This window comes from Phoenix dactylifera, chromosome 9 (genome assembly GCF_009389715.1).
Source record: "Phoenix dactylifera cultivar Barhee BC4 chromosome 9, palm_55x_up_171113_PBpolish2nd_filt_p, whole genome shotgun sequence".
Classification (NCBI taxonomy): domain Eukaryota; kingdom Viridiplantae; phylum Streptophyta; class Magnoliopsida; order Arecales; family Arecaceae; genus Phoenix; species Phoenix dactylifera.
Genome location: NC_052400.1, coordinates 9,319,751 through 9,384,704, shown reverse-complemented (window position 1 = coordinate 9,384,704; position 64,954 = coordinate 9,319,751). Strand labels below are relative to the sequence as shown.

The following is a 64,954-nucleotide window of genomic DNA, read 5'->3' as shown; positions in this document are numbered from 1 at the left end:
AAAATTACCTACAAGTAATCCCCCTTGTATATTAAGGGTACTTTGAGTTTGAGCATGAGAATCATGCATCCTATGACTCTCTTGATGTTTTTTTAAATGCCCTGTTCCCCTACTACTACTACAACTATAAAGTTTGGCACATTTTTTACATTTAGCTTTCCAGACTCCATCAACCATAACTCTATCAAATTCATTCCATACAGCACTAGTCCTCTTACGAGAAGAGGTTTGATCTTCACTCGGTTCACTAGTTCTAGAGGAATTAGGAACATGGGGTTGGAGATTAGTTTCTTCTCCCTCAGAAACAGGAGGAATGCCAAACTGACTTTCCTCAAAAGATGACATATCTAAATTGATGAATTCAAAAAATAAAAACTAACCACAAGGAGGAATTGAGTAGAGGGTCGGAGGGCAGAGGCAGAGCCGAGATTCTGAGCTTCCTCTTGTGCTCTCAACAGGAGTGACCTTCTCTTCTCAACAGGAACCTCCTCTTGTGTAGCACTTGAACACTTGCTAAATGCAAACTAAAAATTAAATTGCTAGAAGAGCACTTTAGAAGAGAGAAATAATAGCAGTAGAGAAGGAGAGAATAGTTGGTTTGGTGTGGTGAGAATGAGGGAGGAAAGGGCTATTTATAGAAGCCCAAATTTTTTTTTCCAAAATACCCCTCAATTTAGCCGTTTTTGGACTGTTGGGAGGGGCAAAATTAGAAATTTCCCAAAATAGCCGTTGGAAACGGCTATTTTTCTCCCCCCCCCTCTCCAGACGGGCCGTGCCAGGCACGGCCCGTTTGGAACCGTTGCGGGCCGTGCCTGGCACGGCCCGTTTCGTGCCGTGCCCGGCCCGGCCCGCCAATAGACGGGCCTGGGGCCGGGCCGGGCTTCCTTTTGCGCCCGAGACGGGCCGGGCCAGGCACGGCCTGTTTAGACCTTGGGCCCGGTGGGCCTGGGCCGGGCCGGCCCGGCACGGCCCGATGCCCAAATCTAGGGGGAAGAGGAGAAAATGGGGAGAGCGATTCAGAGGGATTGGAGGGACAGAAGAAGACCCATGGTTGTCAGGAATGGTGGCTATGATGGATGGAAAGAGATGGGGTTTAGAGAGAGGGGCAAAGGACATAAATCTACTAAGGATTCTCTTTCTTGATTAGTTTATACAACTTATTTCAAGTCATCTTTAAGGGTATGCTTAGCTATAGTTAAAAGAGTGTTAAAATGCTATAAAAGCCCCTTTAGCTCATTTGTTCTGCTTTAGCTTGCTAGATACTAGAATTGTAACCCATTTTTTTGAGCAAAATGGGCATTATCACCAAATAGCAACTACAAGAAATAGATATTGGAAATGGTTCATAAACAGAAAGAATAGGCCAATGTAAACAAATTATGCCTTTATGCCCTATCTATCATTTTCTTCTATAACATACATACATACATGCATGCATGCATGCATGCATGCATATATAGATATCTTTGTGTGTGTGCATGTGGCACGGGCATACATGCATGTGCATGCCATGATGTGTGTGGGTATGTGGGGCAGGGGGGTGCTAGTAAATCTACCAATATCTTGTTTGTAGCTCAAATATACAAATTATGATTAAAACATAGAACTTCATCTATGTCCCTGTTAGAAAAATCATTTATTTTGACTATTCGCAAGCCAAAACAAAATAATTAGACAAATATGATCCTCTTAGTAAATCTAGCAATTTGAAGGTAGAAATTTTCATCTATTGTAACTTGAAACAATGGACCTGACCCTATGATAAATGGTTTTCTTGGTTAGTGCAACTTTCTAGAACAATCTGGTTGTCAAATAGAGTTCTCAAAGGGGATTTTAACATATTCTGTCCCTCGCCTCCCACCCAATCCAAAATAGTCCTCTTTTCTTACAAATAGGATGGTTAGGCCCTATATCTCTTCGTAAACAGGACAAATTGGTCACTATAATATAGCTAATAATTAATTTTCTCAATATCTTTACATTACATGACAAATATAATCCAAATTCCTTAAATGAACTGCACCACCACTTTCATTATTCAAGGTTATAAAATAGTGGAAACTATTAACGTTGTAACCCGCATGTACCATTACAAAATTGTCACTAATTTAAACTATGAGGACTATTTTGTCAAACTCATAAATAAGCTAGGTCCTACTTTCAAAAAGGTACATTAGAATTGGGTGGAAAAGATTTACTAGGATATCGAAATCCCTTTTCTAGATTTTTAGGATATCGAAATCCCTTTTCTAGATAAGTATGTGAATCAAAAAGATATGGTACCATTAGTTGTGCCTATTTGCAGATTGTCTATATAATTGTGCCCATTGGTGTAGAACTCGGGGCAAAATGGAAAAGATTTACTAGATATTGAAATCCCTTTTCTAGATTACTAGGATATCAAAATCCCTTTTCCAGATTACTAGGATATCGAAATCCCTTTTCTAGATACGTATGTGAATCAAAAAGATTTAGTACTATTAGTCGTGCCTATTTGCAGATTGTCTATATAAGAGTGTGCCCCACTGGTGTAGAACTTGGGCAAAATGGCTTTTCAAAGCTTCAACAAATATCTTCTTGTATCTTCTCTCTTGATGGTTCTCATCCTTTTCATGCATGCAGAAGCAGGTCTCTCTCTCTTTGTGTATGCAAAGACAGATGCATGTAGCTGCATGATAAATATTTTCTCTCATTTTTTCGTGTGGAGATTGGGAGATAGGCATGCCAAAAAGCTCGTCAGTGTCTTCTCTCACTATGATGGTTGGGAGAAGGGTGACAAATCTTATAGCTAGGAGTGGATATGCGCGCATACTGTAGATGTTGGATTAGCAGAAAATAGGATAATCAAAGAATGATAATAATAGTAGCATGGGTCCAAATACCTTAACCTTCAGGAATTTTCACTATCATCATACTGTTCATTCGAAAGAAAGAAGGATGGGATCTAGCCAAGTCCAGGATCAAAGTACTCTACGATTACTCCTACCGCTAGTAAATTAGAGTTTACTGGTAAACTAAGAATGAGAAATTTAATGATAAAAATAAATGTGAGGATAAATTAGAGATACACAAACTTAATTGATCAATTTTGCAGTTTGGTTGGTTTAGTTGCACACCCTTATATATGTATTAATTACTTGGCTTATACCCTTGATGTATTGGCTTGCATCGTTGGTGTATAGGCCTATACTCTTGGTGTTTGATGTTTTGACTTGCACCATCGGTCTATTCTTCTTTTTAGATGGCTCACAGATGTGGTCAAAACAGTAACCTGACTGCATGCATGGGAAAATGTTATTGAATATTTGGCTATGATCTATGTGTCACTTTTGATCTAAGTTATAATGTAATTATTTTTGCATTAATTCACCAAACAACTTGACCAAGGCAATACTATAAATCCAAGCTTAGTTTGGAGATGTAAATGTGCTACATTGTAATAGTACTCTTGCTCAGCATAAGACTCATGTCTATATAAATATACAAATACTTAGATACATACATGCATGCATGAATGCATACATACATATATATATATATATATATATATATATATATATATATATATATATAGATACATACATACATACATATATATATATACACACATATATATACATATATACATATATATATACACATATGTATAACATACATTCTGGAATAATCATCTTAGGAAGGACAACTCTACATATCTCTTAACAAATCCTTTTGTTATCAAGTATGGTTGGTACCATTTCAAGTTGTTTCAATTCTTTCGAATAAAAGATGTTTGATGCTTCTAAATCTATTGTATTAGTTATCTCTAGCCCCTTAAGTGGATGTCATATTGCTCATAACTTGGGCATAACCCATACACAAGTAGGTAGCTTGTTTTTTTTTTTTTTTTTTTTTTTGCTAAAGCGGGCATTTCATATATTACGGGTACGAATACACCCTATAAAATTAGAATACAAAAGGTCCCGAAGTGCTCCGGGCATCTCTCTCTCCCTAGCCCATAGGGTGCCTTCTGAGAGACATGCTACGTACGCTGCCACCCAGTCGGCCGCCCCATTGGCCTCACGATATATATGCATGTAGGTGGCTTGTTGGTTTATCTACCAATGCAAACCGAATGGGCTTTTTTCATGGGATGAGTATTCTTGAAATAAGGTCAATATTCTACATCATTCATCTTATAAGCTTGATCAAGTTGAGTTCTGTCTCTAGGTGGTCCCCTTTAAGTTTGAGAACAAAACCATTTTTCTACCTTCTTTTGTCCATCTTTTTTCATCATTCATTTAAGTTTGGATGGTACTGTGCCCTTGAACCCAGAACCTCTCCAAAGGTGAAGCACTCAGGAGAGGAGTGCCAACCAACTATGCTTACAATTGTTGTCAACCTCTCCATCTATCAAGTAGCAAAAAATCATATCATTTGTTTTTATACTCATATGAAATCGAGTAGCAATTTGATTCATATTTATGACATATGATAACTTGCATTATTTTTTATAATCTTTCACAGTTATGGGAGTGAATCGAATTTCTTGCCGAGATTTTGATGGAATGACCTGCGGAGATGGTTTCTGTAGTGGTATCTGCAAGGAAATAGGTTATAAAGCTCATACTTGCTTGCATGTCAAACCTGGAACAATTGAATGTTGTTGTTGCGATGACGGTGCTGTTTGTCACTAAAGAACCTTGTGCGATCACTTGCTTAATTATAAAAATAAAATAAAGAATTGGGGTTGTTACAAGAAAAATGAGTAGTACTATGCATGCATCTCTCCCTTCCTCTCTCCCTTCCTCTTTCTCTCTCTCACTTACTCTCCCTCTCCCTCTCTCATTTGTTTATAAGCAAAAAGTGTTTGAGTAGCAACAATAGAGCCTTGAGGTTGGTTGCAAGTGTAAATAAATATATTGATAAAGCCACAACAATCCAAAATACTTTGGTATAATCCTAATTATGGATGAAGGGTGCATGGGGTTTGAGGGAATTGATGACATTTATGTGTGCGGTATGTTTCCCAAAGATGTGAACAATCCATTCAGTCTGTAACTCCATTAGCCTTTCTTTAGATATGCTTGGCCTGAAAGACAACATCTCGTCATCATATTAAATATACACTTAGGATCCATATGCGGTCCATATGGGCCTATGCAACTGCCTGATGGCTCATCATGCAGCCCATCCATAGTGCAATATGGTCACCTCGTTGCTTCCGCATATGCCAGAGCACACGTCTGCCTACAGTGCATTTCAGACCACTGTTCTTAAACAAATTTTTCTCTTTGAAATCAAGCAGTTTATCTAACAAGACATCTACACAATTGATAAATCTTTTATCATCAAGCCATTCCACATCCTAGATAACTTATTTCTCCACAACCTTGGTATGTCTAATCCTCGACCTTACCCTCAAGCCTTGCTCAAGGCTTGAGTTTTCTTAGCCATCGTTATCCTCTTTTTTTTTTTTTGGTTTTTGGTTTTCTAGCTCTCTCGTAACTTAAAGAGCCGTAACTCAAAAACCCATTTGGGACCTATGGCTGGCAGTGGGTCCGGGTCGGCTGAAGCCTATCAAGTTAGGCCCATATAATTTTGGATTGGGTTGAGCTAAAAATTAGAGCCCGCATGCATTTCAGGTTGGGCTTGGGTGGCTATGTGGCTGAACCCTGGCCTGGCCTGAAGCCGAGCCTGAGCCTGGACTTGGAGTCCGCCTGATCTCTGGCTCGAGGTTTGGCCTGAAGAACTTATATAAGTGGTCTGACCAGACCGACAGATGCAGGAGTTGATTTGATTCACTGGTTCGGTCGAAATCGCTGGGCTTGCTGAAGACCCGATCCCTAATCAAGATCACCGGGCATTGGCTAGGTTTTTTTTTTTTGGGTGAAAACGGCAATTCATATAGCTCTAACGTGAGTACATCCTGCCAAGTAAAAGAAAGTAAAGAGTACGATGAGGGCGGGAGCTCTGCTATAGATGTCCACAAGAGCTCCCCGGAATATCGTGCAACATAGGAGGCGATCCAGTCTGCAGCCCTGTTCGCCTCCCGAAAAACATGCGCAACCTGATGCTCGCCCAGCTCAACAACCAGCCTCCGAGTATCGCGTATAAGTGGGTGACCATCTCCGTACCGGTCTGCACCTCGTATCTACTCGATCACCGTCAATGAGTCTCTCTCGATGTACACCCGCTCGGCACCGAGCACCCGCCTCGTATATGATATCCCCTCCTAGGCTGCTCGAAGCTCTGCCCCAACTATGATAAGACCTGGCGTATGACGACCCCCTGTTGCAACCAAACTACCGCGATGGTCTCTGATCACAAATCCGACCCCTCCTGATGTCCCATCCGCCGCCACACTACCATCAAAGTTCACATTGAGAAAACCAGGGGGTGGGGGCACCCAAGAAACAAAAGCAAACCTGGACGCTGTAACAGCAAAGCGAGTACCTCAGATGTCCTCGGCCGTCCCAAGAGAAACACATAGCAGCGCAAGAGATTACCTCCCTAGCTTGAAGCACTGCTCTAACCACCACCAACCTCGGCGAGGACCTCCTGCCCTTAAACAAGCCCGCATTCCTGTCCAACTAGATGTTGTAGGCCAGATATGCTCTAAGTACCCCTGCCTCAACAGAACTAGGCCACCAGAATGAGTCTCTCAACAACTGCAGCAGATCCTGTACCGACACCACCGACTGGGGAAGAGGGACTGGTGACCTCCTCCATATCTCCCTAGCCCTGGAACACTGCAGAAGAACGTGCCTAATAGTCTCCTCAATGTCCGTGCACACTTCGCAACACTGATAAATCTGCATACCCCATCGGACTAGCATGCTCCTGGTAGGAAGGCAGCTCCAGGCCACCTTCCAAAAGAAGAGCGCCACCCACGGATGGATCCGCATCCTTCAAATCCACCCTCTCTATCTGCCGAACTGGCTTCCCCCTGAACAGAACCTGTAGAACCCTCGCGCGCACCCACGACCGCCCCGTCGATGCCCACACTAACCTGTCAGGCTCCCCTCGAGTCGGCACCGGGAGGGCCAGGACCATCTCTGCCAAGTGCTCCCCAAAGATCTCCCAAATCAACTCCTCCCTCCATCGGCCCTCCTCTGAAATCATCAAATCACTAACCGTGTGGCCCGCCAATCGTCCCAAATCCACCAAGGTCGGCAGACGGCCGAGCGGCTGCGCAGTCACCCAGCAATCCTCTAAAACATCAATGGATCGACCGTCACCAATAGCCCATCTGATCTCCAAAAGGACCACCATAGCTCTGGCACACATCTCCCTCCACACCGGTAAGTGGTAGCGAATAGCTCTCACACCAGGCAGCAACACCCCATACCTCGCCCTCATCAACGAGGACCATATACTATCAGGCTCTAGAACAAATCTCGCGACGTGTTGGGCTGCTAACACCTCTTGCCTCTCCAACAAGGACTGCACACCCAGACCCCCAAGCCTGATAGGCTGATACACCACCTCCCATGCTAACATGTGGAGCCACCTCTGCCTCCATACCTTCCCCAGATGAAGTTTCTAAGAAGCTGCTCAATAGACCTCAAAACCGACACTAGGATGAAAGAATTGGAGAGTAAGTAAATAGGGATCGAAGAGAGAACTGACCGGACCATGGTGATTCTGCCCATCATAGACAGAGAGTGCATCTACCAGCCCTCCAATCTCTGCCTGATGCTGAGCTCAAGTGAAGAACAGTCCTTACCTTGCAGCCACCGGCCTGAAATCGGGACTCTCAAGTATCTCATAGTGCCATCCTGCTCACCCACCCTTAATATCTCCATAATAGAGTGCCTCACCGCTTGTCTGATCTTCGGACTGAAACAAATAGCTGACTTCGAAAAATTGACCCGCTGTCATGATGCATCACAATAGTCTCGAAGAATCCTGCCAATGACTCGGGCGTCCTGCCGCGACGACCGAGTTAACAGCAAGCAATCGTCAGCAAACAATAGATGGAAAATCGGGGGAGCACCAACCACTGGCGTGTAATCTCCAACTCCTGAGTAATCACCGCCTGATGTAATGCTCTAGACAATGCATCCGTATAGATAATAAATAGTAGGGGGGATAGAGGGCATCCGTGTCGCAGCCCTCCTGAGGGTTCGAAGAAACCAGATGACATGCCATTCACCAGAATGACAAACGACAGAACCCCAACACAGTCCATGATCCATTGAATCCATGTTTCATGAAAACCGAACCCCAGTAAAAACTGCTGCACAAAGTTCTAACTCATCTTGTCATAGGCCCTTTCCATATGAAGCCCGACTCCCAATCGGGGTTCTCGGCTTCTCGTCTCTACGTCTCCGTCGCCTCTCGGAAGCCTGAAGCTCGTCCCTCTTCGCCGGTTGCTAGTTGTCGATCCAAGCAAGGGGAAGGCGAGCGTCCTATCGTAGGCCGACTTAGGTTCCGTCGAGGTACCGCAATCTCTCTCCACTCTCTCTTTCGTCTTCGTTCTTGTTTGAGCCTATTGCTGTTTTTCTATTGCTCCATCGCCGTGATGTCTGATGATCGATTGCGGTTCCATCCCCATGATTGGCCAAGCCCGGCGAGCCTCTTGTTAAGCCGCTTGCTGTAGCGGCAGAACCCTAGCTCCACCGCCAGTCCCCTCGCGCCCAGGGCCGGCCCGAGCGTCCCCCGTCCATAGCCCGTCTTCTCCATCCGACCATCCGCCGTAGTCACCAGAAATCAGAATCCCAGATAACCAGTAAACCGCCGTAGTCACCCGTCTTCTTCAGCTCTTCTTCTTCAGTTCTTGAGGTCTTCCCTCCTATTCCTCGGTTCCTGAGTTCCTCCGTCCTCGGTAGTCGGTAGTCGGTCTTCCGTAGTTCTTCCGAGTTCCGTCCTTCGCGGCTTCGCCCGTTCGCCGTCCTCGGTAACTCGGTTCTCACAGTCTCACTTCGCCCGTTCGTCTCCGGCCGGCCGCCGGGGTTACAACTTACAAGGAGTACCGCCGACTGCGGGCCCCTCCCCCCCTCCCCTCCACCTGCAGCCAGGAAAGGCTTCTTCCGTCGCATCCTGCCGCTTTTCCTCGCCGCCAATCTCGGCGTCGGAGCCTCGGAGGTCTGCCTTCCTTTTTTCATCTCCTTCTTTACCCTTTTGTTCTTCATCCATGATCCATTTTCTTGATCTTTTTCTCCGTTTATATTACATGATCTGGGCATTTTCAAGTTTCAACGCATCTTATTTTTATACGGGTTTTGTTTGTGACTCTGATCCATGCGAAAAGTGGGAGCTTTAATCCCTAGTTTTAGGTTACCCTGATCTCTGATTCAATGATTTGCATTAGAATCTTGTTAGGGGAGGAAGTATTTATCCTTTCTTTCTAATTATTTGCCGTTTAGAACTCCATGATACTGTTTGTGATTTGATTATTTATCAATCTCTGAAGCTCCGATTATGATTTGGGTTTACTGTTGGTTTGGATATCAAACATGAAAAAAAGTGGGGTGTTTTTTTTTGTGATTTTTCATATAATATATTACTTTCATACTTTGATGACTTACTCCTTTCTATAAACAAGTCATGAACTCATGATGGAGGCACATGCAAGGGTTTTGATAAATATTTTTGAGAAACAGCAATTTTACAACCATGCAGTGTCAAATGTCAATCAGAACATGGTGCTAATTTGTTAGAACTGCAAAAAAAATTAAGCATGATCTTGAGGTTCAGCATTTCTGGAGCATGTATTTCAATCTGCCAGTGGCAGCTCATATGTGTTGGCAAGAACTTGTAATAAGATTTTAAGATGATGATACTGTTTTGTAAAATTGTATGAGAAATTGTTCTTGCACTTGAAAAGTAAAGAAAATTAATACAAGCACGCTGTATATTTCTCCACTTTGAGATGAAATTTCTCGATCTGAGTCATCTCTTGAAACTTTTCATATTGTAGCTGTGTTCTGAATTCTAGACTGTAAAAGTTTAAAGCTCTCTTCTTGGAGACTCCAAGTTGGAGTTTTTATATTCGGACTTGGTGTGCGGCAATCTTCATGATTTTGAGGTTAGTAACGTTAGTTATAATGTGCTTCATGGCAATCTTCATGAGAGAATCTATATGAAATGAGGGCATAGGCATAAGGCATTTCTCTATACTCATTTTCACAAGCAAAAGAAGGAAAGCATGATGATCTGTAAAAAATGATTGTTTTGCGCGGAATGAAGTGCAAAACTTTGGCTCTGGAAGATCTACTACTGTATGCAGTTCAAGCTTTTCCAAGATTTTGTAACACATGATACTAGAGCCAAGCATAGAATCTTTTAGATTATTTGTTCCAATATTTCTGCAAGGTACTGTGGTACAGACTACAGAGTGCTGCCGTGCCGGAATGTCACTATTTAAGGCCGAGCATGATATCCATGTCTATATTATCACGAAAACCAAAATGAAAAGTCTGGATCCTATATGAAACTTATGCAAAACATGGGCTAGTTTTAGAAATTTATTCAACTAAATTAAGGATTTGTAAATATATTGTCTGCGTTAAATATCTTTGAACTGAAACTTTGAAATTGAAGCTGAAACTATGGAGCCTAAAGTTATTAGTGTAATTGGATTTGAAACTGAAATTGAGTTTTTGAACCTTGGTCTATATAAAGTTGTACATAGGAATTTCGTGGCTCCACTCCGGCCTATATTGCATAACTATTAATGTTGTCATCTTTTCCTTCTTTATTTTGTTCTTTGGGGGAGGTGCGCATAACCATTAATTTTGTCATCTAATTTGAGTGCATCAATTTTTTGAAAATTTCCTACCTATGGAATGAGAAATGTCTCGAACCCTGCAAAATGAGAAGGAAAACTCATTTAAAGAAATTTCTCTGCCATTTGCAAGTTTGTTCAATTCATGATTTGTTTGAATTTATTTATGCTTACTGGTTTTTGCTAGAAATGCCCGTTTTTCGAATAAGTTTTATCTTTACCATTTTTGAATAGTTTGTATCCTGGGCGTTCTCGAATCTCGACGGTTGTGTCTTTGGCCTCTTCTTCACCATTTTAAAATATTTTATACTTATTAAATTTTTTTTTTATAATTTTTTTAAAAAGGTCTCCCTTAGTGAGTTTGCCTTAGCCTCCAAATGCATTGGGCCGCCTCTGCTCGCGCCACCTCCTCCTTGAGCGGCACCGGTGGTGGCATCACCTTTTTCTTGCCGCCGCCGGACTACCTGGCCCGTTGCTGCTCCGCCTTCTTCTCAGTGCCCTCCGGTACTTGAGCCAGACCCGTTGTCACGCCCCCGGCCCGAGATCGCGAGCCGGGGGTCCGCGCCAACCGCTGCACACCCGTAGGGAACTCTCCCTACAAGCATGCAAGGCATCTAAACCAAATATCTCAAATATATAACTAAAATAATTCAGCTGAAATAAATGCAATCTTATTCCATTGACTAACTCAAGTCATAGGGTTTCACAAGTCTAAATACGCAGCGGAACAATAAAGATAAAACATCAATTTAAACAAAGCCTAATCTAGGATAACTTGTGCTTCAGTTCTTCTAGTCGCTCTCCCATTTTAAATTCCCGATATGTTAGTTCTCAGAATCTGTAAAACAACAAGAAATTGTATAATGAGCTAGACAGCCCAGTAAGTAATAAACACCTTAACTAGTCAATTCATATAATAACATAAAATATAAATACAAATTACGATGAATCAACATAATAACATAATCAATTCCTTTTCAAGCACAAATTCATTAAAATTCGTATTTTTCAAATATCTATATACATAATCATAAATTTGATTCGAAACAAATCATATTCATCTCATCAGCCTTTAGCTACGACCACACTTATACCCTGTGGCTAGGCCAGAAACAGAACCGCACTTATACCCTGCGGAGTGGGCCAGAATACCGTACTTATACCCTGCGGAGTGGGCCAGAATACCACACTTATACCCTGTGGTGGGGCCAGAATTGCCAATGCATAACCCCCTATTGGCAGGGTCCAGAACATAGCCAGGCTGAGAGTTCTAAATCTGATGCACATCAAAATTCTTTTGTAACATAATAGATATATCATAATTCGATCTAAATATGCATATACGATAAAAAAAAAGTAATATAACAATAGTCCGAAAAATATTATTCCAATTCACATATCCATTTTTCATTCAAAGCATCATCTCGTAAAATTCATAAATCACATATAATATTCATTAACAATTTATTCGATGCAAAAATAATATTATATAAATGAAGAGTCTAGAGAAGGCAGTTCATTACTTACATTGAACGCGATCCACAACAAATCCAATTAATTTCACAAATTCATCGCAGAACCTAATATCCAAAAATCATATTTTCTTTTAAAATTAATCACAATATATATAAAACTTAAATTTTAATATTCTTCCAGGGCCGACCCTGCAGAAGTGTCTAGCCCCCCCAGGTTCAGGTTCGGATTCGGGTTCATACCCGTAAACCACCCTTTCCCTTTATTTATTTATTTATTTTTTTTCTTTTCTTTTTCTTGCTTTTCTTTTCTTTTATTTTCTTTTTCTTTTCTTTTCTTTTTCTTTCTTTCCTTCCCTTCCCTTTTCTTTTTCTTTTTCTCTTTTTTTTTTTTCTTTTCTTCTCTTCTCCAGAACCTTCTCCCGACTTCTTTCTTCCTTCCCCTCTTTCTTTCTTCTTTCTTTTTCTTTCTCCTCCTCCTCTTCTCCCGACTTCTTCTCCTTCCCCCCCTTTATTTCTTCTTCTTTCTTCTCCCGCGAAGGGAGGTCGCGAGCTCGGGAGAAGCCAAGTCGAGGCCGGCGGCGCCCGCGACGGCCGGCCCTCTCCTTCTTCCCGCGGAGGAGGCATGCGGACGGGAGAAGAAGAAGAGCCCACGACGGTCGGCCTTCTCCTTCTTCCCTCTCTTCTTTCTTTCTTTCTTTCTTTCTTTCTTTCTTTCTTGTTTTCAATTGGTATACAAAGAAATGAAGGGTAGAAACCCTTACCTCAGCCCCGGCGAAGATCCGGCGGCTCCTTTCCGGCGGCAAATGGAGGAGGAAAGGGTCGTCCGTGCTGTGGCTGCTCGGCTCTCTCTCTCTCCCCCTCTCTCTCGGCCGGCAGCCCAAGGAAGAAGGATCCCCCCCTTCTCCCTCTTCTTGGTGTGGCGGCTCTCCTCGGTGGCCTTAAGGAGGAGAGGAAGCCCTAAAAACAGGGCTTCCTTCTTCTTCGGGATGGAACCAGTCCATCCCGTCGCCTCACGTGCGTCGCACGTGAGGCCGGGGTTTTGGGACTGGGCCGGTCATTTGGATCGGGCCCAGTTCCGGGGTCTTACATCCCACCCTCCTAAAAAAAAATTTCGTCCCCAAAATTTGCGTACCTGCAGTTTTAAAAAGTTGAGAATACTTCTTCCAAATCAAGTCATAACACTCTTCAAATCCAAGTCGTCTTGTCTGACCAATGTCAAATAATTCTATTCACCATACTTTCTCTGCACACTCTGATTTAAACCTCAACATACCCGTGTCAAGTCTAGATTTTTTTTTTCTAGAATTACTTGCTTGTTGGTACATTCATTATTATGTCTTTATTCCGTGTGAACACTTTCGAAAGTTAAAAGTTTATATTCTTCTTTTGACAATCAATCAAACAAATGTTATGTAACTATTTAATCTTTTCCAGCAGCATAATAAGTTGTCTAACAAAGAGCAATGGGCATGGCAAAATAATAAATAGAAATAAATATTGGGACTAGATTAATACCTGTCGTCAACACATCAGAAGCCTGTGCATCTTGCTGTGTAAGTGCAAATACTCTTCCTTGAGTCTTTGGCCCCTGGCTTTCTTCCATTGCCTGAGTAGATCTATTCTCGTTTCTTTGTGGGCAGTCTGCAATTTTATGACCTATCTTACCACATCTAAAACAGGCACCGGTGTTCCAATGGCAATCCTTGTCAGCATGAGCCTTACCACATCTGGAACATTTATTGATATTTATCTGCTTAAGGTTGTCACTCGTGGATTTCTTGTTTGAACTTTCGACGTTTTCATTGCTCTGCCCCTGAAATTCATTTGACCTGTTTCTCTTCTTTTGGTTTCTTTCCCTTTCCAATCGTTCATCAATAACTTCCCTTTCAATTATTAAAGCCTTATTTACCACAGCTGCATAGGTAGTCAATTCATAAGGTACCACTTGTTTTCTAATTTCAGTCTTTAGTCCCATCTAAAATTTATGCGTTCGATCTAGTTCATCTTCGACTAACTTTGGAACAAATTTCGCTAGCTCGGTAAATTTAGCTTCATATTCTGCAACAGTCATATTTCTTTGCTTTAGGTGAATAAACTCCTGCTCTTTCTGCGTTCTTACACTCCGAGGAAAATACTTATCATAAAATGCTCCTCGAAATCTTTCCCAAGTGAGTGGCTCCCTATCCTGCTCATATTTATGTTCCAACATCCGCCACCAGTTGAATGCCTCACCTTGCATCATGTATGATGCAAACAAAATCTTTTCATCATTCTGGCATCTCAAGACAGCAAATGCTTTTTCCATCTCTATAAGCCAATTATCTGCTTCCAACGGTTCTGTAGTCCCCTTGAAAGCTGGAGGAGCCAGCCTCTTAAATTCAGCTATACTGTTGCGTTGTTCACACTGTTCCCCTCGTCCTTGCTGTGGCTGTGTCTGGGGCAACTGTGCTTGTTGTTGGAGCAACTGCTGTTGCACTTGCTGTTGCATCTGCATAAGGCCCACTATGGTCTGCATAACTTGGCCTAGGCCTGGCTCTTGTTGTCCTGTCTGAGTATCACTAGCAGGATTGACGACTCTCTCCTGCTGAGGGGTGTTACCAGCTTGTTGGGGTGTACTGTCATTTTGCGGGTTGGGTGCCTTATTAATAGCTCTGCGAGTAGTCTTTCTCGTCCGACGTGGAGGCATCCTGATCTATGTCTATCAGATAGCAGCATACCAATAATAAGCTTACCAGTTCATTACAAGTACATAGAATGGTTGTTACAATCATTATAAACTAACGTTCCAATGTCCCTAGTGTCTACCCACCTACACTCATGTCATGTCAGAGTTTTTTTTTTTTTTTTAATCTTAAAATTTATCCATTCATGCTCTGATACCATAAAAGTTGTCACGCCCCCGGCCCGAGATCGCGAGCCGGGGGTCCGCGCCAACCGCCGCACACCCATAGGAAACTCTCCCTACAAGCATGCAAGGCATCTAAACCAAATATCTCAAATATATAACTAAAATAATTCAGCTGAAATAAATGCAATCTTATTCCATTGACTAACTCAAGTCATAGGGTTTCACAAGTCTAAATATGCAGCGGAACAATAAAGATAAAACATCAATTTAAACAAAGCCTAATCTAGGATAACTTGTGCTTCAGTTCTTCTAGTCGCTCTCCCATTTTAAATCCCCGATAGGTTAGTTCTCAGAATCTGTAAAACAACAAGAAATTGTATAATGAGCTAGACAGCCCAGTAAGTAATAAACACCTTAACTAGTCAATTCATATAATAACATAAAATATAAATACAAATTACGATGAATCAACATAATAACATAATCAATTCCTTTTCAAGCACAAATTCATTAAAATTCGTATTTTTCAAATATCTATATACATAATCATAAATCTGATTCGAAACAAATCATATTCATCTCATCAGCCTTTAGCTACGACCACACTTATACCCTGTGGCTAGGCCAGAAACAGAACCGCACTTATACCCTGCGGAGTGGGCCAGAATACCGCACTTATACCCTGCGGAGTGGGCCAGAATACCACACTTATACCCTGTGGTGGGGCCAGAATTGCCAATGCATAACCCCCTATTGGCAGGGTCCAGAACATAGCCAGGCTGAGAGTTCTAAATTTGATGCACATCAAAATTCTTTTGTAACATAATAGATATATCATAATTCGATCTAAATATGCATATACGATAAAAAAAAGTAATATAACAATAATCCGAAAAATATTATTCCAATTCACATATCCATTTTTCATTCAAAGCATCATCTCGTAAAATTCATAAATCACATATAATATTCATTAACAATTTATTCGATGCAAAAATAATATTATATAAATGAAGAGTCTAGAGAAGGCAGTTCATTACTTACATTGAACGCGATCCACAACAAATCCAATTAATCTCACAAATTCCTCGCAGAACCTAATATCCAAAAATCATATTTTCTTTTAAAATTAATCACAATATATATAAAACTTAAATTTTAACATTCTTCCAGGGCCGACCCTGCAGAAGTGTCTAGCCCCCCCAGGTTCAGGTTCGGATTCGGGTTCATACCCGTAAACCACCCTTTCCCTTTATTTATTTATTTATTTATTTTTTTTTCTTGCTTTTCTTTTCTTTTATTTTCTTTTTCTTTTCTTTTCTTTTTCTTTCTTTCCTTCCCTTCCCTTTTCTTTTTCTTTTTCTCTTTTTTTTTTTTTTTTTCTTTTCTTCTCTTCTCCAGAACCTTCTCCCGACTTCTTTCTTCCTTCCCCTCTTTCTTTTTTCTTTCTTTTTCTTTCTCCTCCTCCTCTTCTCCCGACTTCTTCTCCTCCCCCCCTTTCTTTCTTCTTCTTTCTTCTCCCGCGAAGGGAGGTCGCGAGCTCGGGAGAAGCCAAGTCGAGGCCGGCGGCGCCCGCGACGGCCGGCCCTCTCCTTCTTCCCGCGGAGGAGGCATGCGGACGGGAGAAGAAGAAGAGCCCACGACGGTCGGCCTTCTCCTTCTTCCCTCTCTTCTTTCTTTCTTTCTTTCTTTCTTTCTTTCTTTCTTTCTTGTTTTCAATTGGTATACAAAGAAATGAAGGGTAGAAACCCTTACCTCAGCCCCGGCGAAGATCCGGCGGCTCCTTTCCGGCGGCAAACGGAGGAGGAAAGGGTCGTCCGTGCTGTGGCTGCTCGGCTCTCTCTCTCTCCCTCTCTCTCGGCCGGCAGCCCAAGGAAGAAGGATCCCCCCCTTCTCCCTCTTCTTGGTGTGGCGGCTCTCCTCGGTGGCCTTAAGGAGGAGAGGAAGCCCTAAAAACAGGGCTTCCTTCTTCTTCGGGATGGAACCAGTCCATCCCGTCGCCTCACGTGCGTCGCACGTGAGGCCGGGGTTTTGGGACTGGGCCGGTCATTTGGATCGGGCCCAGTTCCGGGGTCTTACACCCGTCCAGCCGGTTCTCAAGGGTGGGGTCGGCGGTGGCGGATGCCGGAGGTTCGGCCGAGGCGGCAGCAGAGGAGGAGGAGTCTTGCTTGGGCTTGGGATCATCGGTGAGCGCATGAGGGGCATGGGGGAGGGGTTTTCTTCTTCCGGTGGTAAGTGGGGAGGAATTGAGGGTGGAAGGGAGTGATGGATTGGAGATGTGGAGGGATTTGGGGACGACGCCGGGCATCCTCTAGGCTCTAAGTTTTTTATTCTGAATTATTCATCCGATTTCCTCTTTTATAATCATTGCATGAGAATGATGGATTCTGGCATCTGCAGTCAACTTCTTTCCCGATTTTACTGCCTTTTGTATTTTTAATACAAACAAGCAAAGTTAAAATTTATTGAATTCAGATTTTTCTTAGAAGATATTATTATTTATTATTGTTACTATTATTATTTTGTGATGGAGGAATTCTTTTTATAATGTGCAAATTCTGGAAATTTTATAAAAGGATTTGGTGAATGGAAGAAAAAGTGATTCTTGAGTTCATATTTCCTGCTCCTGAGATTTTCTTCACATATTTGTGGTATATGTTTTTTTCTGTTTCCATACATATTAATTATAAACTAAGCCAAAATTACCTTGATACGCTCTTCTATATATCTAAATCAAGCTAATACATTCTATTGCCTTTAGGATATAAGAACATTATCAAAATAATTTTGAGTCAGGGGAAAAAGCTACATATGGAGCCTTTCAAGAGGAGGCATAAGAAGAAGAAGATGGAGAAAGTTGTGGTTCTCATAAAAGATATTTTATAGCTTTTGTCTTTTTTCTTTGTGCTATCGGTCAAAAAGCTCTTACAAGCACAGTTTCATATGTCTGTTAGTTTCCGTTTTCATGTTGGAAGAAATGCTATGGGTTATCGGTCAGTTGCACATTATGTTCCTTTGCTGACATGGCACTCTTTTGCATTTTGTGATTTGATCAGCCCACCATGAAGCAACCAAATTTAGTGAATTGCACCAATCCCCTCATGAGTCATGCCATGTCTTCATGCAGGACTTTTGTTGTTTGACTGGCACCTTGCATGTATGTTTTTCTGCTCATAAGTGTAAAATTGATGATACCAATTTTGGATACCAGCACTTGATCATATTTGAAGTTGTTTTCAAGTTGGATTGATATCTACTTCCTTGATTTCAATATTATTTAATATTAAATTTTCACAAGTTTATTTGTCCTTTTGCATCCGAATGCATATTTCCACTGGAGGATATTATATTCTATCACATGGAATGAAAATATGGGTGTTTTTTAAGTCCCTTATTCTTTTGTGAACCTCTTTACCTTTGTCTCTAGATATTCATCTTCTAGGATTTGGGATGGGATCGGAGAGCTTGAATTTGGAAGAGAGGTTAAGGTCACTCCTCCTCCAGCTCCAGACTGAATCTGGGATCCTTGATCGGATAGTGTATAAGGGCAAGAATCAGCACCGCCGCTGCTCCTACTTCCAGTACCTCCTGAAGGTCTTTGATCTTTATCTTCCTTGCCTTTACCTCAATTATCATCTTTAATCTTGTTGTAATTCAGTTTATAATGCTTGATCGCTAGGTGAGAAGGGACGTGAGGCTTCTACTGTCTGCGGGGCTAGGGGAGGTTTTGAATGTCCTTTTCCCCATTATTCATGGCAGGAAACCTGCTCAAAATGCTTTTCAGAAGATGCGGTAAAATTCTCTTTTTAACAAATGTGTTCCAGTTCTACTAATGAAGCTTGATATGTATACTGGTACATATGGAGTCATTACATGTGATTGATATAAAAATTGGTTTTTTCTTATAATCTTTCATGCAATTTTTGGATTTGAGATCCCCATGAAGCCATCATAGATTTATATTACTTTAGACATCTTCCCTCATAGAAATTCTTTTTCACTACTTTCATATATATATATATATATTATAGTGGAGCTAATATATAGATGCACACAACACCTCAAATAAGGTCGGTCTTGATTGGATAACTGGGGATTGAGATTGATGATCCGAGATGTTGGATGTAGGCCTGTTAACGAGCCGAGCTGAGCCCGAGCTTGGGGAGGCTCGGGCTCGGCTCGTTTCATAGAACTCGGGCTCGGGCTCGGTACCGAGCTCTGTATTGAGCTCGAGCTCGGGCTTGTTTGGTAAAGGAAAAGCTCGGGCTTGGGCTCGTAAAGCTCGTTTCGAGCTTGGGCCCGAGCCCCATAACAAAAATCCACATTAAATACCACAACAGTGAGACATTTTACGAAACGTTACATCTTGTAGATGGTGATGATTACAGTTAGATCTGGGGAACAGGGTGGTTCATTCAAACTAAAAGAATATATATAGGATTTTTATAGTATTATTGGCCACGTGTCGCGACCCAATAGGAGGAGCCTATAAGGAATAATTACTGTTAGCCCTTGTTCTTTGCAGAAAAAGGGCACGAGTTACGGAGTTAGGTTGGCTTGCTGGGGGTGCGGGAGATGGGATGGTGCATTGCTACAGCTGTGACGCTGTTAAGGGGGCGGCAACGTCTTTTCAACGGGGTTTAATTGCTACGGCTGAGTAACAGTGGCGGATTTTTTGCTTGAGGGAAGAGGGTAACTGGTCCTGTACGACATTCTGTACGGCAATGGGGTGTGGGCTTTTAAAAGCTGGCAAGTGCGGGTGAGGGGAGGAAGAGAGAATAAAAATAAAAGGTCGAACCAAATCCAAAGCACGGAGCTCGGCGTGCTCCGTGCTTGATAGCAGACAGCGTTAGGTCACGAGCCTGTTTGAGCTCGTGAGCTGCTCGGGCTCGAGCTCGAATTTAAACGAGCCTCATTTTAAGCTCGGGCTCGGGCTCGTTTGACTAACGAGCCGAGCTCGAGCCGGGCTTTTAACGGGCCGAGCCCGAGCAGCTCGGCTCGTTAACAGGCCTAGTTGGATGTGATCTATTGTCTCTAATTATTTACTTTTAAAAAATCATGTGAATTGGAGACGCCTAGCCTGTACATCTAGTGGTCAAAGTATATGTGTTGTTTGTGTTATTGAAACGGTCTATTTTTAAGCATTGGATGTATAAGTGACACATAGGCCAGAGATCTGTATCACATGATTTTTTGACAGTAAGCAATATAGATACATCGCATCCAATGGCTCGGATCATTGATGTCAGGTCTTTGATCGTCCAGTTAGGACCGACCTTATTTGGTTGTTGTGTGGGTGCCCACATGTTAGCTCTATTCTCTCTCTCTCTCTCTATATATATATACACACACACACACATATATATGCATACATACATACATACATACATATATATACGTAGATGTATGTATGTGTGTATATATGTATGTGCGTGTGTATATATTTGAGTCTCAGCTGTCTGATGGACAATTGATAGCTCTAACAAGGCTTGATGGTTATGGTCATAATAGTTCAATTGTCATTGACATTTAATATCTCAATTATTTATTAGCTGTATGTCGGCAAGATTGTGGTTTACCTTCATTCTTCGGGTTTTTGAAGATTAATTTTTCTGAGATGGCAGTAACATCTGGAAAAGATTTGAAGTGGCTTAATGTATATATCTTTTTTTCATTCACTCACAAGTCATGTTGGAGATAAAAAATTTGATATTTGAAGTGGTTTCCTTCAGTTTGGTTATTCTTCTGCATCCTTTATAGTTTTCTAGTTTTAGCCCGTCATTGCTAGGTAACTTATTGAAGTTTTCCCAGATATTCTGATGTAACTTATTGAAGATACAGGCTGATTTAGAATTATGTAATGGATGTTCAAATTTCAGATATAAAAAATAATTCAGGTATGAAATCACAGCAAAATATCCCTGAGGTTATGAGGAGGGAAGCAAGTGTAAGAAGAGAGAAGTAAGATGAGACAACAAGAGGTTTATGAGAAACAGATGTTTGCAAGACTCCATAAAAACAAAGAATTCTATTTTTTAGAAATTTTCCATTTTTTAGAAATTTTCCAAGCTAATATTCTTTTTCCAAAAATGACAGACTCGCTATAAATATGAGGCCATAGTAAAACAAAAAAGTTCATGATGCACTTCCCTAAAGCGATTGAGCATGGGGAATTTTGTGAAGAGAGAAAAGAGGGGAGGTGCAGACACATAGTCATTCAAGAGGTTTGCAACATCATTATGTCACTCAATCTCCCTTCTCTGCCACTTCTTTTAGATTCGCACATCAATGGGTTTGACAAATTTAAAACTTCTGAGGTGGCACTTTTCACATGAGTTGTTTCGTCATAATTATTTACGTCCTCTAGACTAGAGATTAGCTTGTTCCGTATCCACCTTGCATCGAAATTAGGCTCTAAATGAGAAATTAGAACCTCTTACAACTGAAAATAGAACAAAAATCCAATGAAGCATGTCGAGGAGTCCCCATACAACAAATTTATTTCCCACCAACAGTACTCAAGGATGTGTAAGTATAGAATTCTCCATTCAACTTTGACAGGGCATTGTTAATGTAAGGAAGAAATCATCCTGGTTTTATAATAATGGGGTGCTCTTGGAGTCGAAGAACATAGTGTAGCATCAAATGCTCCAATGGACAGTGAATAAGGATAATTTCTGAAGGATCAGCAACATTGCAAGTCAAATAAATAGTGAGTGGAGCACAAAAATAAAAATGTGCTATATCATGCATGAGGGGTTTTAGAGATGAAAATGGAACAGAGAGGGAGAGGGAGTCTGGTTGGATCAACAACATTAATAAATTTGCTTGCAGGAAACAAAATAAGATTGTCATTGTATTTTCAGAAGCGTGATCCAATTAGAAGCATATATAAGCTGTTAGGATGTGGGCCCTTTGGGATAGAGTGTCTTGACTTTTGATTTCTTAGGACGTAAGAAGTGATATGGGTAGAAAATTTGGAGCTTAATTCATTTTCAGTGATGGTAATGGTGTGAAGAGTGATATTAAAGAACAAAAGACCGCTCCTTTTGGCTGAACTACCCTCGAAGAAGCTATATAGATTTTAGTCCTTAGAATATGTCTTGTGGGTTATTTATTGAATATCACCCAATTTGTCCAATTGACGGTTTGCATTTCCTGCATGAATAATGTAAATAATTGTGACGTATTGGTTCTTCTGTTGAAGAAATGTTTCATGTGGTCTACCAAAATCTTTCCTTTAGGATTGAGGTTCTTATGGGATGAAAAAAGTTGTAAAAATTGGATCATTAATATATACATCAAGAAGAGAGGGAAATAATAAGGGTGAAAAAGAAAGAGAAGAAAGTCTAAGAAGATTGCTAACACACAACTTACCAACTAATTAAACACTCAACTTTTCCTTCAAGGATAGGAAACTTAAGGTTCGAAGATTGAATCTTTTGGTAGGGAGAAGATTGAATCTTTCCCTCAGTGCTGCTCTCTAATCTATCTGATGCATCTTATCTATTTTGTTTCTAGAACTATAGAAGTTAATAGATTAAGATAATTTGACAATGTAAAGGGGGAAATATTGAGGTGGTAGTAGACTTGGGAGGGAATGGTCTTGGTTGACGTGCTTTTGGTTCGTGAATCTTTGTCTTCTGGATTGAGAATTTTTACATCATGGCAATCATGAGTTGGGAGGATGGCCCTTTTTGGAAGATGGTGAGGGCTTGATTTTATGCATGAATGGAGATTTAGAATAATTCTCCTAGTAAGACTATATAACATGTATGGATATTTAGAATAATTTTCCTGGTAAGACTATAGAAAATGTAAATTTTAGCTAAGAAGCATACTTCAGCACCAATGCTGAATCATGATCCAGGGTGTTATGGTGTTCTATTTTGTTATGGTTTTCATAGAAATGTGCCAAAACTGTAAATTGATATCTAAAAATAAGAAAAATAAAAACATATGTTAATATATTGCACTTTATTACTACAGACTACTGTAATTATTGTGATTTAAGATTTGATATTACATATTTGGTTTGTTGATGTCAGAAAATAGAATGAATTTAGGGCTGCGACTTGGGTGGGTTAGGTCGGTTTGAGGGTTTACTCTTCCCCAACCCAACCTTAAAATTCCTTCACCCTAACCCAATCCAATGTGGTCTCAAGCTGGAATTTTTTCTAATCCAACCTTATCCAGCCATAGTGTAAGCTAAATTTGGGTCGGGTTGGTTTAGTTGGGTATTCGGGTTAGTCGGGTTGAGTTGGGTTGTGCCATATTAATAAGGCTGCAAATGGGTCGGGTTGATTGACCCGACCTGACCCGACTCGAATTGTAGGACCCGTGGGGTTGGGTCGGATCCTAAAATTGGACCTATTCTATTTTTTAGGTCGGGTCTGGGTTTACTAAATTCAGACCCGGCCTGACCCGACCCATTTGAAATTTGGATAATTTTGGATTTTCAATTCTACGACCCGCCCCGCCTCGCCCACACCCGACCCGAATCTGTAAAATTATTTGGGCCCGCGGGCTGCAGGGGTACAAAGCAAACAAATCAGTTGGAAGCCTGGAACTGGGTGCTTAAGGCCTGGCCCAGTCGAGTGGGTGTATGAATGTGTTTAAGCAATTTGCAAGATCTTGTGAAGCATCAACGGTGTACAATGTACTCTCTGAATCAAGTTAATCAATGTACTAGAGATTGAAGTGCGCTTGTTCACCCAAATGCAAATGGTTTGGAGGAAGTCCTTAGCAATCTGCTGCATGATCTGTATGCTATGCATGTTTTATTTGAAGACCTAAATGTACGAGTCTGCATTTGTAATTTCCATGCAAACCATTCTAGTAGTGAACCTTTGATATTTTGGTGTTGCAGTCGTGGCAACATTATTGTAGTTATACTTTGGGATGTTGTCCGACCCTTTTCCCATGTTTCTGTTCCTGTTTTGAAGAAAAGCTTTAGTGTTCTACGATCTAACTAATCATTTGTCTCTGTATTTGGATGTGCTGCCAGAAATGTTACTTCACCATCCATCATTTGAGCTTGTGTAACATTGCTGTGCAATTACAGGCATGTCCAGATCTTTACTGTATTTCCCTCTATAATGTGGTTGTACTCTTGTTGCTTGTTTGTGGCACAGAGGTAGTAATGTATTGTTTGAAGTTGGGATCAGTTTTAAAGTCATGGTAGCTTTTCGTATTGTTCTATAGTTATATTAATATTTTTTACATAGGAGGTGACACAAAATGCTTCTACTCTTACAATTTTTGCTGCAGAATTCACCTGATTTAGGACTTTTTGGTTGACATCTTAAATTGAACTATGCTATTGTTTCTCGAACCGAACCCGACTCGGACCCAAACCCGACTTGACCGGACTCGACGCAAAGGTCCGGGTTATACATGGACCCGACCTGAATGACCCGTTGGGTCAAAAATTGTAGCCGTGGACCCAACCTGACCTGATCTTCTATTGAGTCGGGTCTGGGTCCAAAATTAGGACTCGAACAAGGAATCGGGTTGGGTCGGGGTCACTCAAGACCCAACCTGAACCGGCCTATTTGCACCCCTATATATTAATTGGGTTGCATCAGGTTGAATAGGAATTTTAATATAGGCAAAAAGTTTGGGTCATTCTTATCGGACCAATATTTGTTGAATTGAGGCTTCAATCATTCATAAATTTCAGTGATATTTAAATACGATTAAAGAAAATTATATAAGCATATAGGTAACCTATATGAAATGTAAATATGAATTATTTATTTATATATTGGGCCGGTCAAGTTTAGTCGGGTTGGGTTGGGTTGTCCTCGGGTTTGGGTTGGGTCAAAGGTCAACACTCAACTTGTGTTCATATCCCCTCAGCCCAACCCTACCCAGTGAGTGGTTTGGGTGGGCAGCTTCAGGTTGAGCCCAATTGAAGTTTCACTTAAGTGAGTCCATTATAAAGCCAATGGTTGCCTAAGTACTTGTAGTTAAGCATTATGGAGCTACCATTTTTTGAGTTTTGACACTGCAGTTGTCCGCCTTGAGATATATGTACAAATACCAAACATGATATATGAGTAATTTTCTTAAAAAGAATTTGACTGTTTCCTCCAATTACAACAGAATGAAAGATCTAGTACTTGGTTCTTGATTATTGGATCTAGCAGCTATTTTGACTATGCTTTCCTTATTGGCTCTTTCATACATAGTTTTTATTTGGCTGTTGAATTACTTTCTTGGTTTTAATATGATTGACAAGAATTTGGGGACCTCTCGTTGTTACCTTCCATTTCATGTATAATGAACCTGTTTTCTTGCCTGGGCTTTGCCTAATCTCTCTCTCTTTCTCACAGACAAAAAAAAAAGTGAACCTGGCTCCATGTTGAAATTGAACCAAATCTCTAGTTTCCATGTCCCTGAAAAATAAGTTAGACAAGGTCGCAACTCTTACCCATGTGTGTTTGGTTGACTTCTGTATGTTGAATGATCAATCAAGTTGTTATATTCTGATTATCTGAATAGGAGATCAGCGATGACATGCTCTGTGCCGTCTTATGGATGTTCATGGATGCACATATATACATGCTGCATGAGAATGATTTATCTTCGCTGGAATTGTAGAAATGTTAAGGAATCTAATTATTTAATTGAAGTATATGTTTAGTCTTGCAATGGTTGCTTATTTTATAAAAAAACAATAATCATAACACTATACAAAAGCGGCCTAACTTCCCAACTTTTCAGTTCCTATAATTATCCTAGTTAGTTATCTCTCTTAATGTTACTTTCTGTTTTTTAAATTTTTTAAAGCTTCCTAATATTGATGAACTCTGAGGAGTCCAAGAAAGAATTCACCATGCAAGACTGAGAGAAATAGACCAATAGGATTTTCATGATTTCCACGATTATATGGATAATAAAAGTTCCATGTCTAAATCAAAATTTCTAGTGATTTATTGGTTATAGCAAAACTTACACTTGTCTACATTTAAATTCTCATATACCAAATAATTTAAATAGTTCTATGAGAAATGTTCATTAGTATTTAATCCATGTTATTTTTTGAATTTATTTTATATCTAAAATTTTTAGTAGCCACATACAGTAGAACATGCATTGTAACTAGTTAAATGAAAATATGTTGAGTTTTTATTTTTCCCTATAATTTGGAATTTGTAGATGCCCTTCTTTTGTATTTATTTGTAGTTATCTTCACGGTTTGGTTTCTAAAATTTGATGGCGATAGTGTATCATGTGGGTGAAAGTGTTTTGTCTTTTTAGTGTATAAATAGTGAATTCAAGACACCACAACAAAAAGCTGATATGTGGTGCTGCTGCTATATTTTAGTTCTATTTCTTGACTAACGTGATGCTAAAGCTTAGGTGGTTCCAATGATGTTCCTTTTTTTTGGGTAAAGAATGATGTTCCAAACTCTACTATTGGTTTGTGTTCCCACAAACTCCACTTGAATCTTCACATTTTTTTTTACTATAATATATTGTGGCTCATAATTTATTTTTTCTGTAATTAGATGATGGGCTATATTACTTGCATTGTTATGACTAGATTCCATGATAACCCTGTCGGTATTGCAGGCAAAAGAAAAAATGCCCTAGTGGAAAGCATAACTACCAAGAACGACTCTTGGGCATTGCACGCTTATTATCGCAGGTGCATTTAGTCTTTCTTCGAGTTTATTTGGTTTCATCAGCATTGATTTAATTAATGATTGCTTCATGAGTAATATAGCATCAAATGCTCTTATTTTGAAAGGTTTACTTTCTTGTGGTTTTAATCGCATGGTGCTTATCAGTATATAAGTAGTATTCGTTTTCGATTTTTTTATGAAGGTACCTTAGTCAAGCTACTCATGCACCATCAACTATTGGCACCAGTGAAGTTGTGATTGTTCCATTGTTATTCTTTTGTTTTAGAAATAATGTAATTTGTTATGCCATGGTTTATAGCAAGGTCGGCGGAACCATCCTGAACCGGGCGGTTCTGGCCATACCGGTGACTCGCCGATACGGATCCGGCAACGGAAATGAGATCCGTTGTCGGAGCCGGAGAAGGAGAAGGAAAGAGAAAGCGAGCAGGGGAAGGGAGGGAGAGGGAGAGGGAGAGGTCGGGACACTGTATCGGTGGCTCATCGGTACGGTTTTGAGTCGTACCGGTGAGCAACGAGCGGGGAGGGAAGGAGAGGGAGAGGTTGGGACGCCGCACTGGTGGCTCACTGGTGCGGTTCCGGCATCGAAAATGAGACCTGTTGCCGAAGCCGGAGGAGAAGAAAAGAGAGAGTGAACGAAGGAGGGAGAGGGAGAGGTTGGGAAGCCGACAGAGGGCTGGCGGAAGCCGCGCGGGGCTGGCGGAAGCCGCGGGGGGCTGGCGGAGGCCGCAGCAGGCGACGTCGTAGCTGGACCCCTGTTTTGAATGGGGCCTCCGCCGGCCCCCCGCGGCCTTCGCCGCCATCCGCCAGCCTCCCTCCCTCTCTCCCCCTTCTCTCTCTCTCTCTCTCTCTTTTCTTCTCTCCTACAATATTGTGCCCTCTATTGGTACAGGCCCGACACGGCTCATACATTCGTGCCTCCGGGGAACCGGCATGGTGCCCGGTACCGGTTCCTCCGACCCTGGCTTTATAGTGTTCTTTTAGGAAAAACATTTTACAAGCAAGTGATTTTCTTGTCATGATTTCGAAAGCTGTTTCTTATAATGATGTCAACTTCATTTTGATGCCATTAAAGTACTCCATGATCATTTTTTCCATTAGTCTTTGTTTTTCAAAATTTACAATCTAAGAACTAGCTATCTTTGATGCTTAGGATAGATATTGTTGGTTGTGGCTGAGATCTTAGTTGACACAGAATTTTCTTAGGGGGAACTGATTGTAAGCTCGAATGAGCCTCCCCTGTGCAAATTGAAATTATATGCTAAGTCCATATAGTGCATTTGTGTCTAGGGATGAACACAATGTTTGTTTGATGTCAACAGTTGATAGATAATGGCACAAGAAAATATGCAAGTTTGTCAAAAGATCTACAAGTGCCACTTTAAGATACGCTAATATTTATGTCGAAATTTTAAAGTTAGACGTTTTTAGCTAGTCTGAGCTATTGTACTATACACTAATATCTATGAATCAAACATTATCATAGATCATCCTAAATGTGTCTAGATTTGAACTTAAATAATTGCAATGCATGGTTGCAAATAGTTTATCACACAAGGTACCACAACTTTGTTTCCTTACAAGGAAATAAGGTTATGATCAAACTGCACCCCTTGCTAATTGGATGGCCCAGGTTGAATAGCTCTGAGATTGAGCAGTTTGGCTGGTTTGCCACTCAAATCGCCCTCAAGCTGAGTGACTAAAGGGTCGACCGAGCAGTTATGCTTTTGATCCATTCTACATTGCGCATTGTCGTTTTAGCCTTTTGTTGGGTTTCTAAAGCAATGGGGGTTGAGAGAGAGAGAGGAAAGAATGAGTCTCCTGATCTTGGTGTTTTTCACCTTGAATCAAAGATTTTGAGCTTTCTAACTAAAAAACTCGAGGTAAGATGCTTCTTTCCTCTCTTGTTTTATATCTTTTCCAAAATATCTGGAATAAAATCCTGAAATAATTGCTAAATTTTGGAGAAACTCCATCGAGATTTCGTGGAATGTGATATATTGCTTGTTTAATGCTCTAGAGGTTGAATCTAAGCTCAAATATGAGGTTTTGGGGATTTTGTGGCTAATCCAAAGCCTACACCAAAACATCCATTTAATTCAAAATTAATCCAATCAAATGGTGTTTGTTTGAATTGATTTTTGGATTTGATGTAGGGTCTGGGTGATTATAAAATAATTAAAAAATATGTAAAATTTGGAAAAAATGCTAGAATGTTTGCATTTGTAATGGGCATATGCTACCAAATTTGTCAAAGTAATTTGTGGGAATTAATCCTTCTTGGACACAATTTAAGTTTGCACCAGTCTATTAGTGCAGTTATATTTTCTAATACTAAAGTATCATTTGTTACAGTGTTGATCCTTATATTCCATTTTTGATATCTTGCCTGGTTTAATATATTTATATAATCTGGTAAGTCTTCTTCTTCTTGATTGATTATTTTATTCGATAGTTTAGAATTGTTTTGCTTGTTTTCTGATTTTAACAAAATTATTTCTGTTTTTAATTGATTAATTTTTTGCTTTGATTCATTTATTGACACAGTTTTTTCTCCAATTTTACTTAATTGGTTTTCTTGATTTTCTGTTGTCTCTTCTTGACTATTTGTCAAAGTATTTAATTCTTCTCTGTTTATTGCTGATTCTTGATATTCTTTGTTGCAATTTGCATTATCATATTGAGATTTACTTGAATCTAAATTTGATTCAAAAGAGGAAATAGAAGGAATAATATTTATTTCTTCTTTATCAAGTGTAGAATTATTATCTACTTCTTCTGAATAAGAAGATTTTAGCGTTAATTTTGCTAATTGTTCTTCTTTATGGAATCTAGTGAACCATGGAACAAAATATTCTATGTTTTGTTTGGCTTCTAATTCCATATAATACTGAGTCTTATAATATTCTAACTCAATTGCATTAAACTTATTAAAATACCAATTTCTAAATTCTTTATTTTTTTCTGATTGAAATTCTTTATTTAGAAATTTTCTTAATATTCCACCTGGATGGAAACTCATAGGATATTTATTATTTTGAATTAAATTATTTTTATCATTGTTATTATTGTTGTTGGAACTTGGGCTTATGGAAATATTTTCCATAATTGGCTAACTGATAGTGTCTATGCATGATTTTATAATGTATTGGATCCTAATTAGTTCATTTTATGACCATTTACTTATGACTCCAAGACTCAGAACACTAATCCCATCACGGGTACAATCTTGATCTATCAATCTGATTTCTTCTTATACTAATTAAAACCTTAATCACTAAGTCCATCACAGATGCGACTCTTTCTAGCTTCCCCTCAATCTTGTTCTTTTTGAGCTTTCATCATGAGTCCCTCAGGGATGCGGCCAAAAACGCCCTAAACTCGCCATCCCGGCATCAAACGGGCTAACGCAGCCTTCCTGATGACTACAGCTCAAATGAACATGAGATGGATCCCAGATACAGTCATCTCAATGACTCCAGTCTTAACTAGCATAATAAGAATCTGAGATGGATCCTTAAGCCCATGTTCAATGTTCTTAGTCTATGAATCATAAATAAAAAACATATAATAAAATGATTAGGGTTGGAACATCATACCTTCATGCATAGCACCATCAGGTGCTTAGCTAGCCATTCTGGCTATGCCCAGTTTCCTATACTAGTGTGGTTGGCTCAACAAGGGGGGATATCCAGTGGATCTACATCCCTTGGCCTAAGAACCCACACCGGTATAGTTGCGTACAAACTGGCTTAGGGTACTATCAGTAGCCTTCTGTTGGGCTTAGCGCTAAATGAACTGAACAAAGCTAACTTGGCTCTGATACTAGATGGAGCGGAAGGAGAAAGGAAGCAAGAGAGGGAGTAAGCAAGAACCAGAGATGGAGGAGTAAAGGATTTTTTTTCTCCGACTGAACTTGTTCTATGTTATTGGGGTTCTTCTTAATTAAGAACTCTAATAACTTTCTTTTTGTATTGATATCATTAATGTGATCTAATATTTTAAGATTTTCTTCTTGACTAGTTGTCAATACATTTATTGTTTTCATATTTACTATTGATTTCCAGTAGCCTTCGTTGCAACTTGATTTATTGCAATGACAATCCTCTGAATCGGAATTTGATTCAGAAGATGAGCTAGAAGAGATGATATTTATCTCTTCATCATCTGATGTAGAGCTATTATCTGAGAGCTTTTCAAGTGGATGCAGCATCCTAAGTAGATGTTTCCTGTGACCACGTGTCATATTTTTAGTCGCAGATTGTTTCAGGCTCACTTGATTTATTGCAATGACAATCCTCTGAATCGGAATTTGATTCAGAAGATGAGCTAGAAGAGATGATATTTATCTCTTCATCATCTGATGTAGAGCCCTTAATATCTGAGAGCTTTTCAAGTGGATGCAGCATCCTAAGTAGATGTTTCCTGTGACCACGTGTCATAGTTTTAGTCGCAGATTGTTTCAGGCTCACTTACTTTATTGTTAGAGATCTTTATATGAACAGGTCCATTTACATTTGTTTTTGTTCCTATGTTAATTTAATTGTTTGAACTACTGATATTATTATGCTAAATTAAGAATGTATTGATCTAGTTGATACTGTAGATTTATTTTGTTTAACAGTCTTCTGTTACATGTGCCTCTAGATCATTTTAATACAATCATTTTTTCTACTTTTTGCTGTTTATCAATCTATGTGAATATCTTCAGTTTTTTTCTGCCATTCGAAGAAAATAATTTACTCTCAATTTATTCTCATCCCATAAAACTTGTTTTTTGTACTTTTCTTCTTGTTGGGAGGAGTGTCGTAATTACTTAGCTGAGATATTATTGACAAAATCATCTGGATGTTTTTGATGAAGTTGAATTGTTATTGAACAATCTTTGTTTGTTGTCTGGAAAGTCTTTCTGACTTCATTTTTTGTCATTTGTGGAGTAGCTAATGTTATCTTTCGCTTCTGCAGATGGCTGAACCCATATTGAAGGCGGCAATGTATCCTTTGTAACGAGGAGTTAATGTATTAATATCTGGTCTTATTATTAGAATTTGTTTCTGTTAACACCTAAAAACTCATGAAGTTTCAGGTGATCAAACCAATGTTTAGAGCGATAAACACAACAGGAGTTGCAGCTTCTCTAAATTGTTTTATGACAATGATTCCTGTTTTCAAGTATACTACCTAGTTTATCCTTCCACATATATTTGGGCTATCCTTTTTATTTTCATTGCAAATGACCAAATCATTGTGGAGGGTTATCCATTACTTTGTTGTTGTTTCAAATTGCATAGATTTGTCTAGTGCACTTATTACCAAATCATTGTAGAGGGCCATCCATTACCATTCAGCATTATCAAATTGCTGCATACGTTTTCATGCAGGCAACTTGTGTAATGTCATTCTTTTCTTACAAAATATTATCTCAAGAGTACTATATTGCAGTGATCAATACCCTATAAAAATATTTTTAATTTTCATATTTTATTAATGTCTTCATATCTCTCTGCTTTCTTCTGAACAATAATACTATGATGACCAAGAAGTTGTGACCTATTGTACTCTGGATCAATCATCAATTTAATCTAGCTCTAGTTTTAAATAGTAGATCCAGGTAGTTTCTGGATATATTATCAGTATCTTTGATCATCAATCAATTCTTTTGCTTCTTTTTTTGTGTATTCCATACTTACAATAAAGTGACATTCCAATGCTTTGTTTTGCTTGGACGGTTTGTTGCACTGTTATCTTGTAGAACTTCACCTCAAAATTTCCAATATCCATACTTGTTCTTGTATGATCATTAAATACTTCATTATTCATATTATCCACTTTTTGTTAATGTCTTCATATCTCTTTGCATTCTTCTGAACAATAATACTATGATGACCAAGAACCTGTGACCTATTATATGCTGGGTCAATCATCAGTTTAACCTAGCTCTGGATTAAAACAACGGATCCAGGTAGATGCTGGACATATTATCAGTATACTTGATCATCAATCCATTCTTGTGCCCCATTTTTTTTTTTTTTGTATACATCATACTTGCCATGATGTTGCATTGCGTATAAGTGGATTGTTTATGGCACTGTTATTAAGTGGAATTTCATGTCAGAATTTCCAATAGCTATCCTTGTTCTTGTATGATCATCAGATATTTCATCCTTTTTCTAATTATATAATCTGAATGATCGGTTCACAGCTATGTATATGCTGTACGTAAGTCTACTTAATTTTTCTTTCAATTCAAGTTATCTTTAGCACCTTGCAACACCAGCTTCTCCAAGTTCCTCTTACGCTGCTTTGTGTAACCTATATTATCTTTATTTGTTATCTTATTTTATTTGTCTACTCATTCTCACGTCGCATATGCTTTTGTACACACATGCATGCACACACAGCACCTCTCTCTTAAAATCATAAGCTAATCTATCTGAAGCTTATCTTTTGCATTCATTGCGTTACTTATCCAATATAAAAAATGTATGGGAGGCTTTATAGCCTATTAGACCACAAATTTTCAATTGATACTTTGTAGCAAGGTACGCTAAATCGGTACCGGTAGGCGTACCGGTTATCTACCGGATTGGTTCGAGACCGGTTCGTACCGGAACCGGACGCGTGTGGAAAAAATTTTTTTTTTTGGTTCACGTCCGTGCTCGCGCGGACGTGCCAGAGCTGGCCATAGAGTCGCATTAAAAAAATGCCACTCTGTGGATGAGCTAGCCCGTGCCCGTGCGGGCGCGCTGCCCCGCGCGAGGCGATTCCCCGCGCGCGGAAACGCGTGGGAGGAACCATGCGCGGGCGTGTGGCCCGGCGCCCGCGCGGATTCAGGCCACACGCTCTCACACCACAGCGCGTGTGCTTTGGTTTAAAATCCACAACGTGCGTTCTGTGGTTAAAAAAAAAATGGTACCGGTGCGAACCGGTACCGGGCCACGCGCTCTCACACCATAGCGCGCGTGCTATGGTTTAAAATCCACGACGTGCGCTCTGTGGTTAAAAAAAAAAGGTACCGGTGCGAACCGGTACGGGCCGGTACGAACCGGTACGGGCCGGTACGAGACCGGTATGCAGCTGGTATGTATGCATACCGGTCGGTACCAGCCCGAAAATAGATGGAACCGGTATCCAAGCTGTCCGGATACCGGTTCCAGGCCGGACCGGTCTGTACCGGGCTGAACCGGCCGGTATGGACCGGTTCGGCAGACCATGCTTTGTGCCAATATTTTCTGATCTGGTTTAGCTTATCTCTAAATAGTCAGCATTCTACCCTCAAATTCACATTAGCTAACACAGGAAGACTTGTTGCTAATTTGATCTATGATTGTTTTCTCAATTCTTTTCAGGTTTCATAGACATTTTGTAATAGTGGAGTTTTTGTAACTTTTATGAATAGCTCAGAGGTTTCCTTACTAACTAATCACTTACTGCAACAATGTCTAGCTGTTATGCTATCAGCTTCTCACAATGCTATGTTGCTAATTTACAGAGCGACACTTCAGTCCCCCTAGCTATGCTGGAGCTGCATTCATCTGTGGTGCACTAGATACTATATGAATTAGCAGTTGGATGCTCATGTTTTCAATATACAGATAACATGAGAATTTATAAAGTTAGAGTACATAATTTTAGGCTTCAAAGTTTCTGGTATTGACTCTAATGATGCCATAATAAGGACTTATCTTGGACCGTTTGGACCATTTTTCTTTTTCCCCCCTTTAACATTTTAAGCTGTCTGTGAAATTAGCCATTTACATCTTTGTAGCTGTAATATGTTACTTTTGCAACAGGAATCCCATTTTTGTGAGAACATTAATCATTCTGGATATCACTTCTGGGAGACTCAATTCAAATTTAGTCTATTACTTTATTGGATAGGCAGGTTCTCCTAATCTCAAAAAAGGGATATATAGGTTTTCATTAATAAGACATCTCCATTTTTAAGCTAACATTATCAAGAAGTACAAATGACTTAAAATTCAATATATATTCCAATAAAATACTAATATTCAAAAAAATGCTCCTGGGGTTATGTTACCCTTTATCCATTCATGATGTTTTAGTAGCATGAAGTACTAATATATAAACCAACTGTGGAACAATGACTTGTTATTATGTACTTCTAAAAATTTTGTGGGTGAATTTGGATCCTTGCTTAAGAGGTGATTAGGAAAATCACTTATTCACTTCTCTATGTACATGAATATGAGAGGATTTTGTTGATAGATTTAAACCCAAAGTTTTAAACCCTATGGGATAGGCTTGTCCTGGTTTCTTCATGGAATGGGATGCACTGCTGCCTTGACTACCCCGGGTGCAATCTTGGTCAAGCATCCTGATAGGTACCTTTCATCTCTCTCCTTTTCTTCTTTCTGTTCTTTTTTTCTTTGTTTGCTTTTCTTCTTTTTTTCCTTTCATTCTTTTTCTTCTTCCTTCCTTTTTTTTCTTCGTCCTTTCTCTTCATATTCTTTTCTTCCTTTCTTCCTTGTCCTCTCCCTTTTCTTCTTTCATTCTTTCTTTCCTTTTTTCTTCTTCTTTCCTTTCTTCCGAAACCTTTTCTTATTCTTTCCTTCTTTTCTTTCTTTTTTCTTTTTTCTTCTCCCCACATGGATAGCCTTTGGAGTCATGCCCCAATCCCGGTCCCATTTTCTCACAAGAATGGGATGGGACAGCCGAGACAACCGTCACTTAAAAACATTTAAAACTATGTATCACAAAAACAGAAAACTTGTACAGGTCATAGATCTTGTCTAATCCTTGGCTCTGAGAGTATTTACCTTGGATGGTGCATCAACATGCCCTTCCACTTTCATCTGCTTTAAATTTTAGATGCTTGTACCATTAACCTTTTCAAACATGATATTCAGAAGATAATTTTGGTTCAACAGTTTTAAGTTTTGACTTCACTCCTTTTGCCTTCTGAATCTTAATGTTAGTAATTGAACTAAAAAAGTCAGCAAGAGAACTTGTAGTATAATCTATCGAGAATAACTGTAATATTTCTATATTTGAAAACTTATCAAATGCTTCTGTTTTCTTTTCAAGTCTGCTTGGATTTTTTTTCTCATGGTCTTGTCACACTCAGATGGAAGAATTACTTGAAAAACAAAAAAAAAGTGAATGAACTAAAGAATATAAGATCAAGAATTAACATGAGAACATGGGAATTAGAAAATGGGATACCTCCATGAATCGTACAGGGCATAGAAAAGCAAATGATGGTGGCTTATTGTTGCAAGAGTCAAAGCATGGTGTATCTTGCTTACCAGGAGAAGATAGACAAGGTAGAAATCTGATGATCAACAAGAAATAAATGCTGGAACATGGATATGAAAGGAATATTGGATTTCTTGCATATTATTTGGTAGGTTTATTTGAAAATGTTAGAGAATGTAATATCAGTAATCGATATTTTTAAATGAAATAGTGGAGGAAGATTAAGGATGTATTCACTAGTCAAGAAGATATGAAGTTTCTAGTAGAATTAGGATGATTGCAGATTGACTTAAGCCTAGATTTTGTCCTTATCTTAATGTAGTATTAGTGTTGATAGTCTACTTAAAGAATGTCGATTTTCAGGGTATTTGACTTGAGGAAGGGATGATATATTACTTTGCATGGAGGATCTATGCCTACTCCATCATAGTCATATGAATGGGTTAGTAGGAAATTTTTATCAAAATGTCCTTTTCTATGGCAACATGCACTAAACGCTAAACCTTTTAAAATTCACTGGCACTAGTTTAGTGCCTAATGGCCTTCAGGAGTGAAGGTAAGGAATTTAGTAAAAGCAATGGAAGATTGAAAGTAAACAAATATAAAGTTGAGTTCCATAATGGCCATATTTTGTTTTATGGAGCACTTTTCTTATGCCCCTTTTTTTATAAACTTGATTACAACCTTACATAGTCCAATTCAAGGATACCTGTGTTGGAACCGAGGCCTAGACCGGTTGTCCGGCGGCATGATTCGGTACGCCTCCATGTCCTTCCGTGTTGGGCCTATATTGACATAGTAGATAGAGTGGAGCAGAGGGAGAACATGAGAGAAGAAAAAAGAGAGAGAAGGGGGGGAGAGAGGAAGAGAGAGAAGGAGAAGATCGGTGGAGGCCAGTGGAGTGCATCCCGGCACGATAGAGAGGGCGGAGGAGAGGGAGAACGGGAAAAAAAAAGAGAGGGGGGAAGGAGGGAGTGGGAGAGGGAGGAAGGGAGGGAGAGAGGAGGGTGGCGGACATCCGGTGGAGGGCCAGGATGTTGTGCGGAGGGGTGGAGCAGCGGCTTTGCCTTCGGTTTTTCTATTTCGTTCGAAACAGGGGTCTCGGAGGGGGGCCTTTTTTATTTTCGAACTTTTTAAGTGAAGTCAGCAAGGAAGGGAGGGAGGGTGGTAGACATCCGATGGAGGGTTGGGGTGCTGCGCGGAGGGGTGGAGGGGCTCCGCCTCCAGACCTTGCCGACTTCACTTTAAAAGTTCAAAAATAAAAAGGGACCCCCTTTAGGACCTCTGTTTCGATCGAAGCAGGAGAACCGGAGGCGGAGCCCCGCCTCTGCGCGATTCTCCGGCCCTCTGCCTGCCGGCCGTCACCCTCCCTCTCTTCCTCTCCCTCTCCTTCTCTTCTCCGCTCTCTCTCTTTTTCTCTCTTTCCTTCTTCTCCTCCTCCGTTGCTGGTTTTTCGTTTCGATTGCTGGTTTCTCGTTGCGGTTGCCGGAACTGTTCCGGTTCGCCGTCGGTATGGCTCGGTATACCCTAAATCGAGCGATTTGGGATGGTTCCACCGACCATGGTCCAATTTATGTTTTAGTCATGTTTCTTTTGACTCTTTTCCCTTTTTTCATAGCCTATTACTCTTGTAGTTTTGAATATATGATAATTTTAAAAAGCACTTTCCTTTTATTTTAATCATTTGTCATTTTTATGTTAGTGTTCATTTAATATTTCCTTTTTAATAATGACTTTGCCATGTTGCCCATTGCCTTGATGAAACATCTTGTATGCATGCTTAACATTGCTTAGCCGAAGCAGGTTGGCTTGCATGAATAAAACATGGTTATGGTACAATTTGTGTGGACCTTCTTTATTTGTTTATTTATTTATTTTAGTTGATCAAGTCATAACAGCAATGCGAGGATTCCCATACATTGGTTACTTTTCACAGTTCATCTATCTAAATTCTTAGTTTTTTTTATTTTAAATACTTTGAAACTTTTGTGCATGTTTATTACTTTATCTGAGAGAGGCCTTCCTCTTGGTCAGAGTGAATCATGACTCTACGCATCATTTTGTATTTTTTATCATGATATTACTATATATTTAGCTTTTTTTTAAATATTTTTTTGTATTTAGTATGTTTTCAGAATACCTGATATCTTTTTTCTAATTTAATAGTTTAAGTTGCCCTTTCAATTTTCTTTTTATTGGATGAACAATCAGGAAATTTTTGATGCTGTGTAATCTTGACCATTTTGCTGCTTAGACCTCATTTATATTTATCATCTATATTATAGTTATTCCTCAATAACCATTTTTTCTTTGTGTTCTTGATTTAGTTGTAAGTTTTTTCTACCCCTGTAGCCCCCCCCCCCCCCCCCCCCCCCTTTCCTCATCTTTTTATCTTCATTTTGGTAATTTTCTTTAGTCATAAAGGCGGAGAAAAGACTTGCATTGAAGGATAATTTCTTTTTGATACTGGCCTCAAGCTTAGATGAAAAAAATGGATTGATATCTGGCAGGATATTGCTCATAACAGGGAAATCCAAGCAAAGATATGATCATAATTCAATAAATATATTGGAGATGAAGTCATAAATCCAACTACCTCATACTTGTTGACCATGAGTATGATGGCGATGCTAACTAATAAATATTTTTCTTGAGGATGATTTAACATAAAAGGGTGTTTGAGATAGTGACTGTTAAAGACTGGCGAAAAGATGAGTGATGTAATGTTTATTAATTTTCTGGGAGTATTTAAGAAATGAAACTTTTAAAGGCTGATAACTTATCTTTTTCATTTGGAAACTGATATTTAGATGTTACGAGATATTGTTTTATCCTGGCTGAGCTGGAAGCCTGGTCAAATTTTTTATAAAACCCACATGTCCTGACATATTGGCCAATATATAAGCACCAAGATATCATAAATCAGCAAGATTTTTAAAAATGAAACTAGCAACTGTTGTGGGTATTGATTTTGATTTTTAATAATTAGAAACCTGTTACATAGTAAAGAAGATTATAAAATAACAACTGATTTATTGATGTTATAACAGGGAAATCCAAGCAAAGATATGATCATAATTCAATAAACATATTGGAGATGAAGTCATAAATCCAACTACCTCATACTTGTTGACCGTGAGTATGGTGGTGATGCTAACTAATAAATATTTTTCTTGAGGATGATTTAACATAAAAGGGTGTTTGAGATAGTGACTGTTAAAGACTGGCGAAAAGATGAGATATGTAATGTTTATTAATTTTCTGGGAGTATTTAAGAAATGAAACTTTTAAAGGCTGATAACTTATCTTTTTCATTTGGAAACTGATATTTAGGTGTTACGAGATATTGTTTTATCCTGGCTGAGCTGGAAGCCTGGTTAAATTTTTTATAAAACCCACATGTCTTGACATATTGGCCAACATATAAGCACCAAGATATCATAAATCAGCAAGATTTTAAAAATGAAACTAGCAACTGTTGTGGGTATTGATTTTAATTTTTAATAATTAGAAACCTGTTACATAGTAAAGAAGATTATAAAATAACAACTGATTTATTGATGTTATAAGGGCTAATATCTTGAGCTAATGTCAGTTAAGATAGATGTGCCCTTTCTGTAAGTACCTTGTACTAATAAAAACAGATAATTGACCAAGATGTAAACTATGTTCTGGACTAATAAATCTCCTCAGTATGTTGCAAAAAACAAGAACATTTTTTTCTTTTTCTTTTTCTTTTTTTCCAGAGGAAGATTAAAGATAGATTGGTGCTTTGGAGTTAACAGAAAATATACTTTGTGTTAATCTTTTGGTACCAAAAAAATTATAGGGAGACATCAGGAATTGATTAATTGACATATGTCTCGTTCTCATTATTTTTTGCTGACAAATCAGGGTGGATCTCGGTGGAGCTTTATTTGCACAAAGGTGGGAAGCATGAGGCTTGGAAATGAGTCTTAATGCTTTCGTTGCTCGCCGTGCAACTTAGGAGCAACTGTGACATAATTAATTGCTGTTTACAAAGGAAGATTGATGAGTTGATTAATAATAATAATATTTTATATCATGGTAGGAACACGGATGAAAAGGTTAATAAGATGTTATCGATATTGATGTTTCTTACAGAAGAAGTGAATGATTGGATGTTGTGTGAGCTTTCCTTAGCTTAAATTTGTGAGAACATAAATATTTCAAGAATAATTTTGAAAGGTTTGCCGAACCAATATTGAGGGTCATAACCATTGTTGATTGGTTCTATGTGGTACTAGTATGTATCATACTGAGCCCAGGCGTATCAGAACCCGTGAAGGGAGAGGTGGGAGAGTGAGGGGAGGGAGAGGGGGGAGAGTGAGGGGAGGGAGAGGCATACCTCACTGGCAGTGGTGATGGGACCCTAACACTAGCTGTGGAGTTGTCATCGTCGCAAAACCTAAACTCTAGCTGGCATCATTGTTGCGGAGCATTGAGATAGAGGAGAGGGTCGAGGAAGATTGGGAGAGGAGAATCGATAGAGAGGGAGAGAGGAGTGGAGAGAGAGGTGTACCTTGTTGGTAGTGGTGATAGAACCCTAACCCTAGCCATGGGGGAGAGGATCTGGAGAGTTTTTTTTATATAAAAAACTGGTTCAATTCTGGAATCGGATCGACTGGCCAAAGTGTCCCGGTAATCGATTAGTCCAATTCGGGACGGTTTGGTGGTCCTTTATTTTCATTGTAGTTAGTTTTGCCATAACTGTGATATTCCTTGACAACTTGAAAAACCTGTTTCCATATTAAAACTTAGTCTCCACATATCTATACTACCAAAAAAGAATGAGGACACCACTCTTGGTTCTTGGTCATTTGTTTGCTGGAGCAATGGAGGTTGTCAAGTGGAGAAGTGGTCTTGGGACTACAGAAGTGCCATGAGAATTCAGAAGTTTGACTTTTACCATAGGAAAATAAAATGACAAGTTTGGGGATCATGGATTGTCTCACTTGAAATTCTAGAAGATCCAAATCTAAGAAAGACAAATTTGAAATGTGATCTTTGATTCATAGTGCGCTGCTGCTGTAAATGAATATACAGACATGGAGCTTTATATAACTGACTTGCAAAACAGCCCTTTAATATTGCAATGATAAGTTGCATCACAGATTATCCAGATTATCCTTTACCTTGTCCGTAGCCAGATATCTTTGTTACTTGCAAAGTCATTTTTCACAGGATTTTGTATCATGACGTTGGCTTTGCTTGCACGGCTTCGAGTTTTGGTTCAACAAGTAAGTATTCAGACTAAATTTTAGTTTTGTTTTTTCCAAATGGAATAATTATCTTGATATGGATGGTCCAGGTGAATTCTATGATAATAGAGATGATTATTGGCAACATAGAGGGGTGCTAGTGATGCAAATTATAATGTATAGGATCTTACTGTTTTTTCTTTGCAGATTCTACTACCATTTTAGTTGAAAAAAAAATTATAAGACTATTACAGAAGTTCTTTCAGGTCCAGAACATTTGGGAGTCACATTTTTAAGCATATAAAGTTCTATTTTCATTTTCGTGTTTTTATGCAGAATTGCTGTAGAATCAGTTTCTTTTTCCAGGATTTCTTCAGTCCAAACTGAATCCATAACCAGCGCATTTCTACAGCCCAAAATTGATAACGGTGTTCCATATAGAAAAGAAAATATCAGGAGATATCTGAAATTTTTTTGTGAATAATAACTTTAATTATGGCAGCAAGACACTTTTTAAAACCCTGAAACACCAATTGAACTTTCTAGATGTAGATTTCTAGCAATATAACTCTTTCCTGATCTATTTTTAATAGAAAGAGGATAGAGACAAATAGGGAAGGGAATGGAATAAGAGGGAATGACCTATTAGATTTCTCTCTCTTGGCCAGCCCTAAGTAGGTGCCCATTCCTCTTCTCACACTTAAGTAAATTGAGGTTTTCCTTTATATTCCCTGTTTAGCTCACTGAAACCCCTTATTTCTTACATGGCAAATAAAACCCCTAATTTCTTACATGGCAAATAAAACTTAATCCAGACTAACATTAGATTCCACAGGCTGTCCTAAAACATCTAATGCCCTAATTAACCATATAACGTGGTCTAACAAAATAGCGTCGAGAACTCTTACAATTAATTTAAATCCTAGTCAAGCTGAAAATTCAACAGATTAAACTAGATCTTCAGAGAAAAGATAAATTTGTTGCTGTGTCACAAGATCTTTGCGTTCTCGCTAGCCATATTTGATATGGTAAATTGGCTGTCATTGACACTTGCTATTAGAAGGCCAACAGTGTTCCACTTACCTTCAGAATTGGTATAAATTCTGTCTGAAATAATTAAATTCCCAGTTTTGTTGTGGAAAGGTACATTGTCACTTTGTTCTGTTGATATTTTGCTTCCATCTTCTATTGTATTTGTCCTTTGCTAATGACTATCAGGCATATATGAAATTCAAATTTGGAAATAATATGGTCATCTGAATCCACCCTAGAAACTATAGCATTAGATATTAGTATTTCGATAAATATATTTAGCTGACAAACTTGCTACCGCCTGATAAAAATCTGTTGTCAACAACCAAACAGAAAATTGTTTTCACCGCAAAAACAGCATTTGCGTATATTTACTTGCCATGTAAGTCAGAGATATGTTCATGCAATCCAACATTTTGATATATATTTTAGAACTTTCATGGATGACCAGTTTATGATGCTTATAGCTTGTATTTGCCATCAAATCCATGCCAGTGCTATGAAACTGAAATATATATCCTGAACATTGATTTGCTTTTTCAGCCGTTGCTGCACGGTATTGTCTGCCTCCCTAAGACCCCCTTGATTTACTCTTTTTAACAGATCTTAGTTGATGTAGTTTTGGTATTCAGCAAGGTCTCCTCTCTCTCACGGAAGAAGCATTCTGTCAAACTCACTCAGGATGGGGTAGAGGTCTGTTTTGTTGATTTCTTTCATAATATTTTATAAATTATTAGCTCAAACATCTTCATAATTTCTAATTTTATTTTCTGGAATGTGGATTATGATTAACGCATACCATATCACTATTTCAGTGTCGATATGATTTCTGCTTGTTTATTAAGTGATTTTGTTGTCTTTTGACTTTTACAGGCTTTCAGGGACTACCATCCCTCAGGTGGGGATGTTCTTATTTTAGAATGTGTCTGGGAAGAAGATAAGTTTGTCTTGTCCGAGAGGACAGAGAGAAGCAACGAAAACAATCAAGATGAGGATTTCAGTGCTCTTTCATTGGAGACATCTCGTCAATATGAAACTATAGAGCTATTCAGTGAAGGTTGGTATTTCGTGTTATCCTTTCAGGCATCCTTTGATCACAAAATATTATTTTACTTCAAGTTCAACCAACAAGTTTTGTTTTTGCTCGTCACTCTGATCACTTGAAGTGAGCATCATTTAATTCACATCTGCATGCTGATTGATGTGGACTTTGACATATATGCATCAATTATGATCATTGGATCAATAAAGAACTGATATTAGCTGTACGTTATCAAGCTTTTTATCTCCAATGAAAGAGCTTTAAGATTTTGCCCAAAGTAGGACTGGAAGGGTTCCAAAAATTCCAAGTTATTTCCGTTTTGTTTTATAGCTGGCCTTCCATCCATGGTGGGAGTAGTTCTTGTAGCACGAGAAGCCTTTAAATATCAATTTCTTGGGCAGCATTTAGTGATGAAAACATTGATAGTGCCTAATGCACGACCAGCGCCTTTTATTTAACCATTGATTCAATTGATGTTTATTACTATGAGGGTTATAGATCACTAAATAATGTCTCGGGTGGTTCCTAACTTCTTTTGATAGATCAGTTGAACTTGCATGCTGGCTGAATGAATAGTATGCTTTCATTAGTGGAATTTCTGTTAGATGATTTCCTTCGGATGCTGGTCATCTATTTCCAGTCTTTAATCATTAAATAATGCAACTCACTTTTAATTTGATTCTAATATTCGATATTACTGCTAATGCCTGTGTTGTTTATCATGTTTTCTGCCGAATTGCAGTCCTATGCACTGCAAATGAAGTCAGTTCAGATAACATTGAAGTGGAAATACCTGCCAAGGACTCATGCTCCCATCGCGTAGAATCTGCTGTAGATTCATCTGAAGACCAATCAAATATAAGTGATGATAAAAATATTGTGGACTATAAAGATGGAAAGCAGTTGGAAAGCCAGGAGGTTCCAAGTTCCGCTGCTGAAGGAATCCTACCTGTGAGTGTAGATTCATTCTCTGAGACTGGATCGAGGAAGAAAGTGGCATTTATTCCTGTGCGAGAGTCGAAATCCTCTGAGACGAGCACTTGGCCAAACAAGAAGATGAAGTTGGAGATGCCCTCACCCAATGCTACAGGAACTGAAGATTCTTTTTTGGATCTGCTGATGTCTGGAAGCATGACTAAATCTATTTTTTGATTAGTCATGGTTTAGTTGGGCCAAATTGGTTTGGGGATGGTAATAGCAACACAATGAACTTTCTTATCGTACTCACTGATTGTTCGATGATGGGGGAATGCTATGCGGGAGTAGGTGATATCAGAGCAACACACCTGGCAATGGTATCCAGTTACGCTTGAGAAACAATGTTCCATTTTTTTGCATCATTTTTTTGGCTAAAGTATTGCAAACAGCATATATAAGTGCCTCAATTTTCATTGGAAGGTACTGCACTCTTTTCAGCTTAGCATCCACCTGGTTGCCAAGGATCATGGTTTGGATAGAAACAATTGCTGCAGGTACAGAGCCTTTCATTTAGGCATGCATGCGCTACTCTGCGACATTGAAACGTGAGGAGGCGACGATGAAAGATGAGTAAATGGATGCTCTTAAACAGACATATTCATAGCATGATATTTGGGAAAAAAATGCTCCAAGAGTAGAATTACCCTAAGTTAAAACTCAGGAAAAGGGAATGGCACAAAATCCTCTTAATATGTGCATCCTCTAGTCTGGCTGATTCCTTTTAGATGCTAGGACCCTATGCATGAAAGAGAGAGAGAGAGAGAGTAAAGCCACCTGTCTATCTGTCATGTGCTGAAGCACTTAAAGGTTATGAATCTTGGTTTTGACAAGTCATTCCTTTTAGATCACATCCACACATCAATACCCCTCCTCAGCATGCCGAGTAGCTTTGTGTCAATAGCAGAGTAATCCATCTAAATGCATAGAATTGGGGATTGACCGGCAAGGGCCATGTATATGCCTTTAGATATCTTGCAAGATAACTAGCAACGGAACATCCAATGTAGAGACATGGTTATATTCAAAGTGGATGGCAGCAGCTCAAGAAATATTAAATATTAAAGCACTTCCTTAAACTCTTGACATGGAATTGTGGAAAAAATCATTCAACTCTTAATGCAAGATAGTTTCCAGAATGATGCACAAAAATGATAAATTTTAAGGCATCAAGCATGGGAATATACAATCACTCGAGAAACAAAGAAAATGATAGACAAAAAGAAACTAGCATTATGCAGACACAACAAAAAAAATAGAATAACAGATGGGAGAATGCCTCAGTTGAGTTTCCATTCTGATTTCTAAAGAGCCAGAAAGTCTAGAGTGTGATATAGCTTACTCTAGTAACTTAAGAATTGGATACTGCTTTTCCTTGGGGAACATGCTAGTTGTCAAAGTCCTATCATATGCACACTTATGATTATAGAGTATATTACTAGACAAATGATTAGGCCAACTTTCTAAAGGCAGCCTTAATTATGCAAGCGAACATTTCAATGATCTTTTCTATAATCTGGACTAAACTGTATTGCCCTCCAATGATCTTTTCAATGTTCAACCAGCAGTTGAGTCTTTGAATCCATCAAATATCATGAATCTCTAGGAAGTAACTTAGATGCTGTTCACTGCTGGTAAAAGCTCTTTTCACAAAACCTAAATTTTATTTCTCAAAAAACAAAAGGTAATTTTATAAATTCAGAACTCGATAAAAACCAGCTACACTTAAGATTTGTTAGGCAATGATCAGAAAAATTAAGTTGTATAAAAATGTTTACGTGGTTATCAATTATAATCACTAAAATGGCTATTGTAAAAAATGGTCTGTAAAATGGTTAAAGTAAAAACTTCTTTGCTCGAATATTTCTGATGATAAATTTCTGGTTCTAATTACTCAAGTGTGTTTATGTCTAATTAACTTATGTATAATCAATCCAGATGGATTTTGTAACCATTTAAAATCAAACCAAAATTTTTCAAAAGAAAATTTTCATGAAATGGGATCCATACATACAGATTCAATGAGTAAATAAAGTGGAAATTACATCAAGTGAAACATATTATCAGGTCAAGCGAAGAAAAAACTCCTAAACCTTGTTGAACAACCCAAAAATCATCTCTATGCCCCAATGAAGGATCTAACAAATAATGTTTACTGGGATGCACGCAGAACACCCCAAAATTATCCTTTGAAATCCAAAAAACCTGTAATCATCATTTCTATATGTCAATCAGCACAAAAGTAGACCAACAAAATTCATTAGAAGTCTGAACTTTTCACATAAAAAGTATGAGAGTTTCACAGAGAGAGAGAGAGAGAGATGGCTGGATTTCTGTTGGCTTTAACATTGGATTGATGATCGCTAAGCTGAGCAAAGAGAGGTGAAAATGGAACAAAAGTTGAGGAGAGACTTGGAAGATCCAGTTCTCAAGAAAAAATGGAACCCCGTGTCTCTCAGAAAACCTAATTTTCTAGTTTTATGATCCACTAAAACTCATAATAATATCTTCCCAAAGAGAAATTTTCATAAAAAACTATAAAATATATTTAAGAAATTCAAATTTGATATAGTTGATTGATCAAAGAGCGTCTTATTGCCTTCAGGAAACAAAATTGGAGCCATGTCACAAATAGGGTAGCACCAGAGCTGACCCAAACTTTAGGCTCTTCGGACATGGATCGGTCATATGAACAGGCTATTCAAGCTTGCACCAAGGTTAGGTACAAGTTGATCATAGATGCTTGATAATGGTTGATGAATCATGAGAAAAAAAAGGCTGATTCTCGATCCAATCCCGGCTTCTAGTCATACCAGTGAGCCAGCAAATCTTCAAGCTCAGCTCATTTATGAACCATGCTTATAAGTGTAGCTCATTATCTGAACAATCAGGCTTGAACAAACCGGTTAATTAACTGATCTTGAGCTGTTCCATCTACAGCTTGAATTATAGACAACCATAATTACAAATGATATTCAACTATTTATTTAGACATGCACTGCACCATAATGACTTAGAGAACAAATATCAAAATGACATTAAAGATATGTTAGTCATACAAGAACATTGAACATTGCATTTCAGAAAGCTAAGTTTACACATATCCTACTCCCCCCCCCCCAACTATCGTACTGCATGCATTGCACTATTAAATTTAATAGAAATGATATCGGAGATCAAGAAAAACCTCTTACCTTTCATATGTCCAGCTTAAGCAAAATGCCATCATCAATTTTTGGTTAAGAGACTCTCACTGATAATTACAGAATTTTAAACATTATTCATCTTAAAAAAGAATAAAGAACTTTTGTACTTTTAGAAATGAGCTCCCTTAAGAGACCATCTCAATCATGTGAAATTGAAATCCATGATTTCATTTTCATATACCAAAATAAACCTTGCACCACTAGGTATGATAAGGGTTGAATCTTTGTGTCTTCTAAGGCATGGCGCCAAAACAGGGTTAGGTCATTTTTTGGTTATGCCTTAACAATTATCACTTATTGAGGTTCAAGATCCTGCCGAAGCCACCAATTAACAAAAAGACTTCTACTTTTCATATAGTGTGACCACTTGTAGAAAAGTTATATATTATATTGAGCCCTATCACCAAGCCCTTCATAGACATCCTTGTTGTGATGGGGAAAAAACAAAAGAAAGATACTTGAAGGGGAGAGGCAGGCAGATATAGGTTAAAGCACAGAAGGAGAAATGCAACACTACCCTTTCACAAAGATATGGAGTTCATCTTTACTTTATGAATCTTCTTCAAACGATTGAGTTCCCTAGTTGATGATCTTTAAAAAGTCTGCATGTGAACTGAATCGTATCTCTATAACTATAGTTGCTCCCCAACACAACCGGCTGGTGACGAGCCATATATCCCAAGTCAGGACGTTGATGGTTGCTTCCCCACACAACATCCTGGTGACGAGCCATCTATCCCAAGTCAGGACGTTGATGGTTCCTGCCAGATTCACCACAGCACCCTATCGCAGTCTGATTCAGTAGTGCTGGAGCTTGTGCAGATGATTCAAGGTTCAGATCATATATCAGGGCTAGGTGGCTTTGACCAATTTTTGAAGAATATCAGTGCAGGTAATTCCACCAATGCCTTCTCTCCAGAAATTCTGCAAGGTGCTGGTGAGGAGACTGAGGAGATGATACAAGGTTCAGATCATATATCAGGGCTCGGTGGCATCGACCAATTCTTTAAGGATATTAGTGCAGACAATTCCACCATTGCCTTCTCTTCAGAAATTCTGCAAAGTGCTGGTGGGGAGATTGATGAGACGATACAAGGTTCGGATCATATATCAAGGCTAGGTGGCTTCGACCAATTCTTGAAGGATATTAGTGCAGACAGTTCCACCATTGCCTTTTCTCCAGAAATTTTGCAAGGTGCTGGTGAGGAGATTGAGGAGACGATACAAGGTTCGGATCATATATCAGGGCTAGATGGCTTCGACCAATTCTTGAAGGATATTAGTGCAGACAATTCCACCATTGCCTTCTCTCCAAAAATTTTACAAGGTGCTGGTGAGGAGATTGAGGAGAGGGCCACAATCCTTGCATCATTCGGTGATAACCTGCCCACACCATCAGTTGATGATATACTACGAGAGGTGACTGATGAAGGCTTTAATGTATAATTTATTTTTTCATTATGTAGGTCCTAGAATTGTTTCCCATTACATTTCTTCATAATTATGGGTGTCGCAAAAGCGAAGCACCTAACTATGATGATGTATTAAATGTGCCGATTGGTTACTATAGAAAAGAACTATGTATGGCTTGATCGTCCTTGTGAAGAGGTATGTTGGCAGCCCAAACATGTGCAGCCATTGATTTTTGTAAAAAAAATTTAAATTTCAGCATGATATCACTGCTAGAACTCATAGAAATCTATCAGTGGTATCAGAGCCAGATTCTCAGTTTAAGCTTTTATATTTTATAACTTGTTTATCCTTTTGTAAAATAATCTGATAGATCAATCACCAAGCCATCCGGGTCATAGCAGAAAGAAGGGATCATCACCCTCTTTTCCAATTCGATGGGATCTCTTATGGCCTGTAGGGGTGCCATTGTATTTGATTTTTGAAGATGAACCATAAAAGGTTGATTAAACTCTGTTTTAATCATCACAATTAAATCTGAAATTATGAACATGTTTAGATTAGATCTAAAGTATTTTTGTAATTGATTTAATTGCTGATGATGCATGATTAACTAGATCTGAAATTTGGATGCATGTGATGCATATTTATGTTAATATATGCAACATGAATAAATCTGAAATCATAAACTTGTTTAGATTAGATCTAAATAAAATCTATGATTTATTTAAACTCTGATATTGAAAGACATATCAGATCGGAAAACACATGCAAAAGTTGTATAATGTTTAAATTAATTCATGACAGTTTATATATATGATATATGAACATAAATCGCAATGATTTAAACATGAATTAAAAGGTGAATTACACATAATTAATTATCAAACTCAGATCTGAAAAATATTTTAAGAATTGAAAGTTTACAATTAATGTGTAATTAAAAAGATTATGCAATGATCTAAACTTTCATAAGCTTTACACTTAATTAAAAATTAAGTGATATAAAAACCTAGATCTAGTATTGTAACTCAATTCAATGACAATTACATAAGCCTTTGGGCATTTGGGTTAGCTTGAACCAAGTTCTTAAGATTGGGTTAGACCTAAGGTTAGAATCATTCATGGACTAATAGAATTAATTGATCAAATCTAATTAAGTAGTAACTAGATTAGGTCAAGAAAATTCTAGTTCAATTTACAGTAGTTGTAAATTAATCAAGTCCATGTCTTTGATTAGACCAAGATAGAACTTGATTTAAGCTCAGAGGTAGAGCCCGAGTCATTTGAGTAATCAAATCGAAATTGATTAACCAGTTGGTGTCTAAGGTAAGTTTGGTAGATTTGACCGATGGTTTTTAATTGGAAGCTACTCGCACTGATTCGGCTTTGTCGAGTTGATGGTTCCTGCCAGATTCACCACAACATCTTATTGCAGTATGATTTAGTGGTGCCGGAGCTTGTGCAGATGATACAAGGTTCAGATCATATATCAAGGCTAGGAGGCTTCGACCAATTTTTGAAGAATATCAGTGCAGACAATTCCACCAATGCCTTATTTCCAGAAATTCTGCAAGGTGCTGGTGAGGAGTCTGAGGAGATGATACAAGGTTCATGTCATATATCACGGCTAGGTAGCCTCAACCAATTTTCGAAGAATACCAGTGCAGACAATTCCACTATTGCCCTCTCCTCAGAAATTTTGCAAGGTGCTGGTGAGGAGATTGGGAAGATGATACAAGGTTCAGATCATATATCAGCGCTAGGTAGCCTCGACTAATTTTCGAAGAATACCAGTGCAGACAATTCCACCATTGCCTTCTCTTCAAAAATTTTGCAAGGTGCTGGTGAGGAGATTGGGGAGATGATACAAGGTTCAGATCATATATCAGGGCTTGGTGGCCTCAACCAATTCTTGAAGGATATCAGTGCAAACAATTCTACCATTGCATTCTCTCCAAAAATTCTGCAAGGTGCTGGTGAGGAGATTAAGGAGACAATACAAGGTTCGGATCATATATCACGGCTAGGTGGCCTCGACCAATTCTTGTAGACAATTTTACCATTACCTTCTCTCCAGAAATTTTGCAAGGTGCTGGTGAGGAGATTGAGGAGAGGGCTGTAATCCTTGCATCACTCGGAGATAGCCTGCCCATGCCATCAGTTGACGATATACTACGAGAGATGACTAAAGAAGGCTTTAATGTATAATTTATTTTTTCATTATGTAAGTCCTAGAATTGTTTTCCATTACATTTTTTCATAATTATAGGTGCCACAAAAGCGAAGCACCTAACTATGATGATGTACTAAATGTGCCAATTGGTTGCTATAGAAAAGTCATACGTGTCTTTACATACTTCATGGCAACATATGCCCCACTTTTTTTTTTTACTCCAAGAAACAAAAATTTGTTGGAAAAATATTTAAGGTGAAATATGTGTTATTTGTCTATATATGTGCAAAGTATTTGACATGCTGCTATTTAATGTCCTAGACAAGAAAAAGTTTGATAAATTGCTATGTGTGTGCATGTATATGTTTATGTACATGCATCCATTTCTACGATTGTTGTGTCGCATATACTGAAGATATGTCATGTTTTACTAGCTCTTTTTTACTTCCTTCTGGGTTGATGTATTCAAAATCCTTCAATTCTATACTTTTCGCAAATATTTTGTTATTAATTTGAGTTAATCTTATCAATAGTTCGTAAATTTTGTATAGTTTAAGTTTCGCCAACTAGTACCTAAGGGCATATCAACCAGCAACTGGTTTGGCAGGGTACAGATCCCTATTGTGCCGCTTTAGGACAAATTGACATTAGTAGAATTGGAGGGGGAGGGCAAATTAACAAAGAGAGAACTGGAGAGTGAGGTGGAGAGGAAAAAGGCGAGAGAGGAAAAGAGATGGGGAGAGAGAGAGGGAAAGGGCTTCTACCAAATTATCCAATAATAAAATACATCGTCATCTTGTTTTGATTATCCATCAATATTATTTTGGGCTTCCACCATCCTACTCTTCATAATCTGTTTTGAATCTCTAGGAAGTAACTTAGATGCTGTTCACTGCTGGTAAAAGCTCTTTTCACAAAACCTAAATTTTATTTCTCAAAAAACAAAAGGTAATTTTATAAATTCAGAACTCGATAAAAACCAGCTACACTTAAGATTTGTTAGGCAATGATCAGAAAAATTAAGTTGTATAAAAATGTTTACGTGGTTATCAATTATAATCACTAAAATGGCTATTGTAAAAAATGTCCCAAAGAGAAATTTTCATAAAAAACTATAAAATAGATTTAAGAAATTCAAATTTGATATAGTTGATTGATCAAAGAGCATCTTATTGCCTTCAGGAAACAAAATTGGAGCCATGTCACAAATAGGGTAGCACCAGAGCTGACCCAAACTTTAGGCTCTTCGGACATGGATCGGTCATATGAACAGGCTATTCAAGCTGGCACCAAGGTCAGGTACAAGTTGATCATAGATGCTTGATAATGGTTGATGAATCATGAGAAAAAAAAGGCTGATTCTCGATCCAATCCCGGCTTCTAGTCATACCAATGAGCCAGCAAATCTTCAAGCTCAGCTCATTTATGAACAATGCTTACAAGTGGCAGCTCATTATCTGAACAATCAGGCTTGAACAAACCTGTTAATTAATTGATCCTGAGTTGTTCCATCTACCGCTTGAATTATAAACAACCATAATTACAAATGCTATTCAACTGTTTATTTAGACATGCACTGCACCATATTGACTCAGAATACAAATATCAAAATGACATTAAAGATATGTTAGTCTTACAAGAATATTAAACATTGCATTTCAGAAAGTTAGGTTTACACATATCCTACCCCCCCCCCCCCCCCCCCCCCCCCAACCAACTATCGTACTGCATGCATTACACTATAAAATTTAATAGAAATGATACCAGAGATCAAGAAAAGCCTCTTACACTCCATATGTCCAGATTAAGCAAAAAGCCATCATCAGTTTTTGGTTAAGAGACTCTCACTGATGACTATAGAATTTTAAACATTATTCATCTTAAAAAAGAATAAAGTACTTTTGTACTTTTAGAAATGAGCTCCCTTAAGAGACCATCTCAATCATGTGAAATTGAAATCCATGATTTCATTTTCATATACCAAAATAAACCTTGCACCACTAGGTATGATAAGGGTTGAATCTTTGTGTCTTCTAAGGCATGGTGCCAAAACAGGGTCAGGCCATTTTTTTGGTTTTGCCTTTAACAATCATCACTTATTGAGGTTCAAGATCCTGCCGAAGCCACCAATTAACAAAAAGACTTCTACTTTTCATATAGTGTGACCACTTGTAGAAAAGTTATATATTATATCGAGCCCTATCACCAAGCCCTTCATGGACATCCTTGTTGTGATGGGGAAAAAACAAAAGAAAGATACTTGAAGGGGAGAGGCAGGGCAGATATAGGTTAAAGCACAGAAGGAGAAATGCCACACTAGCCTTTCACAAAGGCATGGAGTTCATCTTTACTTTATGAATCTTCTTCAAACGATTGAGTTCCCTAGTTGATGATCTTTAAAAAGTCTGCATGTGAACTGAATCGTATCTCTATAACTATAGTTGCGTGTCTATGATAGGCAAAATAAATGATAAGAAGAAAACTTCTATTAGATCTTCCAAGGTATAGTGCAGTCATATTCTTCAAATTAATTAATTAATTAATCAAACAAGACCTATTCTACTTAACGTCTAAGCAATACCTGGAAGAACTGATTCCACAAACTAGTTTTTCCAAGGCTCAGTGGGTGCTCTCCATGAGTTATCTTCACCTTCCAACTCTTCACATTTGCGACCAGCAGATTCTTCCCAACCCCGTGTGATATCTGACTGGCTAGCAACCGAAACTTTCAGAAACCTCAGAATGGCCCAAAATTATATACAAATTGAAAAATAAAAACACAGGTGAGCATGGTTCCTTTTTATTTTTTTGAGTTGGAAGTGCCTAACATTTGAATAGTTTCTACGGCAAGGCTTCAAATTTTTTCAAAGCAAAATATTTATAGCTTTTGGCAATAAAACTGGAAGTCCTCAAGAAAACTCACAGGGTTCACCAAAAACTCTTGTTTAAAAGCCTGATACTGAATCCGCTTCTTCTCCAACTCTTGTGCCAATAATTCACGATTATTCGGCAAATAACCCAGGAGAAGCAGCCCACCACAAAGACTCCAACATCGCTCCAATGTCAGCAAAGTGAACAAGAAAATAAAGAACCCAAAAGTTATTAGCTTACAATTGTTTCCATAAACAAAATTCAATGAAAATATGATGGTTTGAAAACAGGACATTTGGCAAAAACTACAATTTTCATAACAATTTGACTAAGAAAATAACTATCACAAGTCCAACAAAAATTTACGTTTCCAACGAAATGCAGCATCAGATTAGCAATGTGAGCTGTTGGGATTCATATTTGCAGACATTACAAACTACAAATCGGGCATGAAATAGAAATAAATAAATACCTTCCTTGCTGCAAATATCAAGCGCTGTACCATCGTAATGAAGGTTTGGTGGTCAGTTGCACTCTTTTCAGCTTAACATCCACCTGGTTGCCAAGGATCATGGTTTGGATAGAAACAATTGACGCAGGTACAGAGCCTTTCATCTAGGCATGCGCTACTCTGCGACATTGAAATCTGAGGAGGCGACGATGAAAGATGGGTAAATGGATGCCCTTAAACAGACATATTCATAGCATGATATTTGGTGAAAAAATGCGCCAAGAGTGAATTACCCTGAGTTAAAACTCTGGAAAAGGGAATGCCAGAAAATCCTCTTAATAATGTGCATCCTCTAGTCTGGCTGATTCCTTTTAGATGCTAGGATCCTATGCATGGAAGAGAGAGAGAGAGAGAGAGAGAGAGAGAGAGAGAGAGAGAGAGCATAAAGCCACCTGTCTATCTGCCATATGCTGAAACGCTTCACACGTGCGAACATACATACGTGTTATGTATCCAAAAGGAAACCCGGCAGTTAGCTCGGTGCAGTCTCCTCAAGCCCTGAAGCCCCCAAGGTGAGTATGCATTCGGATCAAACTAAGCGGGTGCGAACAAAAGATCCGAGCCCGATTGTAGTTTGGCTCGTCACCCCGCACACCAGAGCCCGTATATATATCTCTCTCTCTTCCGTTGGGTCTTCCTTTCGTCCCCAGTTCTTCGCCGTCCAAATCAAGAAACCAAGAATCAGAGACCGATTACAGACCTCGTATCTCTGTTTCTTCCCCTCGGTGTTCTCCCTCCTGCGTGCTGGCTGGCCTCTGTTCTTCGTCATCCAAGCCAAGAAACATTAGCAGAGATGACAATGATATTGCCGGCCTTCGCCTCGTTTCTTGATCTCAAGGTTCAACTCGTAACCCCATCTTCTCAGTCCTCACATTGTTTCTTTGATCTCGGTGTTTTCCTCCCCCGTCCTCTGTTCTTTTCTTCGTCCTCTAAGCCAAGAAACAATGCCGGACTGAACAAATGGCGCTGCTTCCCGGCTTTGTGTTCCACCCGCTGGACGAGCACTCCCTAGACTCTACCTGAGGAAGAAGATCCTCGGCGAAAACGCTTCCTGGTGGTATCATCGTGGAGGCCGACGTCTACGGTGACGAACCCCAAGAAACCTAACTGTAAGCGAGTTCTTGGAAGATACTATCTTTCTCCTTCTAATTCCTTGGTTTTCTGTTGCCCTGTATTCTTGATTTAGAGCTACCGACTTCTTTGGTTTTTTCTTGGGGTGGTCGCAGCGCGGTATAAACATGGCAAACAGGGATTCCGAGTGGTTTTCTTTTTCGCATCCAGGTCTCGGAGACATCCGGGTGCCGAAGATAGCAAAGCGGGTATCCCGGAGTGCGGGCTTGGGACGGTGGAAGGCCACCCAAGGCATCAAGACCGTGCTCGATTCCAAGCGCAAAGTCCTGGGCTCTAAGCAGTGCTTCTGCTATATGGAAAGAAGCCTTTCGGTGGAGAGAAAAAGAGCATATGGCTCATGGAGGAATATTCCATCCATGGCCTTCCACAAAAGATTCAAATAAAGGTATTCAGATCACCCTAAACAACTCCGTTAGCCTGTAGCTGCCGTTCTTTTGATTTTGGACATGGATTTCTTTTACCAGCTTCTCCTCTGTTCGTGTTTCTGATTGCAGCTGGGTGAGTGGTCATTGCAAGATCTATCTAACACCGAAAGCTCGCAAGACTCACACCACGACGCTGGAAGATCTACCTGAAATGCAACCGGTCAACCGGACAGCACCGGGAGCCCCGCAGCAAAAAGGATTAAGGATGGAAGAGCCAGAAAACAATGAATTCACTTTGGACACACCCCTCCGAGGACATTGCCGGTGATTGCCGGATCCTTCAACCGCCGGACAACCCTCTACCGCAAATAATCTATGTGTCCAATACGCCCGTTGATGGTTGCTCCCCCACACAACCGGCTGGTGACGAGCCATATATCCCAGTCAGGACGTTGATGGTTGCTTCCCCGCACATCCTAGTGACGAGGCATCTATCCCAAGTCAGGACGTTGATGGTTCCTGCCAGATTCACCACAACACCCTATCGCAGTCTGATTCAGTAGTGCCGGAGCTTGTGCAGATGATTCAAGGTTCAGATTATATATCAGGGCTAGGTGGATTTGACCAATTTTTGAAGAATATCAGTGCAGGTAATTCCACCAATGCCTTCTCTCCAGAAATTCTACAAGGTGCTGGTGCGGAGATTGAGGAGATGATACAAGATTCATATCATATATCAAGGCTAGGTAGCCTCAACCAATTCTCGAAGAATACCAGTGCAGACAATTCCACCATTGCCTTCTCTTCAGAAATTTTGCAAGGTGCTGGTGAGGAGATTGGAGAGATGATACAAGGTTCAGATCATATATCAGGGCTTGGTGGCCTCGACCAATTCTATAAGGATATCAGTGCAGACAGTTCCACCATTACCTTCTCTCCAGAAATTCTGCAAGGTGCTGGCGGGGAGATTGAGGAGACGATACAAAGTTCGGATCATATATCAGGGCTAGATGGCTTCGACCAATTCTTGAAGAATATTAGTGCAGACAATTCCACCATTGCCTTTTCACCAGAAATTTTGCAAGGTGCTGGTGAGGAGATTGAGGAGACGATACAAGGTTCGGATCATATATCAGGGCTAGATGGCTTCGACCAATTCTTGAAGGATATTAGTGCAGACAATTCCACCATTGCCTTCTCTCCAGAAATTTTGCAATGTGCTGGTGAGGAGATTGAGGAGAGGGCCGCAATCCTTGCGTCACTCGGTGGTAGCCTGCCCACGCCATCAGTTGATGATATACTACGAGAGTGACTGATGAAGGCTTTAATGTATAATTTATTTTTTCATTATGTAGGTCCTAGAATTGTTTCCCATTACATTTCTTCATAATTATGGGTGCCGCAAAAGCGAAGCCCCTAACTATGATGATGTACTAAATGTGCCAATTGGTTGCTATAGAAAAGAACTACGTATGGCTTGATCCTCCTTGGGAAGGGGTACGTAGGCAGCCCGAACAGGTGCAGCCATTGATTTTTATAAAAAAAAAAATTAAATTTCAGCATGCTATCACTGCTAGAACTCATAGGAATCTATCAGTGGTATCAGAGCCAGGTTCTCAGTTTAAGCTTTTATGTTTTAAAACTTGTTTATCCTTTTTGTAAAATAATCTGATAGATCAATCACAATCCATCCGTTCATAGGAGAAAGAAGGGATCATCACCCTCTTTTCCAATTGATGGGATCTCTTATGGCCTGTAGGGGTGCCATTGTGTTTGATTTTTGAAGATGAACATAAAAGGTTGACTAAACTCTGTTTTAATCATCGCAATTAAATTTGAAATCATGACATGTTTAGATTAGATCTAAAGTATTTTTGTAATTGATTTAATTGCTGATTATGCATGATTAACTAGATCTGAAATTTGGATGCATGTGATGCATGTTTATGTTAATATATGTAACATGAATAAATCTGAAATCATAAACTTGTTAGATTAGATCTAAATAAAATTTATGATTCATTTAATCTCTGATTTGAAAGACATACCAGATCTGAAAACACATGCAAAAGTTGTATAATGTTTAAATTAATTCATGACAGTTTATATATATGATATATGAACATAAATCGTAATGATTTAAACATGAATTAAAAGGTGAATTACACATGATTAATTATCACACTCAGATATAAAAAATATTTTAAGAACAGAAAGTTTATAATTAATGTGTAATTAAAATATTATGCAATGATATAAACTTTCATAAGCTTTACACTTAATTAAAATTAAGTGATATGAAATCTAGATCTAGTATTGTAACTCAATTCAATGACAATTACATAAGTATTTGGGCATTTAGGTTAGCTTGAATCAAGTTCTTAAGATTGGTTAGACTAAGGTTAGAATCATTCATGGACTAATAGAATTAATTGATCAAATCTAATTAAGTAGTAACTAGATTAGGTCAAGAAAATTCTAGTTCAATTTACAATAGTTATAAATTGATCAAGTCCATGTCTTTGATTAGACCAAGATGAAACTGATTTAGGCTCAGAGGTAGAGCCCGAGTCATTTGACTAAACAAATCGAAATTGATTAACCAGTCGGTGTCTAAGGTAAGTTTGGCAGATTTGACCGATGGTTTTTAATTGGGAGCTACTCGCACTGATTCGTCTTTGTCGAGTTGATGGTTCCTGCCAGATTCACACAACACCTTATTGCAGTCTGATTTAGTGGTGCCGAGTTTGTACAGTATGATACAAGTTCAGATCATATTCAGGGCTAGGTGGCTTTACCAATTTTTGAAGAATATCAGTGCAGACAATTCCACAAATGCTTCTCTCCAGAAATTCTGCAAGGTGCTGGTGAGGAGACTAAGGAGATGATACTAGGTTCATATCATATATCACGGGCTAGGTAGCCTCAACCAATTCTCGAAGAATACCAGTGCAGACAATTCCACTATTGCCCTCTCCTCAGAAATTTTGCAAGGTGCTGGTGAGGAGATTGGGGAGATGATACAAGGTTCAGGTCTTATATCAGGGCTAGGTAGCCTCGACCAATTCTCGAAGATACCAGTGCAGACAATTCCACCATTGCCTTCTCTTCAGAAATTTTGCAAGTGCTGGTGAGGAGATCGGGGAGATGATACAAGGTTCAGATCATATATCAAGGCTTGGTGGCCTCTACCAATTCTTGAAGGATATAGTGCAGACAATTCCACCATTGCCTTCTCTCCAGAGAATTCTGCAAGGTGCTGGTGAGGAGATTAAGGAACAATACAAGGTTCGGATCATATATCAGGGGCTAGATGGCTTCTGACCAATTCTTGAAGGATATTAGTGAGACAATTCCACCATTGCCTTCTCTCCAGAAATTTTGCAATGTGCTGGTGAGGAGATTGAGGAGAGGGCCGCAATCCTTGCGTCACTCGGTGATAGCCTGCCCACGCCATCAGTTGATGATATACTAAAAGAGGTGACTGATGAAGGCTTTAATGTATAATTTATTTTTTCATTATGTAGGTCCTAGAATTGTTTCCTATTACATTTCTTCATAATTATGGGTGCCGCAAAAGCGAAGCCCCTAACTATGATGATGTACTAAATGTGCCAATTGGTTGCTATAGAAAGAACTACGTATGGCTTGATCCCCATTGGGAAGGGGTACGTAGGCAGCCCGAACAGGTGCAGCCATTGATTTTTGTAAAAAAAATTTAAAATTCAGCATGCTATCACTTGCTAGAACTCATAGGAATCTATCAGTGGTATCAGAGCTAGGTTCTCAGTTTAAGCTTTATGTTTTAAAACTTGTTTATCTTTTTGTAAAATAATCTGATAGATCAATCACCAATCCATCCGGGTCATAGGAGAAAGAAGGGATCATCACCCTCTTTTCCAATTCGTGGGATCTCTATGGCCTGTAGGGGTGCCATTGTGTTTGATTTTGAAAATGAACCATAAAAGGTTGACTAACTCTGTTTAATCATCGCAATTAAATCTGAAATCAAGAACATGTTAGATTGATCTAAAGTATTTTTGTAATTGATTTATTGCTGATTATGCATGATTAAACTAGATCTGAAATTTGGATGATGTGATGCATGTTTATGTTAATATATGTAATATGAATAAATCTGAAATCATAAACTTGTTAGATTAGATCTAAATAAAATTTATGATTCATTTAATCTCTGATTTTGAAAGACATATCAGATCTGAAAACACATGCAAAAGTTGTATAATGTTTAAATTAATTCATGACAGTTTATATATATGATATATGAACATAAATCGTAATGATTTAAACATGAATTAAAAGGTGAATTACACATGATTAATTATCACACTCAGATCTAAAAAATATTTTAAGAACAGAAAGTTTATAATTAATGTGTAATTAAAAATATTATGCAATGATATAAACTTTCATAAGCTTTACACTTAATTAAAAATTAAGTGATATGAAAATCTAGATCTAGTATTGTAACTCAATTCAATGACAATTACATAAGTATTTGGGCATTTAGGTTAGCTTGAATCAAGTTCTTAAGATTGGGTTAGACCTAAGGTTAGAATCATTCATGGACTAATAGAATTAATTGATCAAATCTAATTAAGTAGTAACTAGATTAGGTCAAGAAAATTCTAGTTCAATTTACAATAGTTATAAATTGATCAAGTCCATGTCTTTGATTAGACCAAGATGGAACTTGATTTAGGCTCAGAGGTAGAGCCCGAGTCATTTGACTAAACAAATCGAAATTGATTAACCAGTCGGTGTCTAAGGTAAGTTTGGCAGATTTGACCGATGGTTTTTAATTGGGAGCTACTCGCACTGATTCGTCTTTGTCGAGTTGATGGTTCCTGCCAGATTCACCACAACACCTTATTGCAGTCTGATTTAGTGGTCCAGTTTGTGCAGATGATACAAGTTGATCTATCAGGGTAGGTGCCTGAAGTATCAGTGCAGATGATGTCAGATTGCAAGGTGCTGGTGAGACTAAGGAGATGATACTAGTTCATATCATATATCACGGCTAGGTAGCTCAACCAATTTGAAGAATATCAGTGCAGACAATTCCACAAATCTCTTCCTCAGAAATTCTGCAAGGTGCTGGTGAGGAGACTAAGGAGATGATACTAGGTTCATATCATATATCACGGCTAGGTAGCCTCAACCAATTCTCGAAGAATACCAGTGCAGACAATTCCACATTGCCCTTCTCTCAGAAATTTTGCAAGGTGCTGGTGAGGAGATTGGAGAGATGATACAAGGTTCAGTCTTATATCAGGGCTGGTAGCCTCGACCAATTCTAAGAATCAGTGCAGACAATTCCACCATTGCCTTCTCTTCAGAAATTTTGCAAGGTGCTGGTGAGGAGATCGGAGATGATACAAGGTTCAGATCATATATCAAGGCTTGGTGGCCTCTACCAATTCTTGAAGGATATTAGTGCAGACAATTCCACCATTGCCTTCTCTCCAGAAATTCTGCAAGGTGCTGGTGAGGAGATTAAGGAGACAATACAAGGTTCGGATCATATATCAGGGCTAGATGGCTTCGACCAATTCTTGAAGGATATTAGTGCAGACAATTCCACCATTGCCTTCTCTCCAGAAATTTTGCAATGTGCTGGTGAGGAGATTGAGGAGAGGGCCGCAATCCTTGCGTCACTCGGTGATAGCCTGCCCACGCCATCAGTTGATGATATACTACGAGAGGTGACTGATGAAGGCTTTAATGTATAATTTATTTTTCATTATGTAGGTCCTAGAATTGTTTCCCATTACATTTCTTCATAATTATGGGTGCCGCAAAAACGAAGCCCCTAACTATGATGATGTACTAAATGTGCCAATTGGTTGCTATAGAAAAGAACTACGTATGGCTTGATCCCCTTGGAAGGGGTACGTAGGCAGCCCGAACAGGTGCAGCCATTGATTTTTGTAAAAAAAAATTAAATTTCAGCATGCTATCACTGCTAGAACTCATAGGAATCTATCAGTGGTATCAGAGCCAGGTTCTCAGTTTAAGCTTTTATGTTTTAAAACTTGTTTATCTTTTTGTAAAATAATCTGATAGATCAATCACCAAGCCATCCGGGTCATAGGAGAAAGAAGGGATCATCACCCTCTTTTCCAATTCGATGGGATCTCTTATGGCCTGTAGGGGTGCCATTGTGTTTGATTTTTGAAGATGAACCATAAAAGGTTGACTAAACTCTGTTTTAATCATCGCAATTAAATTGAAATCATGAACATGTTTAGATTAGATCTAAAGTATTTTTGTAATTGATTTAATTGCTGATTATGCATGATTAACTAGATCTGAAATTTGGATGCATGTGATGCATGTTTATGTTAATATATGTAACATGAATAAATCTGAAATCATAAACTTGTTAGATTAGATCTAAATAAAAATTTATGATTCATTTAATCTCTGATTTTGAAAGACATATCAGATCTGAAAACACATGCAAAAGTTGTATAATGTTTAAATTAATCATGACAGTTTATATATGTGATATATGAACATAAATCGTAATGATTTAAACATGAATTAAAAGGTGAATTACACATGATTAATTATCACACTCAGATCTAAAAAATATTTTAAGAACAGAAAGTTTATAATTAATGTGTAATTAAAAATATTATGCAATGATATAAACTTCATAAGCTTTACACTTAATTAAAATTAAGTGATATGAAAATCTAGATCTAGTATTGTAACTCAATTCAATGACAATTACATAAGTATTTGGGCATTTAGGTTAGCTTGAATCAAGTTCTTAAGATTGGGTTAGACCTAAGATTAGAATCGTTCCATGGACTAATAGAATTAATTGATCAAATCTAATTAAGTAGTAACTAAATTAGGTCAAGAAAATTCTAGTTCAATTTACAATAGTTGTAAATTAATCAAGTCCATTTCTTTGATTAGACCAACATGGAACTTGATTTAGGCTCAGAGGTAGAATCCGAGTCATTTGAGTAATCAAATCGAAATTGAATTAACCAGTCGGTGTCTAAGGTAAGTTTGGCAGATTTGACCGATGGTTTTTAATTGGAAGCTACTCGCACTGATTCGTCTTTGTCGAGTTGATGGTTCCTGCCAGATTCACCACAACACCTTATTGCAGTCTGATTTAGTGGTGCGGAGCTTGTGCAGATGATACAGGTTTAGATCATATATCAGGGCTAGGTAGCTTCGACCAATTTTTGAAGAATATCCGTGCAGACAATTGCACAAATGCCTTCTCTCCAGAAATTCTGCAAGGTGCTGGTGAGGAGACTAAGGAGATGATACTAGGTTCATATCATATATCACGGCTAGGTAGCCTCAACCAATTCTCGAAGATACCAGTGCAGACAATTCCACTATTGCCCTCTCCTCAGAAATTTGCAAGGTGCTGGTGAGGAGATTGGGGAGATGATACAAAGGTTCAGGTCTTATATCAGGGCTAGGTAGCCTCGACCAATTCTCGAAGAATACCAGTGCAGACAATTCCACCATTGCCTTCTCTTCAGAAATTTTGCAAGGTGCTGGTGAGGAGATCGGGGAGATGATACAAGGTTCAATCATATATCAAGGCTTGGTGGCCTCTACCAATTCTTGAAGGATATCAGTGCAGACAATTCCACCATTGCCTTCTCTCCAGAAATTCTGCAAGGTGCTGGTGAGGAGATTAAGGAGACAATACAAGGTTCGGATCATATATCAGGGCTAGGTGGCTTCGACCAATTCTTGAAGGATATTAGTGCAGATAATTCCACCATTGCCTTTTCTGCAGAAATTTTGCAAGGTGCTGGTGAGGAGATTGAGGAGAGGGCCGCAATCCTTGCGTCACTCGGTGATAGCCTGCCCATGCCATCAGTTGATGATATAATACGAGAGGTGACTGATGAAGACTTTAATGTATAATTTTTTTTTTTCATTATGTAGGTCCTAGAATTGTTCCCATTACATTTCTTCATAATTATGGGTGCCGCAAGAGCGAAGCCCCTAACTATGATGATGTACTAAATGTGCCAATTGGTTGCTATAGAAAAGAACTACGTATGGCTTGATCCCCCTTGGAAAGGGGTACGTAGGCAGCCCGAACATGTGCAGCCATTGATTTTTGTAAAAAAAATTAAATTTCAGCATGCTATTACTGCTAGAACTCATAGGAATCTATCAGTGGTATCAGAAGCCAGGTTCTCAGTTTAAGCTTTTATGTTTTAAAACTTGTTTATCTTTTTGTAAAATATCTGATAGATCAATCACCAAGCCATCCGGGGTCATAGGAGAAAGAAGGGATCATCACCCTCTTTTCCAATTCGATGGATCTCTTATGGCCTGTAGGGGTGCCATTGTGTTTGATTTTTGAAGATGAACCATAAAGGTTGATTAAACTCTGTTTTAATCATCGCAATTAAATCTGAAATCATGAACATGTTTAGATTAGATCTAAAGTATTTTTGTAATTGATTTAGTTGCTGATTATGCCATGATTAACTAGATCTGAAATTGGATGCATGTGATGCATATTTATATTAATATATGTAACATGAATAAATCTAAATCATAAATTTGTTTAGATTAGATCTAAATAAAATTTATGATTAATTTAATCTCTGATTTTGAAAGACATACCAGATCTGAAAACACATGCAAAAGTTGTATAATGTTTAAATTAATTCATGACAGTTTATATATATGATATATAAACATAAATCGTAATGATTTAACATGAATTAAAAGGTGAATTACACATGATTAATTATCAAACTCAGATCTAAAAAATATTTTAAGAACTGAAAGTTTATAATTAATGTGTAATTAAAAGGATTATGCAATGATCTAAACTTTCATAAGCTTTACACTTAATTAAGAATTAAGTGATATGAAAACCTAGATCTAGTATTGTAACTCATTCAATGACAATTACATAAGCTTTTGGGCATTTGGGTAGCTTGAATCAAGTTCTTAAGATTGGATTAGACCTAAGGTTAAAATCAATCATGGACTAATAGAATTAATTGATCAAATCTAATTAAGTAGTAACTTGATTAGGTCAAGAAAATTCTAGTTCAATTTACAATAGTTGTAAATTAAT

The 64,954-nt window shown here is 38.7% G+C and overlaps 1 protein-coding gene across 4 annotated transcripts; it reads left to right on the top strand.

Annotated features, from left to right (window-relative positions):
- The first annotated feature begins 8,262 nt into the window (after window positions 1-8,262).
- LOC103717918 lies at window positions 8,263-44,627 on the top strand. 4 transcript variants are annotated; one of them, XM_039129948.1, is made up of 10 exons: window positions 12,649-12,841; window positions 18,091-18,191; window positions 18,462-18,628; window positions 18,714-18,826; window positions 26,615-26,690; window positions 31,651-31,679; window positions 41,072-41,165; window positions 42,762-42,851; window positions 43,032-43,215; window positions 43,943-44,627. In XM_039129948.1, exons 2-10 carry the CDS (start codon window positions 18,143-18,145, stop codon window positions 44,350-44,352), a joined length of 1,212 nt encoding a protein of 403 aa, XP_038985876.1. In that variant the 5' UTR covers window positions 12,649-12,841; window positions 18,091-18,142; the 3' UTR covers window positions 44,353-44,627. The 4 variants fall into 4 exon arrangements, with proteins under 4 accessions (XP_038985875.1, XP_038985874.1, XP_038985876.1 ...); XM_039129947.1 differs by lacking the exons at window positions 12,649-12,841; window positions 18,091-18,191 and adding an exon at window positions 8,263-8,423 and having other exon boundaries at window positions 42,795-42,851; XM_039129946.1 differs by lacking the exons at window positions 12,649-12,841; window positions 18,091-18,191 and adding an exon at window positions 8,263-8,423.
- The last annotated feature ends 20,327 nt before the right edge of the window (window positions 44,628-64,954 follow it).

Excerpts from the sequence above, each read along its gene's own strand:
- LOC103717918 (XM_039129946.1), top strand. The coding sequence starts at position 8,264 with ATGAAGCCCGACTCCCAATCGGGGTTCTCGGCTTCTCGTCTCTACGTC. Across the intron at positions 8,424-18,461 it reads CCGACTTAGGTTCCGTCGAG|ATATTCATCTTCTAGGATTT; the intron begins GTACCGCAATCT and ends CTTTGTCTCTAG. Across the intron at positions 42,852-43,031 it reads TCACTCAGGATGGGGTAGAG|GCTTTCAGGGACTACCATCC; the intron begins GTCTGTTTTGTT and ends TGACTTTTACAG.